Source organism: Arvicola amphibius, chromosome X (genome assembly GCF_903992535.2).
Source record: "Arvicola amphibius chromosome X, mArvAmp1.2, whole genome shotgun sequence".
Lineage (NCBI taxonomy): Eukaryota > Metazoa > Chordata > Mammalia > Rodentia > Cricetidae > Arvicola > Arvicola amphibius.
Genome location: NC_052065.1, coordinates 124,909,548 through 124,981,636, shown reverse-complemented (window position 1 = coordinate 124,981,636; position 72,089 = coordinate 124,909,548). Strand labels below are relative to the sequence as shown.

General features: G+C 40.2%; 1 protein-coding gene across 1 annotated transcript; it reads left to right on the top strand.

Annotated features, from left to right (window-relative positions):
- The first annotated feature begins 45,428 nt into the window (after nt 1-45,428).
- Nucleotides 45,429-46,179, top strand: LOC119805574 (N-acylneuraminate-9-phosphatase-like). The gene is given in 2 exon segments (XM_038317535.1): nt 45,429-45,860; nt 45,862-46,179. Coding segments are annotated over 2 exon segments (750 nt in total).
- Nucleotides 46,180-72,089: the final 25,910 nt, after the last annotated feature.

The following is a 72,089-nucleotide window of genomic DNA, read 5'->3' as shown; positions in this document are numbered from 1 at the left end:
TCACTGAAACATGGGCTTCATGTGTTTGGGGGCATGTGTCTAGACGATAGAACCACTGTAAAAAGTGATTGTGTGAGAGGAAATAGAAAATACATTACTGTTACAGAATTCTCAGCATTGTGGCAATGGAGTGCAATCTTCTGAGGTGTGTGTTCACATCTTATAGTTTCACAACTGTATTGTGGGATAAGTGTGGATACTGTGGACCACCTTTGTGATGGAAGTGGGGAGGGGCCTTGAGTACCTTAGAAGGTAATTCTGCAAACATGGAAGGAGATTTGGGTAATGTGTGGCAAATATGTGCTTTTGAGGCAGGTATGTGCACTGCAGCTTTGCATTGTATGTTTATCAAGAGATGAATTTGCACACTGTAGTGCAACTGTGTTATTAAATTAAAATCCTGTTAACAAGGAATGATCTATGTGTTTCAGGGTATACTACTGTACTGATATGTGATGGAAGAGTGAGCATGGTCCAGGGCTATTGGGAATGTCTCTATACCATAAGTTTAACACTTTTCATGGGGTAAATGTGCACAGAATAAGGAGGGTGTGTAATGAGAGATAAGCCTGTGTCCTGTTAGATAAATACCATATAACAAAGATCATTCCAGCCGGGCGGTGGTGGCGCACGCCTTTAATCCCAGCACTCGGGAGGCAGAGGCAGGCGGATCTCTGTGAGTTCGAGACCAGCCTGGTCTAGAAGAGCTAGCTCCAGGACAGGCTCTAAAGCTGCAGAGAAACCCTGTCTCAAAAAACCAAAAAAAAATAAAAAATAAAAAAAAAGATCATTCCATTTGTCAGAGGGAGAGTTTGTCCTTTGGGTGAGTTTTGGTGTCATGGCAAGGGATTTGAGCTGTGTTGTACGTCTGTGTTCAAGGAGAAACTATGTACACTATGGGATGCTGCTGTGGTGTGGACAGTCTGTTCTGTGGCGAAGGTTCCCATGATGTGACAAGAGTCTGTGTGTTGTGGGCAAGGCTACATGGTCTTGCAAGTGTTAGTGTCATGTGAGGGAGGTCTGTTTCCCATGAACTTCACCACCCAGGAGTTCAGTTGGTGGAGCACACTTGGGGCGATTGTACTGTAGGGAGAGGCTTGCTGTGCGGAGTATTTATGTGTTCTGGGGAGAATCTGTGTGCTTTGGGAAGCAATCTGTGTTGGATAAATGAAGTCTGTATACATTATGTATTCTTGAAAGGATCCGTGTGGTGTAAAGGTGAGCTGGAGTGTTGAGATTTGCCATGTGGTACAGGCACTGTGTCCATGGTGAGACAAGAATCATTGTGTGGGGCTGATAAAGGTCCTTTAGCTTGGTCTCTGTGTGGAAGAGAACCTGCTTTGATCTAAAAAAAAGCCAGTGACATGGAAGGTATGTAATAAGGGGCACATCTATTTACTGTAGTATGTATTAATGAGCCTCAGGGGTAGTGCAACATTCTGTTGCAGGTCATCTGTGTGCTACATGAGAGGTGTCTGCATTCTGTCGGGGTGAATGTGTCTCTCATTTGGTCACTATGGGCATTAGGATAAGCTAGTTGTACCACGCGGGTACAAGTCTGGTTCCAGCAGTTTTCCTTTAACATCTACAAATAACAATAAAGAAAGCCTTTAATAGTTAATATGTACTACTTTTCTTAAACATGTTGTTATTCCCATTTTACAGCTGAAGAACCTGAGGCCCAGGAAGTCTAAAATTGTGCTGTGTTCATGCAACTGGCAAGAAAGAGATGGAGGTTTGAATCCAGGCTGTCTCTTTCCTATAGCCACACAAGGATATCTGGGACCTTAATAATTGGGAAAATGTCATGGTCACTGATGAAACTACTGGCTGCAGTTGTACTGGGAGAGAAAAGAGAATTTCAAAGTCTTCTGAGGATTCTTTTTTTTAAAATGTAATGCTCTGTGTACAATAACAGTCTCAGTTTAGGGAGAAAAAAACTGATGTCATGTCTGTGGAATACCTCTTCCAGCCTCTGTGGACCCCCAAGATTCCTCCCAAGGCCCCACAGCTGCATTCTGCCACTGCAGATGAGGCAATGCGCATGCTCTGGTGAGGTCCTGTTGCCAGGGAAACCAGCCTCAGTCATAAACAAATCATAGCCTAATGTCGCAAGTCAGGAAATGACTGGAGCTGTGTCTATGAGTCAAAAGAGTACCTTGCAGTAACAGCAGGCAAAGAAAGCAGCTGCTACTTACCTCCCTTTCCTTCCAAAGTCAGAGAGGACGAGTGCTTTGAAGTCGCTGGGTGGGGGAAACCGCTGTGCTGGAGAGTAAGGGGTACAACAGAGAACAGCAGGTGATTTTTAACTGTCAAATACTTCTGTTACTATTTAACTTACCTCCTACTAAATGCCTCCATGTTTTGTGTCTTGACCCTTCCACTTGCAGTAAAAAGAAATGGACCATAGCCATGTTTTCCTGTCTCAAGAGATAATGACAGTGGTAGCAAGTACGAAAACTCACCTCCATCCTTTAAATTCTGAGATCATTGTACTGCCAGCAACATAATTAAAAACGTTTCTTCATCTCATATATTTCTTACATTTCCCTCTTATTTCTCTCTAGAAAATTCCAGGAACTGAATCCACACAGCTTTACCTCTCTAAATACCTGAAGAACAGAAAAACCTTAGAACAAGCATTAATCCCTGAAGTACTTTTTAAACACACAACTGGAATGTCAAGAGCATCCCAAAAGGAATATCATCTGGAGCAGTACTCTATGTCATTGGACTCCCCAAATTCTTGTAAAAAATAATTAAGATTTTAACCATTTAACATATTTATGTACACACAAACACACATAACATATATGCATTATATACATAACCTGTTTGAAAATACCTGTTCTAAACTATATACGACTAGGATTCTTGAAAGGCAAAAATATAAACACAGTGCTTTAGCAGGATGTAGTGAGAAGGTAAAAGTACTATAATGGAATGTAACCATCTTGAGTAGAGAGAAAATGGCTGACCTGTGGAAAGCTACACCTTATCTAATGGGAGAACAGCTGTTGACATATCACATCAGTGGAAAAAGGTTGTGTTATTCAGTTCACAATGCTAAAACCATTGGCAACCTATCTGGAAAAGACACAAAATTAGATCCTATTTTATACCACACACTTAAAATGAATACTATACAGATTGCAGAGATAATTGTAAAAGAAATTAATTAAATTTCCAGAGAAAATACAGGTGAATGGTTATGTGGAGGAATACCTCAAAAACGAAAGAAAATGTAAAAATAAACTGACGGGCATAGATATTTTAAAAGATAAAGCAGTAACGTGTCCCCAAAATTGCCATCATAAGTGACAAAACTAAACATGCAAATAATGACTTGAAAGTCTTTTAATCACATATGTTAAACAAACTAAGCAAGATGTTTTGAGAAGAGAAGAAACCTGAAACTGATTCATACCCATTTGATCCATGAAATCCACATCTGAATTTTTTTCCTAGGGGGGAAAGAACAGAAGGGTGCACAAAGATTTATGTAGAAATATATTCCTTAAATCATTATAGCAAAAAACACATTTATACATTTATTATTTGGAATGTGATCACTCCCATGAGATCAAAAATTATGTATTCCTGAAACACATTCCTGTGAGATACTTTAAAATGTGAGAAATTTTTTATAAAATATGTTTAATGAATAAAGTAGAATAAAGACTTCACATCTGATCCTTATTTTGAATTAAATATGAATTTCTATGCATATATTTGTACATATGAAGAGAAAAAAGACTCACAGCAATATGCTAAGGTTATGGCGTTGTGCATAATCTTTATCGTCATCTTTTAATTTTTCCAAGTTCTGTACAATATTGTCTTTTTATAATAAAAGGAGAGCCAACATTATAATGAGATACTTTAATAAACATAGGAAAGCTCTGAGATTGCAGAAAAGAAAGTCTAGGACAAAGACAATAAAAAGCAAGAATTAAATAAATAGCAATGCAACATTACACAAAATTAACTTATGATCCAGCACAGCATGATTCCAGTATTATTTGCATGTTAGGATGTATACAATTTCTTAAACAAGATGGAGTCCTGAAAATTTTTCTTCACTACACCAGAGAATGGTCACATGTCCCTGGATGCGTCAGTCACCCTTTGCCGCAGTGCTCTCCTCATCCCCCCCCCCCCCCCCCCGCACCTTCATCATGCAGGCTCCCTTTCCCTGAAAACTATGACCCCAGCAGACATGTTCAATTTGGGGAATGGCTTATCTTCAAAGACTTTCAAATAAGCTTTTTCATTTTCATATTCCTCTCTGATCTTCGTTTTGTCATCTAACTCCAAAGCCCATCTCCCCTTCCCTTTTCCTCTTCCCTTTGGGTCATGTGTCAAAACCAATCTGAATTCTTAAAAAAAAAAAATACACGACTTCACCTCTTTTTCTGTTTTCTTGCAGTAACCAACCTAAAAGAGTACACACAATTTCAGATATATTGAGAAACAAACAAAATGTTGTATCCATAGGAATCTTTGCTACATTCTCACATTCCTTTTCAAAAAAAAAGCACCGAGAACATTCTATCTTTACTGTACAGCATGACATGCAAAAAGCAAATGGATTTTACAAATGAAGGCACAGTCATAATATTTATTTCTTTTTCATTATTTTCACGCTACAACCAAATTTCCCCATTCAATACACATTCATCTCTCCTACAAAGCAACCAGTCGTAATATTATTACAGTCTGCCCTCTTCATTTCCTTTCCTACGCAGACAAGTCACCGCACCATCTTCTTAATTAAAAACAAGTAGAGTACGCTATCCTATCCTCTAATGCAATCTCCCCACAGCAAGAAAATAAACCAAATCCAAAGAAAGCCTGAATAATGAATCGAAACTATCATTTCATCATGCCTAATTCAAACATCATAAAGCTGAGAATACCTTCAAAAAATCTTATTTGGGGGAGCATCTTACGAAATTTGCTATTTTTATGTGTTCTTATTTTCTTCTATCGAGTCATTCATCATTTAGAAAGCGATCCTTAAACTAGGAAAGTCACCTTGTAATCTTTAGAATATAAGCTATTTTCTTGGTGCTATGGACTAGAGAAATTCCTCCACAGTTCTATGTTATCTTGTTTCATCAAAATGCGTCACTTGCTTTAGAAAGCGGAGCTTTAACAACTATTTTATGAGAGCTTTCTCGGCTACTTACCAGTTGCGTGCTGTCTGTCTCTCCATCAGCTCTGAGGCTGTCGCACTGAAGGAGTGGGAGGGGAAAACGGCAGCGCAACAGCCTCTTGAAAATAAACTGCGCTGTGAAGAAGGGATTAGACCAATGACAAGAAATGAAATGCCTTAGAATTCTCCTTCCAAATCCTCTGAAAACATCGGGTCATGCTAAACACTGCATGCTAAAATGTATATGCTCAACAAAGGACAGATTTTAATGGCTCAACTTCGGATACAGAACACACTTTAATTACCTTGATTTCCAGTGGAACCCCCACAGTAGCCTGGGCTTTTGGCTCTCCCGTCTCCTAGCAACATTCTCGCATTAATACACTTTTCCCGCAGTAGTCCTATTAGACATCAGAGAACACTGACAAGGTCTAGCTTTTGCGGAGGACCACTACTAGATTCTATTACTCAATATACATTCTCCTGTAGGGAAGCAACATGAAAAGTGAGTGAAGAATTCAGTAAGAACTCATCCACAGGGGAAAAAAAATACAAATCGCATTTCAAAGTAAAAAGCAAATCAACTCGTCCTGATTCAAAACTATTTGGGAACAGAAACTTTAAAAAGGAATAGAATATAGTCTACATTCCCTCTAAAACATTCTATTCTAAAACTCCACATACAGTATAAAATAGGTATTTTGTTTAACTTTTCTAGAATTAGCCTCGGGTAACATTTATAAGTAAATTTGTCATAAGATTTCTTTCCAAATAATTAATTACCAATAGGTGGAGAAAGAGTAGGTATATTTAACCTTTTAACATAAAAATACAAAATTGTACATCCCAATAAAGCGCCACTTACCTCTATAATGTAGCTTTAATTTTTCGCTTTTGCTTTAAAAAAAAATCTATGTTTAAGAATGATGATGTAATTCTGCTATACTCATAGACAGAAGTCTAGTATAATTGTCATCAGAGAGGCTTCATCCAGCAACTGCTAGGAGCAGATACAAGAGACCTACAGCCAAACATTAGGGGAATCCTGAGGGAGAGAGAAAGGATTGTAGGAACAAGAGTGGTCAAGAGAACTCACAGGATCAACTAACCTGGGCCAAGTTTTGTTGATAGCTATAGGAAACTTTCTTTTTCCGAAGAGAAATGGAAGAGTGGGTGGGTAGGGCAGGCAAGGGGGAAGTAGTGGGGAGGGACTGGGAGGAGAAGAGAGAGGGGGCATATGAGAGAAAAATAAAAAAGGAGTATGAAATAGCACTATTAAAATTGAAGAGGCGCTTCCGGTCCCTTCCCAGCTTGCACCCAGAATCCTCCCCCCCTCCCCCTGCCTCATCCTCCCGTCTTTGGGGCCACAAAATCCCACAGCTCAGCCTGTTTGGGCTCTGGGGACCTGGAATTGAGTGCACCCAGGCCGGTGGGAGGTCCCCTCCTTCATTTGACTGCCCGGAGCAAGGTAGGCCTTTGTCTGAGAGCTGCTTTGCCTGCAAGGGGACCTGAAAGTCTGCAGGAGGATCCATCATTCTTTGGGGTGAGTGAGGAGTGAGTGCCCGAACCGCGGCAGCTGCCCGGAGAGGGACCACCGACTCTCCACAACTCCCCCTGCCACCAGCACACTTCCTGCTCTTCCTGCAGGGGTTATTCTCCCCGGATACTGCCTCTCTCTTCCTGTCCCTTCCCAGCTTGCACCCAGAATCCTCCCCCCCTCCCCCTGCCTCATCCTCCCGTCTTTGGGGCCACAAAATCCCACAGCTCAGCCTGTTTGGGCTCTGGGGACCTGGAATTGAGTGCACCCAGGCCGGTGGGAGGTCCCCTCCTTCATTTGACTGCCTGGGGCAAGGTAGGCCTTTGTCTGAGAGCTGCTTGGCCTGCAAGGGGACCTCACAGTCTGCAGAAGGATCCATCATTCTTTGGGGTGAGTGAGGAGTGAGTGCCCGAACCGCGGCAGCTGCCCGGAGAGGGACCACCGACTCTCCACAACTCCCCCTGCCACCAGCACACTTCCTGCTCTTCCTGCAGGGGTTATTCTCCCCGGATACCGCCTCTCTCTCCCTGTCCCTTCCCAGTTTGCACCCAGAATCCTCCCACCCTCCCCCTTCCTCATCCTCCCGTCTTTGGGGCCACAAAATCCCACAGCTCAGCCTGTTTGGGCTCTGGGGACCCGGAATTGAGTGCACCCATGCCGGTGGGAGGTCCCCTCCTTCATTTGACTGCCCGGAGCAAGGTAGGCCTTTGTCTGAGAGCTGCTTGGCCTGCAAGGGGACCTGAAAGTCTGCAGGAGGATCCATCGTTCTTTGGGGTGAGTGAGGAGTGAGTGCCCGAACCGCGGCAGCTGCCCGGAGAGGGACCACCTACTCTCCACAACTCCCCCTGCCACCAGCACACTTCCTGCTCTTCCTGCAGGGGTTATTCTCCCCGGATACCGCCTCTCTCTCCCTGTCCCTTCCCAGTTTGCACCCAGAATCCTCCCCCCCTCCCCCTTCCTCATCCTCCCGTCTTTGGGGCCACAAAATCCCACAGCTCAGCCTGTTTGGGCTCTGGGGACCTGGAATTGAGTGCACCCAGGCCGGTGGGAGGTCCCCTCCTTCATTTGACTGCCCGGAGCAAGGTAGGCCTTTGTCTGAGAGCTGCTTGGCCTGCAAGGGGACCTGACAGTCTGCAGGAGGATCCATCATTCTTTGGGGTGAGTGAGGAGTGAGTGCCTGAACCGCAGCAGCAGCCCGGAGAGGGACCACCTACTCTCCACAACTCCCCCTGCCACCAGCACACTTCCTGCTCTTCCTGCAGGGGTTATTCTCCCCGGATACTGCCTCTCTCTCCCTGTCCCTTCCCAGCTTGCACCCAGAACCCTCCCCCCCTCCCCCTTCCTCATCCTCGAGTCTTTGGGGCCACAAAATCCCACAGCTCAGCCTGTTTGGGCTCTGGGGACCCGGAATTGAGTGCACCCAGGCCGGTGGGAGGTCCCCTCCTTCATTTGACTGCCTGGGGCAAGGTAGGCCTTTGTCTGAGAGCTGCTTGGCCTGCAAGGAGACCTCACAGTCTGCAGGAGGATCCATCATTCTTTGGGGTGAGTGAGGAGTGAGTGCCCGAACCGCGGCAGCTGCCCGGAGAGGGACCACCGACTTTCCACAACTCCCCCTGCCACCAGCACACTTCCTGCTCTTCCTGCAGGGGTTATTCTCCCCGGATACTGCCTCTCTCTCCCTGTCCCTTCCCAGCTTGCACCCAGAACCCTCCCCCCCTCCCCCTTCCTCATCCTCCCGTCTTTGGGGCCACAAAATCCCACAGCTCAGCCTGTTTGGGCTCTGGGGACCCGGAATTGAGTGCACCCAGGCCGGTGGGAGGTCCCCTCCTTCATTTGACTGCCTGGGGCAAGGTAGGCCTTTGTCTGAGAGCTGCTTGGCCTGCAAGGGGACCTCACAGTCTGCAGGAGGATCCATCATTCTTTGGGGTGAGTGAGGAGTGAGTGCCCGAACCGCGGCAGCTGCCCAGAGAGGGACCACCGACTTTCCACAACTCCCCCTGCCACCAGCACACTTCCTGCTCTTCCTGCAGGGGTTATTCTCCCCGGATACTGCCTCTCTCTTCCTGTCCCTTCCCAGCTTGCACCCAGAATCCTCCCCCCCTCCCCCTGCCTCATCCTCCCGTCTTTGGGGCCACAAAATCCCACAGCTCAGCCTGTTTGGGCTCTGGGGACCTGGAATTGAGTGCACCCAGGCCGGTGGGAGGTCCCCTCCTTCATTTGACTGCCCGGAGCAAGGTAGGCCTTTGTCTGAGAGCTGCTTGGCCTGCAAGGGGACCTCACAGTCTGCAGGAGGATCCATCATTCTTTGGGGACACCAAACACCTCCGCGCTCCTTTTGAAGGAAGAGATGGGCAGGCGCCAATGCAGGAGCTCCTCCAACAACATGAAAGGCAACATGACATCACCACAAGCCAGACATCCCGAAACAACAAGAATTGAACACCCTACCCCAGAAGATATAGAAGAAACCGACATTAAACAGTACTTTATAAAAATAATAGAGGACCTTAAACAGGAGGTAAAAAACTGCCATAAAGAAATGGAGATGACAAACAACAAGGTAGACGAAATAAATAAATCTCTCAAAGATACCCAAGAAAAACAAGAAAAACAAGAAAAAGCAATCAAACAGGTAAGGGAAACAGTACAAGACCTGATAAATGAAATGGAGGTATTGAAGAAAACACAATCTGAGGGACGACTGGAAATGGAAACTCTGAGTAAACGAACAGAAACTTCAGAGACAAGTATTTCCAACTGAATACAAGAGATGGAAGAAAGAATCTCGGACTCTGAAGATACTATAGAGGAAATAAACTCACAGATTAAAGAATTAAACAAATCTAACAAATTCTTAACACAAAACATTCAGGAAATCTGGGACACCATGAAAAGACCAAACCTAAGAATAATTGGGGTAGAAGAAGGAGAAGAATTACAACTCAAAGGCCCAGAAAACATATTCAACAAAATTATAGAAGAAAACTTCCCCAACCTAAAGAAGGATGTTCCTATGAAGGTACAAGAAGCCTACAGAACACCAAATAGACTGGATCAAAAGAAAGCATCCCCACGCCATATAATAATCAAAACACAAAACATACAGAATAAAGAACAGATATTAAGAGCTGCAAAGGAAAAAGGTCAAGTAACATATAAAGGGAAACCTATCAGAATTACACCTGATTTCTCAATGGAAACCATGAAAGCCAGAAGAGCTTGGATAGATGTGCTACAGACACTAAGGGAACATGGATGCAAGCCTAGACTACTATACCCAGCAAAGCTTGCATTCACCATTGATGGAGAAAACAAGATATTCCAGGACAAAAACAGATTTAAACAATACGCAGCCACAAATCCAGCCTTGCAGAAAGTAATAGAAGGAAAATCACAAACCAAGGAGTCCAACAACGCCGACAATAACTCAGGCATCTAGCGACCCTGCACCAGCACAACTAGAAGAAGGGAAACACACAAACTCTACTACTAAAAATGACTGAAGTTAACAACGACTGGTCATTAATATCACTTAATATCAATGGACTCAATTCACCTATAAAAAGGCACAGGCTAAGAGACTGGATACGAAAACAGAATCCAACATTTTGCTGTTTACAAGAAACACACCTCAACCACAAAGACAGGCACCTACTCAGAGTAAAGGGTTGGGAAAAGGTTTATCAAGCAAATGGCCCTAAGAAACAAGCGGGTGTGGCCATACTAATTTCCAACAAAGTTGACTTCAAACTAAAATCAATCAGAAGAGATGGAAAGGGACACTTTATACTCATAACAGGAAAAATCCTTCAGAATGAAGTCTCAATCCTGAATATCTATGCCCCTAATATAAAAGCTCCCACTTATGTAAAAGAAACACTTCTAGAACTCAAGGCAGCCATCAAACCACACACACTAATAGTTGGAGACTTCAACACTCCTCTCTCACCAATGGACAGGTCAATCAGACAGAAACCTAACAGAGAATTGAAAGACTTAATGGAGGTAATGAACCAAATGGACTTAACAGACATCTATAGAACATTCCACCCAAATAGGAAAGAATATACCTTCTTCTCTGCGGCTCATGGAACCTTTTCGAAAATTGACCATATACTTGGTAACAAAGCAAACTTCCACAGTTACAAAAAAATATTAGTAACCACCTGTGTCTTATCGGATCACCATGGATTAAAATTAGAATTCAACAACAATGCTACCCCCAGAAGGCCCACAAACTCATGGAAACTGAACAGTCAACTACTGACCCACACCTGGGTCAAGGAAGAAATAAAGAAAGAAATTAAAGTCTTTCTTGAATTTAATGAAAACAAAGACACAACATACTCAAACCTATGGGACACAATGAAAGCAGTGCTAAGAGGAAAGTTCATAGCACTAAGTGCCCACTTAAAGAAAACGGAGAAAGCACTCATTGGTGACTTAACAGCACACCTGAAAGCTCTGGAAAAAAAAGAAGCAGACTCACCTAGGAGAAGTAGAAGACTGGAAATAATCAAACTGAGGGCAGAAATCAGCAAAATAGAAACACAGAAAACAATCCAAAGAATCAATGAAACAAGAAGCTGGTTCTTGGAGAAAATCAACAAGATTGACAAACCCTTAGCCAAACTAATCAAACGGCAGAGGGAGAACACGCAAATTAACAAGATCAGAAATGAAAAGGGGGACATAACCACAGACACAGAGGAAATTCAGAAAATCATTAGATCTTACTACAAAAGCCTGTATGCCACAAAATTGGAAAATGTAAAAGAAATGGACAGTTTTTTAGATAAATACCATATACCAAAGTTAAACCAGGACCCGGTAAATGCTCTAAATCGTCCTGTTAGTCGCGAAGAATTAGAAACTGTTATCAGAAACCTCCCTACCAAAAAGAGCCCAGGACCAGATGGTTTCAATGCGGAATTCTACCAGAACTTCCAAGAAGACCTAATACCTATACTCCTTAAGGTATTTCATAATATAGAAACACAAGAGTCACTGCCAAATTCCTTCTATGAAGCTACAGTTACCCTGATACCTAAACCACACAAAGACTCAACCAAGAAAGAGAATTACAGGCCAATCTCACTCATGAACATGGACGCAAAAATTCTCAATAAAATACTGGCAAACCGAATCCAAGAACACATTAGAAAAATTATCCATTACGATCAAGTAGGCTTCATCCCAGAGATGCAGGGCTGGTTCAACATACGAAAATCTATTAATGTAATCCATCATATAAACAAACTGAAGGAAAAAAACCATATGGTCATCTCATTAGATGCTGAAAAAGCATTTGACAAAATTCAGCACCCTTTTATGATAAAGGTCTTGGAGAGATTAGGGATACAAGGGTCATTCCTAAATATAATAAAAGCTATTTACAGCAAGCCGACAGCTAACATCAAATTAAACGGAGAGAAACTCAAGGCTATCCCACTAAATTCAGGAACACGACAAGGCTGTCCACTCTCTCCTTATCTCTTCAATATAGTGCTTGAAGTTCTAGCAATAGCAATAAGACAACATAAGGGAATCAAGGGGATTCAATTTGGAAAGGAAGAAGTTAAACTTTCATTATTTGCAGATGATATGATAGTATACATAAGCGACCCCAAAAACTCCACCAAAGAACTCCTACAGCTGATAAACTCCTTCAGTAACGTGGCAGGATACAAGATCAACTCCAAAAAATCAGTCGCCCTCCTATACACAAAGGATAAGGAAGCAGAAAGGGAAATCAGAGAAGTATCACCTTTCACAATAGCCACAAATAGCATAAGATATCTGGGAGTATCGCTAACCAAGGAAGTGAAGGATTTATTTGACAAGAACTTTAAGTCTTTGAAGAAAGAAATTGAAGAGGATACCAGAAAATGGAAGGATCTCCCCTGCTCGTGGATTGGGAGGATCAACATAGTAAAAATGGCAATTCTACCAAAAGCAATCTATAGATTCAATGCAATCCCAATCAAGGTCCCATTAAAATTCTTCACAGAGATTGAGAGGACAATAATCAACTTTATATGGAAAAACAAGAAACCCAGGATAGCCAAAAAAATCTTATACAATAAAGGTACTTCTGGAGGCATTACCATCCCTGACTTCAAACTCTATTACAGAGCTACAGTATTGAAAACGGCTTGGTATTGGCATAAGAACAGAGAAGTTGACCAATGGAATCGTATAGAAGACCCGGATCTTAAACCACAAACCTATGAACACCTGATTTTTGATAAAGGAGCCAAAAGTACACAATGGAAAAAAGAGGGCATCTTCAACAAATGGTGCTGGCATAACTGGATGTCAACCTGTAGAAGAATGAAAGTAGATCCATATCTATCACCATGCACAAAACTCAAGTCCAAATGGATTAAAGACCTCAATATTAATTTGAACACATTGAGATTGATAGAGGAGAAAGTGGGAAGTACTCTACAACAAATGGGCACAGGGAACCATTTCCTATGCATAACCCCAGCTGCACAGACTTTAAGGGCAACATTGAATAAATGGGACCTCCTGAAGTTGAGCAGCTTCTGTAAAGCAAAGGACATTGTCACTAAGACACAAAGGCAGCCTACTGACTGGGAAAAGATCTTCACCAATCCTGCAACTGACAAAGGTCTGATCTCTAAAATATATAAGGAACTCAAGAGACTAGACGGTAAAATGCCAATTAACCCAATTAAAAAATGGGGCGATGAACTGAACAGAGAATTCTCAACAGAAGAAGTTCGAATGGCCAAAAGACACTTAAGGTCATGCTCAACCTCCCTAGCTATCAGGGAAATGCAAATCAAAACAACTTTGAGATATCATCTTACACCTGTCAGATTGGCTAAAATCCAAAACACCAATAATAACCTTTGCTGGAGAGGTTGTGGAGTAAGGGGCACACTCATCCATTGCTGGTGGGAATGCAAACTTGTGCAACCACTTTGGAAAGCAGTGTGGCGGTTTCTCAGGAAATTCGGGATCAACCTACCCCAGGACCCAGCAATTCCACTATTGGGAATCTACCCAAGAGATGCCCAATCATACAACAAAAGCATATGCTCATCTATGCTCATAGCAGCATTATTTGTAATAGCCAGATCCTGGAGACAGCCTAGATGCCCTTCAGTGGAAGAATGGATGAAGAAACTGTGGAATATATACATGCTAGAATACTACTCAGCTTTAAAAAACAATGACATCTTGAATTTTGCAGGCAAATGGATGGAAATAGAAAACACTATTCTGAGTGAGGTAACCCAGACCCATAAAGATGAACATGGGATGTACTCACTCATATTCGGTTTCTAGCCATGATTAAAGGACATCGAGCCTATAAGTTTGGGATCCTTGAGAAGATAATAAGAAGGTGAACTCCCAAAAAAGATATAGTAATCCTCCTGGATATTGGAAGTAGACACGATCGCCAGGCAAAATTGGGAACTTGAGGGTTGGGCAAGACTGGGCCAAGGGAAGATGGGGAGAGAAAAGTGTGAAGGGGAGAGTGGGGGGAGCTCGGAGGAATGGGGTGCTTGGGATATAGGAAGGGTGGATATGAGAGCAGGGAAGCATATATCTGAATTTAAGGAGCTACCTGAGGGTTGTCAAGAGACTTGACCCTAGAGGGGTTCCCAGGTTTCCAGGGAGACGCCCCCAGTTAGTTCCTTGGGCAGCTGAGGAGAGGGAGCCTGAAAAGGCCAGTTCCTATAGCCATACTGATGAATTTCTTGCATATCACCATAGAACCTCCACCTGACGATAGATGAAGAAAATGACAGAGCCCCACCTTGGAGCACCGGACTGAGCTCCCAAGGTCCTGATGAGGAGCAGAAGGAGAGAGAACATGAGAAAGAAAGTCAGGACCGTGAGGGAACCTCCAGCTGGCGACAGATGGGGAAGGTGACTGAGCCCCACATTGGAGCACTGGACTGAGCTCCCAAGGTCCCGATGAGGAGCAGAAGGAGCGAGAACATGAGGGAGAAAGTCAGGAACGAGAGGGGTGCGTTCACTCATGGAGACGGTGGGACAGAACTAATGGGAGATCACCAACTCCAGTTGGAATGGGACTGATGGATCATGCGACCAAACCCGTCTCTCTGAGTGTGGCCAACAGCGGGGGCTGACTGAGAAGCAAAGGACAATGGCTCTGGGCTCTGATTGTTCTTCATGGACGGGCTCTGTGGGAGCCTTCTCAGCTTGGTCGATCACCTTCCTGGACCTGGGGGGAGTTGGGAGGACCTTGGTCTTAGCATAGAGTGGGGAACCCTGATGGCTCCTTGGCCTTGAGAGGGAGGGAGGGGAGGTATGGGTGGAGGGGAGGGGAGGGAAGTGGGAGAAGGAGGGGAGAGAAGGGGGAGAAGGAGGGGAGGGAGGGGGAGGGGGAGGGAAGGAGATGGAAATTTTTAAATATAAAAAAAAAATAAACCATGAGAGAAAAAAAAAATAAAATTGAAGAGGCATTTTCCTCCTACTGGGTTGCCTCATCCAGCCTTGCTGTGATGCTATGTACCTGGCCTTATTATAGCATATTATTGTGGATCGTCGTGCCAGTTAATATCCCTGGGAGGACTGCTCTTTTCTGAAGGGGGATGGGGGGTAGGAATCTGTGGGAGAAGGGAGGGAGGAGACCCTGGAGGGAGAGGGAGGGGAAACTGGTCAGGATATAATGTGAGAGAAGAATTTATAAAAACTGAAACACAAAAAAATTGAAGAGGCATACCCTTTTCTGTACAAAAAATACGGATGACTATAAAATATTACACAAACTGCTTCTTGATTTTTGCCAGGTAGGAAACACCTGACAAACCAATTTAAAATTTTATACTAAAAAAATCAGTTCCATTTCCTATTAACATTCACTAGGAAGTTTTTCAAGTACCATGTGATGAAGGACATGGCATATTACCATGGTATGAAGCATATACCATCACCATTGTATAAACGAATAAAAAATTAAGTAACAGAAGAAGCACACTTAACTCCCTAACCTAAACACCATGCTCTTAGTTACAACTGTAGTGAGGGGCTGCAGGCCGCTTCCCGCCGCCCTGCTCTCAGCCACTGGCTAGCTTATGCCCCAAAATAACAACACACAAATTGTATTCTTTTAAACACTGTCTGGCCCATTATTTTCAGCCTCTTACTCACATCTTGACTAACCCATATCGAATAATCTGTGTAACACCATGAATGGTGTCTTACCCGGAAAGATTCAGCATGTCTGGCCTGGTGGCTGGCTCCATTACATCTGGCATCTCTCTGAGGAGAGGCACGGCGGTCTGACTAATTTAGGAGATGTGTGGCATCTGACTGAGCCATCTACCCCACTTCCTTCTTCCTGTTCTGTCTACTCCACCCACCTAAGAGCTGGCCAATCAAATGGGCCAGGCAGTTTCTTGATTAGCCAATGGGAGTCCTCCATCATTTCCCCTTTTTCTGTTTAAAGAAAAAAAAGAAAGGCTTTAACTTTAACATAGTAAAATTACATATAACAAAACAGTTATCAAGTAAGAATTACAGTTACAATATTTATATCTACTTTATCTTTTATCATAACTAAGGAAAACTATAACTATCTATTCTTCAACTCCATCAAAGACTCCAGAAAGATATATTACCTAGGTAAACGAGAAGCTACTTCCAAAACTCTAGAAATGACAGAGACATCTCGCTGCCTGGAGTTCTTTTGTACTGTTGGGGCATCCATCTTCAGCCTACAGGCCTATAGTTTCCAGCAGACGTTTCAATGAAGCAGGAAATTTCAAAGGCAGTTCAGTCAGTATCTGCTGTGTCCTGCAGAATGTCTTGCAGACTCTTTCATGAATCAGGAATCCCAAAGAATCATCTCACCTTTAGGCAAGTTCAGCAGTCCTCTCTCTGCTGGTTCTTTGTGTTCAGTTTATGCAACAGTCCAGGCAAGAGCAGTTTCTTGCCCAAATGGCTGTCAAACTCCATAAGGATCCTCTTCGATGCCCATCTTCCTCTTGAAGTAGATTGGTGCTGCCAGGAGCTGACGTATCTCATTGTCATGAAAAGCCTTAAGTTATTAAAACATTTAAGTGGAATATTCTGTAGTCTTTGAAAGATATTAGGAATACCTAACTGAAATATATCTCTATATATCTAGAAAATCTAACTAATATGACTATAAGCTTTATATTATCGATGATTATCCATTAACAACCTATATTTCTTAATTATACATTACATTTTTAAAATGAACTACACAATCACAATACCTTAATCAGTATCAAAAATACATATACATATAACAAAATTGACCTTAAATTTAAATCACTAAAGCAAAATCCATATCAATGCAAATTATTCATATATATATATATATATATCATATCCCCCTTTAAATGTAAAAGAATATTTATAAACAATATTTGGGAATATGGACGTAGTTATTTCTCTCCAAACTGCTTCCTGCTGAATGGGGACGCTGTTAATCAGATCTTTCATGGTGTAACCTGTGTGCTAGGTACATCTCAGTCGGCAGTAGAGCGAAGTAATTTTTTGAGGGTGTTCATAGCAACCTTTCAGGAGGGCGTGGTCTATCATACCATATTGGTATAGAAGCAATCCATAGGGTCTCATTTTCTGTAAAAACAAAAGAAGAATCTCTTTTCCAAAGTATCATATCCTTAGATCCAAATTCTGAAGTCAAGGTATTTTCAAGATATCTTTCTTGGATTAGTTCAGCAGCATTTATAAACAAATATCTTTTAGCAGCTGTTGCTCCTTCCTCAGCATTCAAACAATTCAAAGAGAGCATAATAGTATACAGCATCAAGATTCTCTGTGTATTTTCCATCTTTGTACAGCTTTATTTTAGCCTCTATTTCATTTATTTTTTACTTTTATTTTTTGAGACACGTTCTCTGCATATCTTTGTCCTGGAATAACTCTTTAGACCAGGCTGTCCTTGAACTCACAGAGATCCACTGTCTCTGCTTCCCAAGTGCTGGGATTAAAGGTGTATGCTACCACACCTTGAACTCACAGAGATCTGTCTGTCTCTGCCTCCCAGGCATTCAGATTAAAGGTGTATGCACCACACCTTGAAGTCACAGAGGTCAATCCACTTCTGCCCCTTGAAATCACAGAGGTCAATCTACCTTTGCCTCTCAAGTGTTGGGATTAAAGGTGTGTACTACCACACCCAACTGCTTCCTTGTTTTTCTTAAGAACTTTAACTTTTAGTCTGCATATATTTCCAACACATTGTAAACCATTTTGACTTTTCTTCGACTTTGAATCTTTCTTTTATTGTATATCTCTCTTTTTCTGACTATATGAGTCTTTAATTTACCAAACAATATCGGTAGGACTAGAGCCGTGGCTTTGACAGCTAGATCCAGCCCATTCCTTAGCTTTCCAGCCTCATGGCAGAGGTACCAGCTGTACCCATGTTTATCACCACAACTCTGTGGCGGTTCAAGGTCCCTGCCAGCAAGCAAGCTGCCACAGTGTTAAACAATCAAAAGCTCCATAGTCAGGACTGCCTGCTTGAAAGAGTCAGAGTTTGCCCTGCAGGATGGCCCAGAAAGCCAGCATTTTAAAACAGCACAACTTTTTTCCTGCTACAGCTGAAAACTGAAAAGCATGCATTCAGCTTTTCATCAACACCGTTTAAGTGTTTTGTGGCAGGACCTCTTAATGAGCTGCAGGGTTTTGCAGCTGAAGCTGAGTCAGGAAGCCTCTCTTAGATGAGAGTGCTTGCTCAGACCCGAGAAGTTGCTGTTATCAAGAAAACATGCTTTACTCTAGTCTTTCCCAAACTTTCTCAAGCTATCTGTGGATCCAGACATCCACGTGGGCGCCATTCTGTAGTGATTGGAGCTGCGGGCTGCATTCCCGCCGCCCTGCTTTCGGCCTCCTGACTAGCTTATGCCCCAAAATAATTACACAGAAACTGTATTCTTTTAAACACTGCCTGGCCCATTATTTTCAGGCTCTTACTCACATCTTGACTAACCCATATCTAATAATCTGTGTAGCACCACAAAGTGGTGCCTTACCAGGTAGATTCTAGCGTGCGTCCATCTTGGGCTGGAGCTTCATCACATCTGGCATCTCTCTGAGGAGAGGCACAGCGGTCTGACTAATTTAGGAGATGTGTGGCTTCTGACTGAGCCATCTACCTCACTTCCTTCTTCCTGTTCTGTCTACTCCACCCACCTAAGGGCTTGCCAATCAAATGGGCCAGGCAGTTTCTTTATTAGCCAATGGGAGTCCTCCATCATACAACAACATTGTATCTAAAATAGAGGCAGTCTATGGAATCACCTGGAATGCTATTTTTCAAGATAGCAACCTACTCCAAAATACACTCTCTAAGTAGGCTTGGAGAAAGACCAGACACCTGCTGTTTGTTAGGTTTTTTTTTAATCCTTTACTCTTTGGGGCTCTTTTAAGGGGCCCACCACCCAGCTATTCTTAGTTATGAATGTCTGGCCGTAGCTTGGCTTCATTCCTGCCAACTTTTCTTAAATTATCCTGTCTATCTTTGGCCTCAGGTCTTTCTTGTTTACCTTTTCTTTCCTTCTCACTCCATGTCTGATTGTGTAGCTGGATGGCTGGGTGGCTGGCCCCTGAAGTTCTTCTTCCTCTCTCGTTCCCATATCTTTTTCTTCCAGATTTCACCTCATATTAACCTTCTCTGTTTGTCAGCCTCACCTCTTTCTCTCTCCTGCCTTGCTATTGGCTGTTCAGCTCTTTATTAGACCATCAGGTGTTTTAGACTGGTACAGTAACACTGCTTCACAGAATTAAATAAATAGAACATAAAGAAAAAAAACACACTGTGAAATAATATTCCCCAACAGATACCTCCATTTTAAACAACTACCACCAAGTAGTTCTGCCCCAAAACACAAATACAATATTTCATATTAGTAATGCTATTAAGACAAGTAAATTGTAAACCTGTATTATAAGGATATACACACATATATACATGTGGTATGTGCACTTTATAAGTGGAGCAAACAAATTAACTTTTTTGAAAGCTTAATTTTCATTTTTGTAGAAAGGATGTACAAATATAGAACCTGGAAAAGTGAAGAGAATTCTCAAGACATCTGTGAACACAGGTTAGGATTGAAATTGCTTGTATGATCTCCTGAAATTGTGAAACATCTCAGACCACCTGCACATAGACAGCAGACAATGGCATTCTAATAGTTCTGAGTTTAACAGACATGCAAAAATGAGTGCATCTACTTTTTAGACACTGGGTTCTTGTAGAAGGAACGGTGAGCTGTGTCCTGCCACCCGGCTAGCTTTACACCCGAAATAATTACACGGAAACTGTACTCATTTAAACACTGCCTGGCCCATTAGTTTCAGCCTCTTATTGGCTAATTAACCTATATTTAGTAATCTGTGTAGCACCATGAGGTGGTCGCTTACCAGGAGAGATCTTAACCTGGGTCCATCTCGGAGAGAAGAGGCATAGCGACTGCATATGGTGACTGCCTGAAGCGTCTGCCTGATTCTGCTTTCTTTCTCCCACAATTCTGTTCTGTCTACTCTGCTTACCTAATTTTCTGTCCTATTAAAGGGCCAAGGCAGTTTCTTTATTAACCAATGAAACTAACACATAGAAACTCCTCCATCATTTCCCCTTTTTCTGTTTAAACGAAAAAGAAAGTCTTTAACTTTAACAAAGTAAAATTACATATAACAAAACAGTTATCAAGCAAGAATTACAGTTACAATAATTATATCTATTTTATCATAACTAAGGAAAACTATAACTATCTATTTATTCTTCAACTCCATCAAAGACTCCAGAAGGATATAATATTACCTAAGTAAACAAGAAATAAGCAACTTTCAAAACTCTAGAAATGACAGAGACATCTCACTGCCTGGACAGTCAACCAAAGTTCCTCTGTACCATTGGGGCATCCATCCATCTTCGGCCTTCAGGCCCATAGTATCCAGCAGACATTTCCATGAAGCAGGAAATTTCAAAGGCAGTTCAGTCACTTTCTGCTGTGACAGAATGTCTTGCAGACTCTTTCACGAATCAGGAACTCTGAAAGATCATCTCACCTTTAGGCAAGTTCAGCAGTCCTCTTTCTGTGGGTTCTTTTGTCCAGTTTATGCAACAGTCCAGAAAAGAGCAGTTTCTTGCCCAAATGGCTAACCAACTCCATAAGGAGCCTCTTTGATACCCATCTTCCTCTTGAAGTGATTGGTGCTGCCAGGAGCAGACATGTCTCATTGTCATGAAAAACCCTAAGTTATTAAAACATTAAATGCCATATTCTACAGTCTTTGAAAGATACGAAGAATGCCTATCTGATATATATCTATGCACATCTAGAAAATCTAACTAACATGACTACAAGCTTAATTATTATTGATGATTATCCATTAACAACCTATATTTCCTAATTATATATTACATTTTAAAAATGAACTACACAATCACAATACCTTAATCAATATCAGAAATACATACATATAACAAAATTGACCTTAAAATCCATACCAATGCAAATTATTCATATCTATATAATCTCCCCCTTTAAATGTAAAAGAACATTTATAAACAATATTTGGGAACAAGGGCACAGTTTTTTCTCTCCAAACTGCTTCCTGCTGTATGGGGGCGCTGTTAATCAAGTCTTTTATGGTGTAACTTGTGTACCAGGTTCATTTCAGTCATCAGTTGAGTGAAGTAATTTTTTGAGGGTGTTCACAGCAACCTTTCAGGAGGACCTGGTCTATCATACCATATTGGGATAGAAGCAATCCACAGGGTCTCATCCTCTGTGAAAACAAAAGAAGACCCTCTCCAAAGCATCATATCCTTAGACCCAAATTCTGAAATCATAATACTCTTATGAAATCCATTCTGGTTTAGCTTGGCAGCCCATATAATGAAATGTCTCTCTGTAAACTCCTTTACAGTCAAAAATTTTAAAGAAAACACAATAATACAAAGAATCCAGACTCTCTGTGAATTTTCCACTTTACGTGGTTTATTTTTACTCTATCACTTTATTCTGTCTCTTTAAAGACTTTACCCTTTTTTAAGGCATTAACTTTATTTTCTATATTCTTTTTCTTCTCTCTCTCAAGCCTATGTACATTCATCCAACATTGTGACCCATTTAAAGGCCTTTTATGTCTGAATCTGTCCTATTGTGAATCTGTATTTTTTTTACTGTCGAGAAACATGTTTGATTTATGCCTTTACATTGCTAAGTGCTTAAGACTCTAAGCTGTGACATTACTAGGTCAAAAACAGGTACTGTTTGCTTGCCATGCCCAGTCCAACATGGTGGAGCCACTTGTGACTGAATCAGTTGCAGCTCTGGACTGCAGAGCCGTGAGCTGTTCTGGATGTTAGCTCCACCTCTCTCCAATTTCAAAATGGAGGACGTACCATTTTCTACTAGCTCTGGGGCCACGAGGGAGGAGCCACACTCAGCACTTTAACTCTGAGACTGAGCATGCAGCACAGAAACTCTTTTCATCCAAGTTACAGCCAAAATTGACACGCAGAGCACTGCACAGTCTGAAAACATCTCTCTGTATGGCAGCAGGAATCCGCCATGCTCTTCTGCCTGCCTAAGCCTGATTCTGCCATCTGCCCAGGTGCAGGCGGGAGTGCTGAGCCATTGGCCCAATCTCAGAGCACTCTCCTTCCAATCCCAAGCAGGAACACAAACATCCAGTCCCATAAAAGCCATTGAAATGCTTTAAAGCCAGAGTTTGCACTGGTGGCACAGCCCTGGGAAGCCACGTTTTAAAATGAGCGGCTTTTTTTCTGCTGCTATTGCTGAAACAGGAAATCTCTCTACAGCACGTCCTCAGAAAAATTTCTCTGCAGCACACTCTAGCAAACAGCAAAAAGCTGTGTTAAACTCTCTCTCTCTCTTTTTTAAGCTTTCTCAGGTTATTAAGTGGATTTAGTCCATCACATTGGAGCGCCACTCTGTAGATGGAACGGCGGGCTGTGTCCCGCCACCCGGCTAGCTTTACACCCGAAATAATTACACGGAAACTGTACTCATTTAAACACTGCCTGGCCCATTAGTTTCAGCCACTTATTGGCTAATTAACCCATATTTAGTAATCTGTGCAGCACCACGAGGTGGTTGCTTACCAGGAGAGATCTTAACCTGGGTCCATCTCAGAGAGGAGAGGCATGGCAACTGCATATGGTGACTGCCTGAAGCGTCTGCCTGATTCTGCTTTCTTTCTCCCACAATTCTGTTCTGTCTACTCTGCCTACCTAATTTTCTGTCCTATTAAAGGGCCAAGGCAGTTTCTTTATTAACCAATGAAAGTAACACATAGACACTCCTCCATCAGGTTCTAAATACCATTCTTCACCAAAACAAACCAGTTTATTGGAGAAATAGTTGATTCTATATCTGGTACAGGAAAAGCACAAGGCATGTTTATGTGCAAAAAAAATTATTCAAACTGTGGTAGACATAGCAATAAGATACAAGACACAGGGTTAAGGCACTTCACTGGCCAATTTAGTTCCAGTAGGGCAGGAAACATCACAAGGTCTCACTATGTAACCCAGACTGGAATCAAACCCACCACCCTCTTGGCTCCACCTCCTGAGGGCTAGGATAACAACTGCCTGCTACCACTCTGGGCAATTCATTTCAGTTTTATCATCAAACATAAGGATGATGGCAATAAATCATAAAACATTGAATAAAAGATTTCTTGAGTTCATCATGATTTGCAAAACCTACAGAAGAACAGGTGAATCACTTCTTTATAGAACAATAATAACAAATGACAGAATTAGTATATAATCCCACTCAGAAAACACCACTGTATTGATTGGCTTAGACAAGCATCATTAGTACATAATACAGTGCTGGATAATGGTAGACAAAACTTACCAAATCGCAAAGTACCACAGATAATCTGATTAAATGCAAATCAGGGAAACATTATCAATGGAGAGATACAGTTATACATCAACAAATTTGTTAATTAAACTTCATGACACCAATAATCATACAAGATGAAGTGTGCCTCCTAATGGGATAAAATTGGAAGCACACATCTCCTAGATGTGTCTTTGGCAAAATATTTAATCAAGATATAAATAAACATGAAGGAGCAATCAGAAAACTGCACATTGTGGAGCATTCTAGAAGACAACTGGTGTGAACCTTTCAAAATATCATTGTTGTTAAAGAGGGCAGGTAAAAAAAGCTATTTTAGATTAAAGATTAAAGAGACATGATAAGTGAATATGATTTGTGAGTTTAATTGAACAACAGCTAGAAAATAAATGACTCTAACAGATGTCTGGAGATAGTGAAAGATAGAGATTATATACAGATAATGTTGGATTAATGTAAAGATTCATTGCTAGGATAATATATGATGGTAGACTTGTTCTTATAAGATATGTGATGAATACTGTTTGATAAGAAACTCTGATTTTTCCAGACTATGTTTTAGAAAAAATCATGAAGACTGTAAAGAGTTGTTAAATCAACATCAAGTTAGCATATGAGGATATTCATTTGTTACTCTTTCAACTTTTCTGTGACCTTGAAGTATTTAAAAAAACAATTATTAAAGGGTAAATTGTAGAAGCACAGAAGAAAATTATTTCATAAAATAACTGAAATAATTATAACGTTAGATTTCATACACTTAACGGAATGAGTTAGTAATCTATACAAGGAAGCTTTTCATATTCAGATGAGGACTACTTATCATGCGCCATCTAGTGGTAAAATCCTGTTTCAACGACTGGAAGATTTGGAGAAAATGCTATATTTCACAAATGGCCCATTAAATATTACTGCAATTTTTTCATTTAGTGTCTAAATTGGAAATGTATTTCCTTGGTATTCTATTAATGTGTTAATAAGGCAAATGAATTTCTTTCACGGTTGCATTTCCATAATGCAGATTTAGTGCATTACTTACACCCACTTTCTCTCCTACCCTCAAATGCCCTTTTCTCTCTGCTTCTGTCCAGAGGCCCCTTTATTAATCTCTAATAGCCCCTCTTCAAATTTTAGGAGAGAAAACATGATATGCTCTTTCTACATCTGAGATGTCTTACTAAACATGATGTCCTTCAAGCCCTTTTATTCCTGTGAGAAAGATAGTATTTCATTCTTCTGTTTGGCTGACTAGTATTCCATTGTATATATTCTCATTATATTCCTCAATCATTTTTCTCCTAATTGGCAGCGAGGGTTATTCCATATCTCAACTACTGGTGATTACACCACAAGAAACATAACTATGCTAACACGTCTTTTGTATTTTGGAGGTAGAACATGCTTGTACAGACCAAACCACTTGTAAGTGACACAGTTCTCTTTAAAGCTGTCCTCTGGTTTGGGATTCCACTTTGAACACCAGTGTGAAGTCTGTGTATCTCAAAAGGCAATCATTAAATACAGAAAAGAGAGCTTTGTTAGAGATGTGCTTCATACAAAACAATTCAGATTTACAAATGGGAAACAGAAACTGGACAGCACATAACTAAAATCCCAAAGTTGGGGACGCAGAGCCAAGAGTTATCAGCATAATTTGAAAGCCAGTTTGGTCTACATAGTGAGTTCATGTCAGCCTGGACTCCAAGGCAAGATACTATTCCTAGAAAATAAAATGGAAAATAAATGGAATACAAAGCATTTATTTTACTCTTGGCTCCCTCCCGTCCGTAATCCTGGATTTCTCATCATCTAATGAAAATTCAAGCTTTCCTTCAGGTTCTAAACCCAGAACATAGATTTCCTATCTATATCAAACAAGAAAAGATAAAAAGCAAAATACCAACAATTATGAATTATATTAATAATGAAAACATGTCATGTCAGCCAGTGGCATAGTTCAACAGGTAGAAGCACTCGCTATGTGACACTGACATCTCAGTTTGCTTCTCCACACCCACAGTGAAAAGATAGCTCCAATGCCCAAAGGCTGTCTTCTGACCTCCAACCTGCATGCTGTGGCAACCATGGGCAAGCACACACACATGCATATGAACTTGTACACGCAGAAAATATGAAATAAAAAAAAACCTTTCAATTGAAAAATAAAACATTAGCATAAAAAGCCCAATAATATAAAAGATTTAATGTGAATAATCTGCCATAATTTTCCAAGTACAACACAATTATTTTACTGAAGACTGGAATATAAAACATTAATTTTACTAACATTTAATATTTATGCTCTTTTAGACTCCATGTATAAGACCAAGCTTTTTCCTCACTTCCTTAAATCTATCTTTAACATGTCTCTACTCCTCCATTCTGTGGACTGGGTTCTTTACATCTAATCATCCAAAATGTTATTAGTCAATTACAGGAAGTTAAAGACCTTAGGAGACAAGGTGGGTACCCACCTCCATTGCCAGGAGCACTATGACACATGACTCCAGTAGGCATCAACATAGCCACCACTATCATACCCAGAACCTTTGTGCCATTTAGTGGAAAGGATACTTTCTGGGCACAAACTGTCTCTTTGGTTCAACAAAATACTCCATGTTCTGGGACACATTTGAAATGAGAATTATGCTCTGAGGCCTTAAATGGACCTGTGGGTTCATGTTACAGGAAAGAGAATGCAGGCCGAATTCCAGGACCTGCAGCCCATTCTTATGCATCAGGTCCCTTTGTTCCCTTTGCAAATTGAGTATGCACAGCATTACTAAGATGGGCACGAGGGAACTCACATTAGCACAGCATTCAGAAGGCAAAGTCAAGAGGGTAATCAATTTGATAGCAGCCTGGGATAGCAATAGCAGTTTACAGGCCAGTCTGGGCTACGTGGTGACTATCTTGAAACAAAAAATATATATATATAAGTTAAACCACTTGTGGCTGTTTTCTTCTGTCTTTTTTTCTCTCCTGGAACTCAAAAGAACCACTGTTGTCAAGTTTTATAAGCCAGAAAATCATCAAGACTTCAAGCCTACCTGATCCTTAAGAAATGATTCTCTTCCCTCCCCTTTAATGTGCTCACTGCTTGTCACTCATCCTCATCCATCATAAACCCATGGTCTTCTTCCTCTTTCTAATGCTTATATATAAATGTTGCATCAAATGTTACTTGCATCAATACCTTTGTTATACTCAAGATCTAGGCACAGAGCTAGAGTTGCGGGAAGAATGGCCATCTTGGGTTATGACACTCAAAATGTTAACTTGTTTCTGGAGTGCCTATGTCAGATCTGAAACATGAAATTTCTCCTTGTATCTCCCATAAGCATGCCCACCTTCAATATGATTTCAGGTGCTGCTATACAGTACAGGCTTAGTCACTGAGATAAAAATGTAGTTGTTTGCCTCATCAGACTGATAGTTCCCCAGTTCCAATTTTCTTTTGTAGCCTTTGGCTCTTAATTGTAATAAAGTATGTTTATCAAAAAAGGAAAGGGACTAGGAGAATTGGAAGGAAAGGAAACTGTGGTCAGTATGTAATATATAAGAATAGAATAAATAAAATTTAGAAAAAAGAAAATATGCTCATTTCATGTATAATAAGAAACATATAAACTAAAACTGCACCAAAATACTGGTTCTCAGCTATATTGGAAAAGACAAAAAAATTGAGGGTTCAGGAGATTATTAAGTGGGTACATGTGCTTGCCACCCAGCCATGAGTTCAAATACTAGAACCCATACAAAAGCTAGACGTGTAGCATGAATGTCTATAACCCAAGTGTGCCCATAAAAGGATGAACAGCCTTAACAGGAGACATCCCAGAAGCCCATGGGCCAACTAGTCAACAAAAAAAAATCAAATGAGGTACCTTAAGGTGGATGGCAAGGAGCAACACCTAATGCTGTCCTGTGAAAGTATGTTGACAGAGGTTTCTGTCCTACCCAGTCCTGCAGCTGTTCAGTCCCAAAGAAACACACAGAGGTCTATATTAATTATAAACTTGTTGGCATATTAGCTCAAGCTTATTACTAACTAGCTCTTAAAACTTAAATTGAACCATAATTCGTATCTGTGTTAGCCACTTGGCTTGGTATTTTTTATCAGTGAGGCATTTTCATTTTGCTTACTTTGGGTCTGGGTGATGACTGTAGACTGAGCCTTTCTGATTTCCAGAATTCTCCTGTTCTGGTCACCCCACCTATACTTCCTGACTGGATACTGGCCAATCAGCATTTTATTAAACCAATACAAGTGGCAAATATTTACAGGGTACAAGACCATTGTCCCACAGCACTTCCCCCATTATCTTTCAAAACAAGAATTCTGGATCTTAGCTCCTTCTTTTAGATTTTTTTTTCCTGACCGTTATCCATAACAACTTGTAACCAACATGATAAACCAAGATAAATATCCATAATCCATTTTTTTGGAAATGTGGGTGGAGTTTTCTTGGCTACTTCCTGCTGATTGGGGGAGCTGATAATATTATGGGGACCCAAGAAAATTTATGATTATGGTCAAGTCCTTACTGGAGTATTCTGTGTGGCTGGATCATCTCAGCCAGCAGTCTTGAAGCTGTTCTGGATGTAGAACTCAGTGGAAACTGTAATGAATGTACTCTGAAATGTTGGATTATCTGGGTCATCTGTTCTCACTGGAGATTTTTCAATGGGTTTTCCTCAATTAAACCTTATTTTTCTTAACCCAGAATGAATCCACAGCCAATCGAACCTTAGTTTTCTTAACCTACAATGAATCCACAGACTGTCATTTCCTGTGGAAACAAAAGCAAAATCTCTTTTCCAAAGTGACATGTCGTTTGACTTAAAATTTGAAGTCAAGGCATTTTCAAGATATTTAGGTTGGATTAATCTAGCAGTATTTATAATCACATGTCTTTTAGCAGTTGTTGCTCCTTCCTCAGCAGTCAAACAATTCAAAGACAACACAATAATACACAGTATCCAGATTCTCTGAGTATTTTCCATCTTTACATGGAAGCTAAGCCAGGGCAGATGGGAGCTGGGAGCACTAGTTTTTCTCCTGAACCAAGGTGGCTAGGTTTGGGTTACAATTCTAGAGCTGGAATTCCAATCTCAACTCTGACCTGGGCTGGTGGATAAAAAGCCTCAGGAAAATAGCATTTTCATAAATTTGTGCCCCAAAAAGTATGGTGGCAAATGATTGTTTATAAATGTTTATTTACATTTAAAGGGGCATATGATATAGATATGAATACTTTGCATTGGTATGGATCTTGGCCTATGGATACAAATTTTAAGTTTTATATATATTTTGTTTTATATATATATATGTATATATAATACACACACACACATATATATATATTATATATATATATTTCAGATCTTGATTAAGGTATTGTTTGTGAAGCTCATTTAAAAATGTAATGTATAATTAAGAAATGTAGGTTAATAGTCATCTATAATAGTCAAGCTTGTAGTCATGTTAGGTTTTCTAGATATACAGAGATAAATTTCAGTTAGTTATTTTTCATATCTTTCAGAGACCTTCAGAATATGGCATTTAAATATTTAAGAACTTCGAACTTTTCATGACAATGAGACACATCTGCTTCTGGCAGCACCAATCTACTTCAAGAGGATGATGGGCATTGAAGAGGCATCTTATGGAGTTTGTTAGCCATTTAGGCAAGAAACTGTTCTTGCCTGGACTGCTTGATGTTCTGCTATATAAACTGGACATGCAGAACCCACAGAAAAATGACTGCTGAAGTTGCCTCAAGAAGGTGAGACAGTCCTTCAGGGTTCCTGTTTCATAAAAGAGTCTGCCAGACATTCTGCAGGACACAGAAGAAAATGACTGACAAACTGCCAATATAGGCAGAACTGTCTTTGAAATTTCCTGCATTGTGGAAAAGTCTGCTGGATACTATGAGCCTGTGGGCCGAAGATGGGTGCCCCATGTTACAGAAGAACTTTGGGTGACTGTCCAGGCAGTGATATGTCTCTGTCAATTCTAGAGTTTTGGAAATTGCTTACAATGCAAAGTGATGTAGGAAATGCTTTTATTGATGGACTGGATCACTACCGTTTGTACACAAGCATCTTTTTTCCTTTGACTCTCTGGCTACTTTCATATTTATAATAAATGTCTTCTCACTTTACAATAAAGGTTCTCAAAAAAACCTGCTAAAACTTGCCATCTTCATTTCTTTCCTTCCCTCTTCTCTTAAATATACTTACTAACAAGGCTTGTCTCCTCAGAGCTCCACCAAAACTTCCCTCTGCAACATTTCTAATTACCTCCACATAGTCAATTCATGGTCAATACTCATTCCTGGTATATATATATATTCAAGAACTATTCTCATCAGTTTTATTTTTTTATTAAAAATTTCTGCCTCCTTCCCGCCTCCCATTTCCCTCCCTTTTCCCCCACTCTCCTCCCCCTCCCTCTCCAGTCCAAAGAGCAGTAAGGGTTCCCTGCCCTGTGGGAAGTCCACGGTCCTCCCCCCTCCATCCAGGTCTAGGAAGGTGAGCATCCAAACAGGCTAGGCCCCTCCAAAGCCAGTACATGAAGTAGGATCAAAACCCAGTGCCACTGTCCTTGGCTTCTCAGCAGCCCTCATTGTCCGCCATGTTTGGGGCATCCGGTTTTATCCCATGCTTTTTCAGTCCCTGTCCAGTTGGCCTTGGTGAGCTCCCATTAGATCACCACCACCGTCTCAGTGGGTGGGTGCACCCCTCATGGTCCTGACTTCCTTGCTCATGTTCTCCCTCCTTCTGCACCTCATTTGGACCTTGGGAGCTCAGTCCGGTGTTCCAATGTGGGTCTCTGTCTCTATCTCCATCCATCACCAGATGAAGGTTTTATGGTGATATGCAAGATATTCATCATTATGGCTATAGGATCGGGCCATTTCAGGCTCCCTCTCCTCAGCTGCCCAAGGATCTAGCTGGGGACATCTCTCTGGACACCTGGGAACCCCTCTAGGGTCAAGTCTCTTGCCATCCCTAAAATGGCTCCCTTAATTAAGATATATACTTCCCTGCTTCCATATCCACTCTTCCTTTATCCCAACCATCCCATTCCCCCAAGCTCTCCCCATCCTCCCCTTCACACTTTTCTCTCACCATCTCCTCTTAGCCCCATCCCACCCCACCCCCAAGTTCCCAATTTTTGCCCAGCAATCTTGTCTCCTTCCAATATCCAGGAGGATGACTATGTTTTTCTTTGGGTTCACCCTCTTATTTAGCTTCTCTAGGGTCACGAATTATAGGTTCAATGTCCTTTATTTATGGCTAAAAACCAATTATGAGTGAGTACATCCCATGTTCATCTTTTGGGGTCTGGGTTGTCTCACTCAGGATAGTGTTTTCTATTTCCATCCATTTGCATGCAAAATTCAAGATGTCATTGTTTTTTACCACTGAGTAGTACTCTAATATGTATATATTCCACACTTTCTTTATCCATTCTTCCATTGAAGGGCATCTAGGTTGTTTCCAGGTTCTGGCTATTACAAATAATGCTGCTATAAACATAGTTGAACAAATGCTTTTGTAATATGATAGGGCATCTCTTGGATATATTCCCAAGAGTGGTATTGCTGGGTCCTAGGGTAGGTTGATCCCGAATTTCCTGAGTGTGGCGGTTTCTCATTCCTGGTCTTACTTGTACCATGTTTGATTGGGTATTTTTTCACTATTATTTTATGTGTATGGATATTTTGCCTTTCTGTGCACCACGTGTATGCCTGGTGCCTACAGAGGCCAGAAGAGGATGTCAGACTTCCTGGAACTGGAGTTACAGATGGTTGTGAGCCACCATGTGGGTGTTAGAAATTGAATCCATGTCCTTTGAAAGAACATCCAGTGCTCTTAACTGTTTAGCCATCTTTCAGTCCCAGGTTGGGGGGGGTGTAATATTATAAAAGAAATTGTTTAAATATACTGAAAAACAGAGGATTGTACTATTGAACCCACTTATCACCTCAATAATAGAGCATAAACCTCAGAGCCTTTTTTATTTCTAATAGCTAAACCATCACTACTGGTATTGGTGAAGAGGCAGAAAGAAAGGAAGACAAAGAAAGGTCAACCCAAACTGTGAGATGAAAGGAATGAAAGAGAAATATAGCTGAATAGCCTCTTGTTTTTCTATTGAGTTCACACCACCTATAATGCATTTTAGTTTTTAATTCTGGGCACAACAATTAAAGGTTATTATCTCAGAGACAAAAACTGAGACAGATGGTAATAGATCACATACTATATACTAAAAGACAGATTAAATGTGTGTTATTTTAGGAAAAAAGACAAACTGAAGAGGGAGTAGAGAAGTTGGAGATGGATCTGGGAGATGTTAGAGAGAGAAGCTGTGGTGAATATAATTGAAATACATTGTATGGTTATATGAAATTCTCAAATAATTTATTAAATATTATATTTTATAAAGAATGTGGATTTCTAAAATTCAGTCCAGAATTGTCCTATGATTCCTCTTCTTTATAGAAATTGAGACAAATGCATCTTCACTCCTGAAGCACAATTTTGTTTGATAACTAGATTGTCAGTACAGTCGTGCTGCGTTGAGAAGTCAAATTCCTTCCAGTGTACTTTGACTTGAAGCAGAAGACAGATGATGTTAAGAAGAAAAAAAGAGGCACCCTGTGGGAATTGAATTTGTGTTTGCTTATATAAGGCTGCAAAAAAAAACTATTCTCTGTTCTTCTCTAATTAGTTAAAATTATTTTTCTAATTGCATTAGCTATGCCTGATTTATTTTCTGTCTTCCTATGGGAACTGTCAAGTAATGAATAAACTTGTTACAGATCGACAAATTTAAAATTATAATAACTTTGAATTTCATTTAAGCAGTGATTCTACATACATGACTTCTTACTTAAAAAGAACTGTGTATGCAACCAGCCACCTCATTTTACTGACAGATAAAACTTTAACAGTGCATACATATATATTAAAGACCACACTCTAACAAGTAAGCAGCTACACATTAAGGTGTTATTTATTGCCTTTAAACAATGATCATGATGATACCAATTTTTGCAGTTAAATATTCCTGCAGTATTATTCAAATTGTGGAACTGGCAATTGGTGTGGTTCTTGATATCTTTTTTTAAAAATGTATCAGAATCTCAGGAGATATAGCTCAACAACTAGAATGCTTTCGATATAATCGTGAAGACCTCAGTATGATTCCTAGTACATATTAAAAAAAAAAAAACCTAGGCCTAGGTTGTGCAGTGGTGGCACACACCTTTAATCCCAGCACTCAGAAGGCAGAGGCAGGTGGAGCTCTGTGAGTTCAAGGCCAGCCTGGTCTACAACAGGCTCCAAAGCTACAGAGAAACCCTGTCTCAAAAAAAAAAATCTTAGGCCTGGAATCACACTTATAATCCCCCTTCCAGAAACGTGGAAATAGGAAGATCCTTACTGCTCAATTTTCAGCCATCCTTCCTAAATCACTGATACCCAGACCAGTGAGAAATTCTCTCAAAGTCCAAGATGGACAGCTCCTCAAGAACAAGAGCAGAGGTCTTTTAGCCTCTGCACACATGTGAACATGTGTATGCATGCATATACATACAAACAATCCAAATAAAATACATTTTATTACAATAGAAAATATAGTTCATCACATGTAATTAATGCTTTGTGAGACATTTTTACCATGTGCACACACATTTATGAACATAAATAAATCAATACAAATACACCGACTTGATGGAAATCACTATAAAACTTTGGTTGAAAAATATTAAAAGTCACTATTACCATATATTGGCCTTTTTCCTACCACTCCACCTGAAATGTGGCACCATGAACACACTGCTCTGGTTGAAATGCTAGTTGAGAGAACCCAAACATGGTGCCTCTCTATCAGAAACAAATGTGGAAACATTACTTTGCGGGCGGTAGCTGTACTTTTTGTTTATCAAGCTTATAGTCACACTTGTTTCATGCAAGGCATATTATCAAGTTGAGCATATTTGACAGTGAATCATGATGCAGCAGCTTGCAAGGAGGAAGAAGAGAAAGAACAGAAGCTACATATGATGAGCACACTCCAGCACGCAGACATTTCTTAAAGAAGCACACTGATTTCTTTTCCTAGAACTCTGTAGAAAAAAAAAGAACATATTGCCATGTGTATTAGTCAGCATGGCAAGTTGACATTAAAACCAACCAAAACACCATGTAAAGATACTGCTCAAGTAGGCACTTCAGATTCACTTTAAATTAAACAAGTTTAGACAATCTGAGATGAGAAAGAAACACAAGGAAGTTCACTACTCTGAAAATATTGCTAATGTTTTTATTTCTAGATTATCTAAACATGTGGGTTATTTAGAATTGCACTGATTAAATGTACTCAAAAACACATTTTATGTGTTTAGTAATGAAACATCAAACTAAGGCTAAAATTACAAAACAGTCTTAAATTTTAAATAAACTGGGTTTGGAGAAATGAGGTGGCTCAATGGTTAAGAGCATTTGTTCTAGCAGAGAGCCCAGGTATGGTTTCTAGCACCCATGTGGTGGTTCACAACCATCTGTAACTCCAGTTCCATGGAATCTGATATCCCCTTTCTAACCTCCACAGGCACCAGGGACAGACATAAAATGAAATAAATATAAAACAATTTTAGTTAAAAATTATAATAAATTTAAAAATTTAAGTACAGTATGCTCTGTTCATCCAGTACTAAAATAGCTAAGATGATGTAACCTCTCAAAGTTTTCCTATTTGGCCTAGACAATTTCGTAAGTTTCTTTAACAATATTTGATACAGGACAATTTCTTTCTACCAGCCAGAATGCTCCTGGAATGTACTCTTTCCTTCTCATCCCTGGCTCTTAGAACACAAGTAAGCTATGTCAAGAATTAGTTTTAATTACACAAGTCAAATAGAATTAAGGAATTCAGCATGTTAGGAAAACTTACAATGTTCCATTATCCATTTCTATATTTGAAAGAAATGGTTATTGGATCATATCCTTTATAAGATTTCTTATTGACACAGAAATTAAAGAACTGAGTATAATTTTTGCCTTCTTCTCCCAGGAGGCTTAACTCATAGGATACTCACATAAGAATTCTTATCTGTTCAGTAAAATGGCAACATAATTAAAGCACAATGGTTCACACCTAAAATTAATTCCTACATCTATCCATATACAGATATATACTAATATATCTGATAGAACAGTCTGAGTGAAGTCCTCCACTCTATCAAAATGCTACGTTCCGTATTATTAACAGTGGGTATTATTAGCAAGAGGAGGACAAGGGTGTGTTCACGGGGTATAAAAATATTCTTTCACATCAACATTATACTAGTTAAAAGTGTCACAGATAAGGTTACATTACTACTAAATGTAAATTAATAAACTCGAGTGTAACGAAGATTATTATTAGGAGCAATGCCTATAGAAATAGGCTAAGTTTTCATCAAATTAAATAGGAAAAACTGAATCTTTAGCTGCATGCTTCACTTGTAACCTCTCTGATTAAAACACAGTTCTACAAATAAACTATTTTTTTAAACAAACGTTTCAAATAACTACACACATTGATGTGTTCTTCCCGCTAGGAAATTACAGATAGTACCTCTTCCACCTATGTTAACAGCCTCCATCTGATGGAGAAACATGAGCTACGCATACACAGGTATATCCATGAACCCAAACAATCTCAGGAAACATTAGAGATTTAAAAAAAACTATGGTTTTTGTCTATTTTAAACACATATCTACATGTAAGTATTCTTCTTACATAAAGAAAACAGATTTGGTCATATAAACATACTTTTGTAAAACATTCTTGATTTTTAGATATCTATTTCAGAAAATATAAAGTAAAATATTTATATTGAAGAACACACTTCTGAGACACATTAAGACATGTACTGGTTACCTTTTGGTCAATTCAAGGAATATGGAGAAAAGAATACAAAAGGATGAAGAAAGAGCCCAAAAGACAAAAAATGAATGTTTTCTACAATAGATAGTCCTACTTGATGAAAAACACTTTAAACATTTCTAGCATAGATTAAAATATTCTGCATTCTCACTAAATATGAAAGAAAGTGATGATCTCACCTTAAAATTTAATTTCTAACATCTTTTTTAGACAATTGGCAAATATTAGTCTACCAAAACTCCACTTTGCACATTTCTACCTTTCTATACTTCTCTTGTCATTTCTCCTCAACAATTAGTACTAGATCAGTAACATATTATTTAATTTTTAGCTATGAAATAAACAAGAAAGATTAGTATTAAAAGTGTTAAATAAAAATAAAAAGTTGGTAAATCTATTAAAGGGGATAAAAATAAAAATTTTGGAGTAGCTACACTATATATACATACCTCTTCAAACCTGTATTTCACTGATAATGTATTTCACTTTGAAGCCATGCTTTTCATAAGCTGTTTCTTGGCAGTAACTGAACCAGATGGCTACTAATGCAGACCCCTTCTGAGATGATAGCCAGGGTTTTACTTCAAGAACCAATTCTTGAACTTAACTGTATTGAATTTAAGATTTCTATGTTTAATCCTTTTATTTGTCTCTCTCACACACAGACCAATGTGCATTTTGACCTTTAATATTCTCTGGTGACCTGCACATTTTTGTTTATCTGTAGTCTCCATAAAAATGCTATTGCTGGACCTGCCTGTTTGCCTGCGAGCTCAGTGGAACCTTGAAACACAGATTGCTCCAATACCGAGGGGAGCTGGGAGGTAAGTCAACACCCACAGGGCCTAATAGCCAGATGCCCCACTCTCTGGGACCTCCCCAGTGGGACAAAACCCAGGGACCCCTCCCCAACTCTCTCTGCTTTTCTAGCCAGCCAGTAGGGTGTATTCCTGTGGCTGGGCTATCCCCCAACCCAAACCACACTGTTTGCCTGCAAGCTCAGTGGGACCCTGGAACACAGATTGCTCCAATACTGAGGGGACCTGGGAGCTTGCTCCAATACTCAAGGGACCTAAGAAACAGCTACTTCAAGGATTAGACCAAGACACGAAGACACTGCCTGCCTCATTTGAAGGAAGAGATGGGTAGGTGCTAATGCAAGAATTCCTCCAACATCCTAAAGAGCAATATGGTAATACCAGAACCCAGCAAACACACAAAAGGAAGACTTGATCATCCTAACCCAGAAGAAGTAGAAGAAAATGACTTTAAACATAACTTTATGAAAATGATGGACACCTTTAAAGAGGAAGTAAAAAGCTCCCTTAAAGAAATAAAAGAGAAGACAAATAAAAAGTTGGAAGAAATTAATAAATCCCTCAAACCCAAGAAAACCAAGAAAAAACACCAAACATGTGAAGGAGACAGTTCAAGTCTTGAAGACTAAAATAGAGGTAATAAAGAACATAAAAACAAAGGGAATTCTGGATATAGAAAATCTGGGTAAATGAACAGAAACTACAGAGACAAATAAAACCAAGAGAATACAAGAGATAGAAGAAATCTCAGGCACTGAAAATACTATAGAGGAAATAGACTACTGGCTACTGGCTTTTTTTCTTTACCCCATCCCATCTTACCCCCAAGCACTCCTTTCAATCTGTGGGGGTCCTTGGATCCCCCAACTCAGCCTGCTTCGGGGCTTAGGGTCTGGGGAGCCAGTGGTGAGTGGTCCTGCCACTGGGGCTTCTTTGTACCACACCACCCTGCTCCTCCCCAATGCTCGCCCTTTTTTCTGCAAGGTCCTTGGAGCCCAGCAAGAGGCCCTGCTCCTGTACTGAGGAGATCCGGAGTGGTGATTGAGTGGCTGCCCGGCAAGAGGGTACTGGGGAATGAAGTCCAGGCCCCCTCCAATTCCCTAAACTTATCTGGCCATCCAGCTGGGTGTGTTCCCAGCCACTGGCTTTCTTTGCCCCATTCCATCTTGCCCCCAAGCACTCTTTTCCTTAGATCCACCAGCACAGCCTGCTTCATAGTGGAGGGGATCTGAGAGCCAGCTCCAGTGCTGAGGGACCTTAGGGCAGACCAAGAAAATCCCCCAAGTACACAGTAAGCCACAGCAAAAAATTGGACCAAGACGCCAAGAGTCTCCTAGCCGCATTTGAAGGAAGAGAGGGGCAGGCGCCAATGGAAGAATTCCTCCAACAACCTGAAAAGCAACATGATAACACCAGAATCCAGTGAACACGCACCAGAAAGACTTGAATACCCTAACCCAGAAGAAGTAGAAGAAATCGACTTTAAATGTAACCTTATAAAAATAAGGGAGACCCAATTCTGCAGGGGCTTCTCTCCCCGGCTACTGCCTCTCTCTTCCTATCCCATCCCAGCTTGCATCCAGGCACCTTTGGGGCCACAAGACCCCCCAGTTCAGCCTGTATTGGGGCTGGGACCTGGTGGTGAGTGCAATCAGGCCAGAGTTCCTTTGTTTCACTAAGCTTGCAGGCACCAAGCTGGGCCTTTTGTCTGCAAGGTCACTGGCCAGCAAGGGGCCCTGATCTTGTACCAGAAGATCCATCGGAGAGCATTTGAAGGAAGAGATGGGCAGGCGCCAATGCGAGAATTCCTCCAACAATCTGAAAAACAACATGGTAACACCAGAACCCAGCGAACATACAACAGGAAGACTTGAACACCCTAATCCAGAAGAAGTAGAAAAAATTGACGTTATGAAAGTGATAGAGTCCCTTAAACAGGATGTGAAAAACTCCCTTAAAGAAATGGATGAGAAGAATAACAAGAAGTTTGAAGAAATGAGAAAATCTGTAAAAGATACCCTAGGAAACCAAGAAAAAAACAATCAAACAGATAATGGAAACAGTTCAAGACTTGAAAACTGAAATGGAGGCAAGGAAGAAAACACAAACAGAGTGCCGGCTGGATATGGAAAATCTACATAAACGAACAGAGATGACAGAGACGACAGAGACAAGCATAACCAACAGAATACAAGAGATAGAAGAAAGAATCTCTGATTCCGAAGATACCATAGAGAAAATAAATGCACTGATCAAAGAAATCAGCAAATCAAACAAATTCTCATCACAAAACATTCAGGAAATCTGGGACACAATAAAAAGACCAAGCCTAAGAATAATAGGGGTAGAAGAAGGAGAAGTACAGCTCAACAATCCAGAAAATATATTTAATAAAATAATAGAAGAAAACTTTCCCAATCTAAAGAAAGATATTCCTATGAAGGTTCAAGAAGCATACAGAACACCAAATAGACTGGACAAAAAAATCCTCGCACCATATAATAATCAAAACACAAAACATACAGAATAAAAGAAAGAATATTATGAGCTGCAAAGGAAAAAGATGAAGTAACTTATAAAGGTAAAACTATCAGACTTACACCTGACTTCTCTATGGAAACCATGAAAGCCAGAAAGTCTTGGATAGATGTGCTGCAGAAACTAAGAGACCATGGATGCAAGCCCAGACTACTATACCTAGCCAAGCTTTCATTTACCATCAATGAAGAAAATAAAATATTCAAAACACTTAAACAATACATAGCCACAAATCCAGCCTTACAGATAGAAATGGGAGGAAAATCACAAATCAAAACAATCCAAAAATGCCCACAATAACTCAGACATCTAGCGACCCTTCACCAGCACAACTCAAAGAAGGGAAACACACAAACTCTACCACCAAAAAAAAAAAAAAGGAAAAAAAATAACCGGAGTTAACAACCACTGGTCATTAATATCACTTAATATCAATGGACTCAATTCACCTATAAAGAGGCACAGGCTAAGAGATTGGACACAAAAACAGGATCCAACATTCTTCTGTTTACAAGAAACACACTTCAACCACAAAGGCAGACATATACTCAGAGTAAAGGGCTGGGAAAAGGTTTATCAAGCAAACGGAACTAAGAAACAAACAGGTGTGGCTATACTAATTTCTAACAAAATTGACTTCAAACTAAAATCAATCAGAAGAGATGGAGAGGGACACTTTATACTCATAACAGGAAAAATCCTTCAGAATGAAGTCTCAATCCTGAATATCTATGCCCCTAATATAAAAGCACCCACTTATGTAAAAGAAACATTACTAGAACTCAAGGCAGCCATCAAACCACACACACTAATAGTAGGAGACTTCAACACTCCTCTCTCACCAATGGACAGGTCAATCAGACAGAAAACTAACAGAGAAATAAGAGAATTAATGGAGGTAATGAATCAAATTGACTTAACAGACATCTATAGAACATTCCACCCAAAGAGGAAAGAATATACCTTCTTCTCAGCATCTCATGGAACCTTCTCAAAAATTAATTACATAATCTGTAACAAAGCAAGTTTCCACAAATACAAAAAAATATTAGTAACCACCTGTGTCTTATCGGATAACCATGGAATAAAGTTAGAATTTAACAATAATTCTTCCCCCAGAAAGCCTACAAATTCATGGAAGCTTAACAGTCAACTACTGAACCACCCCTGGGTCAGGGAAGAAATAAAGAAAGAAATTAAAGTCTTCCTTGAATTCAATGAAAATAAAGACACAACATACCCAAACTTATGGGACACTATGAAAGCAGTGCTAAGAAGAAAATTCATAGCTCTAAATGCCCATATTAAAAAAAAAAAACAGAGAAAGCTCACATTAGAGACTTAACAGCACAGCTGAAAGCTCTAGAAAAAAAAAGAAGCAGACTCACCCAGGAGGAGTAGAAGACTGTAAATAATCAAACTGAAGACTGAAATCAACAAAATAGAAACACAGAAAACAATCCAAAGAATCAAAGAAACAAAGAGCTGGTTCTTTGAGAAAGTCAACAAGATTGACAAAACTTTATCCAAACTAATCCAAAGGCAGAGAGAGAACACACAAACTAACAAGATCAGAAATGAAAAGGCAGACATAACAACAGACACTTGAGAAAATTCAGAGCATCATTAGGTCTTACTACAAAAGCCTATATGCCACAAAGTTGGAAAATGTAAAAGAAATGGACTTGTTTTTAGATAAATACCATATACCAAAATTAAATCAAGACCAGGTGAACAATTTAAATAGACTTATAAGTAGTGAGGAAATAGAAGCTGTCATAAAAATCCTCCCAACCAAAAAAAGCCCAGGACTAGATGGCTTTAATTCAGAATTTTACCAGAACTTCCAAGAAGAGCTGATACCTATACTCCTTAATGTGTTTCACATATTAGAAACAGAAGAGTCATTGCCACATTCTTTTTATGAAGCTACAGTTACCCTGATTCCAAAACCACACAAAGACTCAACCAAGAAAGAGAATTACAGGCCAATCTCACTCATGAACATCGACGCAAAAATTCTCAATAAAATACTGGCAAACCAAATCCAAGAACACATTAGAAAAATTATCCACTACGATCAAGTAGGCTTCATCCCAGAGATGTAGGGCTGGTTCAACATACGAAAATTTATCAATGTAATCCATCATATAATAAACTGAAAGAAAAAACATATGATCATTTCATTGGATGCTGAAAAGCATTTGACAAAATTCAACACCCCTTTATGATAAAGGTCTTGGAGAGGTTAGGGATACAAGGATCATACCTAAATATAATAAAAGCAATATACAGCAAGCCAACAGCTAATATCAAATTGAATTGGAGAGAAACTTAAAGCCATTCCACTAAAATCAGGAACAAGACAAGGCTGTCCACTCTCACCATATCTCTTCAACATAGTGCTTGAAGTTATAGCAATAGCAATAAGATAACATAAGGATATCAAGGAGATTTGAATTACAAAGGAAGAAGTCAAATTTTTGTTATTTGTAGATGATATGGTAGTGTACATTAGTGACCCCAAAAACTCTACCAAAGAACTCCTACAGCTGATAAATAACTTCAGTGATGTGGCAGGTTACAAGATCAACTAAAAAAAAATCAGTAGCGCTCCTATACACAAAGGATAGAGAAGCAGAGAGTGAATTCAGAGAAACTTCACCTTTCATGATAGCCACAAATAGCATAAAGTATCTTGGGGTAACTCTAACCAAGGAAGTGAAAGATCTATTTGACAAGAACTTTAAGTCTTTGAAGAAAGAAATTGAAGAGGAGACCAGAAAATGGAAGGATCTCCCATGATCTTGGATGGGTAGGATCAACATAGTAAAAATGGCAATTCTACCAAAGGCAATCTATAAATTCAATGCAATCCCCATCAAAATCCCAACAAAATTCTTCACAGACCTTGAGAGAACATTAATCAACTTTATATGGAAAAATAAAAAATCCCAGGATAGCCAAAACAATCCTATACAATAAATGAACTTCTGGAGGCATTACCATCCCTGACTTCAAACTCTATTACAGAGCTACAGTATTGAAAACAGCTTGGTATTGGCATAAAAACAGAGAAGTCGACCAATGGAATTGAGTCGAAGATCCGGGTATTAACCCACAAACCTATGAATACCTGATTTTTGACAAAGAAGCTAAAAGTATACACAAAGAAGCTAAAAGTATACAATGGAAGAAAGAAAGCATCTTCAACAAATGGTGCTGGCATAACTGGATGTCAACCTGTAGAAGAATGAAAATAGATCCATATCTATTACTATGTACAAAGCTTAAGTCCAAATGGATTAAAGACCTCAATATAAATCCGACCACACTGAACCTGATAGAAGAGAAAGTGGGAAGTAGTCTGCAACACATGGGCACAGGAGACCACTTCCTACATATAACCCCAGTAGCACAGACAATTAGAGCAACATCGAATAAATGGGACCTCCTAAAACTAAGAAGCTTCTGCAAAGCCAAGGACACTGTCATTAAGTCAAAAAGGCAACCTACTGATTGGGAGAAGATCTTCACCAACCCCACAACAGACAAAGGTCTCTTCTCCAAAATATATAAAGAACTCAAGAAACTGGACTTTAAAATTCTAATTAACTCAATTAAAAATGGGGCATTGAACTGAACAGAGAATTCTCAACAGAAGTTCAAAAGGCCAAAAGACACTTAAGGTCATGCTCTACCTCCTTAGCAATCAGGGAAATGCAAATCAAAACAACTTTGAGATACCATCTTACACTTGTCAGAATGGCTAAAATTAAAAATGCCAATGATAGCCTATGCTGGAGAGGGTGTGGAGTAAGGGGAACACTCTTCCATTGCTGGTAGGAATGCAAACTTGTGCAACCACCTTGGAAATCAGTGTGGCGGTTTTTCAGGAAACTGGGAATCAACCTACCTCAGGATCCAGCAATACTACTCCTGGGAATATACCTAAGAGATGCCTAATCATACTACAAAAGCATTTGTTCAACTATGTTCATAGCAGCATTATTTGTAATAGCCAGAACCTGGAAACAACCTAGATGCCCCTCAATGAAAGAATGGATAAAGAAAGTGTAGAATATTTACAAATTAGAGTACTACTCAGCGGTAAAAAAAACAATGACATCTTGAATTTTGCATGCAAATGGATGGAAATTGAAAACACTATCCTGAGTGAGATAACCCAGACCCAAAAAGATGAATATGGTATGTACTCACTCATTAATAGACTCTAGACATAAACCAAAGACATTAAGACTATAGTTCACAAGCCTAGAGAAGCCAAATAACAAGGTGAACCCAAAGAAAAACATATATAGATACGCCTGGAAATTGGAAGCAAACAAGATTGCTGGGTAAAAGTTGGGAGCATGGGGATGGGGGTAGGGGTGGGAGTGAGGTTTGGGGAAGGGGAGAGGAGGAGAAGGAAGGGAGAAAGGAAGGACTGGTGAGAGCTTGGGTAAGTGGGAGGGTGGAGATGGAGGAAGGGCAGATAGAGGAGCAGGGAAGAAGATGTCTACATTAAGAGACCATTTTAGGGTTGGCAAAAGACTTGGCTCTAGAGGGGATCCCAGGTGTCCACGGGGATGTCACCAGCTAGGTCCTTGGGCAGCAGAGGAGAGCGTGCCTGAACTGGCCTTGCCCCACTATCACACTGATGATTATCTAGAATATCACCATAGAATCTTCATCTGGTGACAGATGGAGATAGAGACAGAAACCCTCTTCAGAGCAACGGACTGAGCCCCCAAGGTCCAGTTGAAGGGCAGAAGGAGGGAGAAGATGAGCAAGGAAGTCAGGACTGCAAGGGGTTGGTTCACCCACTGAGACAGTGTGCCTGTTCTAATGGGAGCTCACCAAATCCAGCTGGACCGGGTCTGAATGAGCATGTGATCAAACCAGACTCTCTGATTGTAGCTGACAATGGGGGCTGACTGAGAAGCCATTGATAAAGGTACTGGGACTTGTTTTTACTTCATGTTCTGGCTTTTTGGGACCCTAGTCTATATGGATGCACAGCTTCCTAGGCCTGGATGTAGGGGGGAGGACTTTGGACTTCCCACAGGGCAGGGTTCCCTGCCCTCTCTCAAGCAGGGAGAGGGAGGGAGGAGGATGAGTGGGGGAGTAGGACGGGATTGGAAGGAGGTTAGGAAGTGTAAATATTTGAATGGAAAACTAAAATTAACCCCCTAATTAAAACAACCAAGCCCCTTTGAAGGGGGCTGACAGTTTGGGCAGACTAGGGGGGCACTGATAGTGACAATGGAATGTGTCTGTACTGCATATACCGGCTTCTTGAGATCCTATTCCCTTTGGATATAAACCTTGCTCAACCTAGATGTAGTAGGGAGGGCCTTGGACTTTCCATAGGGTGAGGTGCATTGTCCTCTCTGAGGATTAGAGGGGGTAGGTTGGAAGGGTCTATGGAGGGAGAGGAGAGAAGTGGGAAGAGGGGAGGGAGTGGGAATTTGGATTGGTATATTTTTAAGTAAAAAAAAACCTCAATCAGTAAATATTTATTACCTTTTGTGTATGTCTTTTTATGTCAAAACATAAGTTTTTGGCAATAAAGCTTAATGTGAGACAATAAAAAAAGAAATGAACAATGGCAGCAGAGAGACATTGGATAATGGAAAAAAACTTCTGAAATGAATCAACCAGTGTATTGACCTCATAATGGAAACAAGCAGATGTGCTACATTGGGGAAGCAGTTTCACTCTTGTTTATACAGGAGAAGAAAAACTATGGATACCATCAAAATTAATAAATATTTGCTTTGAAAAAGAGAAACCTCTTGAGAAAGGGAAATAATAGCTCACCCACATTGGTGACAACCATTCAGGTGGTAAGGAAAGCATATAAGTGTTGGGGAAGTGTTCTGCTCGTCTTTACAGGAAAATACTCATCTTCAAAAATTCAAGATACCCTGGATATTTGGATGCTGACAGAAGGAAAAATAACTATCCAATAAGGATCATCTAGAAAAGGCCAGGTGATCAATACATATATATATATATATATATATATATATATATACACAGCTGGCTTTTGAATTGGACAATGACTGTACTCTAAATTAAAGCTTGTTAAAAGAAGCATTCACAGTTTCTGTCTCATATCAGGAGCTATCTGGTATGGGACAGAAGGAAGACTTTAGGAAACATTTTACTGTCTCCATGTCTATTTTGTCTATATCATATTCTTTATTGAACGTATGTCTATATCAATAATGTTTAAGTTTTCCACCATGAACAATAGAGTTTTCTACAGATTCTTTTTTCTGCAGTAATCAGTGAAGTTTTCAGGAAGAAGATGGGGCCCCACAGCAACAACTCTACCTGGTTGAGCTGACATCATGATGCTGAAAGCGCTACTATAAGACTGGCTTTTTGGGTACCAGCTACTGTAATGGTGCATCTTCTCATGACATTCTGGTCAGAACTCCAAATAATAACTTTGGGGGGAAAAAAAAAACCCTATCAGCTGCTCAGAAATCGTTTACAACAGGCAATGGGGCTGAGTCAGGTGAGCGCGGTCTTCTTTGACCTGGACAACACGCTCATCAACACGGCCGAGGCGAGCCGGAGAGGCATGATGGAGGTGATAAAGCTCTTACAATCAAAATACCACTACAGAGAAGAGGCAAAAGTCATCTGCGATAAAGTTCAAGTTAAACTCAGCAAGGAATGCTTTCATCCTTACAGTACCTGCATTACAGACGTGAGGACTGAACACTGGGAAGAAGCCATCCAGGAGACCAAAGGTGGTGCTAACCATAGGAAATTGGCAGAAGAATGTTATTTCCTATGGAAATCTACGCGTTTACAGCATATGACCCTAGCAGAAGATGTCAAAGCCATGCTCGCTGAACTTCACAAAGAGGTTCGCCTACTCTTGTTAACAAATGGTGACAGACAGACCCAGAGGGAGAAGATCGAGGCTTGCTTGCACCTGCCAGTCTTATTTTGATGCTATTGTTGTAGGAGGAGAGCAGAAAGAGGAGAAACCAGCACCTTCCATATTTTATCACTGCTGTGATCTCCTTGGAGTGCAGCCAGGGGACTGCATGATGGTTGGTGACACACTAGAAACCGATATACAAGGAGGCCTCAGTGCAGGACTGAGAGCCACAGTCTGGATAAACAGGAATGGAAGGGTGCCGCTGACATCATCCCCCATGCCTCACTACATGGTTTCCTCAGTGCTGCAATTACCTGCTCTCTTACAAAGCATAGATTGCAAAGTCAGCATGTCTGTGTAACACACAGAAGAACACAGCAACCAAGTCCAGAGCCAGTTTGCAGGGTTAGAACTTGTAGTGCTGAGCAGCGGGGCTGCATCCCGCCACCAGGCTCCCAGCCTCCTGGATCCCACATGGCTAGCTTTACACTCGAAATAACAACACACAAACTGTATTCTTTTAAATACTGCCTGGCCCATTAGTTCCAGCCTCTTATTAGCTAATTCTCACATCTCTTGCTTTAATCCATATCTAATAATTTATGTAACACCACGAGTGGTGTCTTACCGGGAAAAATTCAGCATGTCTGACCTGGTGGCTGGCTTCATGGCGACTGGCTCAGAGAGGAGAGACATGGCATCTTCCCCAGAGAGGCGAGGCATAGCGATTTATCTCACTTAGGAGAGGCGTGGCATCTGACTGAGCCATCTACCTCACTTCCTTCTTCCTGTTCTGTCTACTCCACCCACCTAAGGGCTGGCCAAGGCAGTTTCTTTATTAAAACAGAAGACCCTCCCACATCAAGAACTAATAAAGGCCAAGGCATTCTGTGTTTGATTCAGTTCTAAGAGTGTGAGTGAGGCATTCGCTGCCATGTTGTGAAGAGCCTCCCAGCCCTGCTGCTATTGATAGCCATAGGCTGTATTCATATCTGAGATCCAGGTTTTTTGTGTGGTCCAGAAAACTTGAAGAAGGCAGGGTAGCTTACATGTGGACATGCATGTACTGGTTTATAGCATAGATATTTTTTTAAAATAGATATTCTAAAATAGAGATTCAAGCAACTGAATTGGGTTGGTATAAGTACTAAATCATACAAATCAAAGCATTTCATAGTGAAATTTTACATATTTTAGACAAATTTTTTGTTAAAATATTTTGCCTACTTTCAATGTGAATGTTCTTATCTATTATCTAATTTTTATAAATAATTTTTGGACTAAATTTTCTGTGGTGTGAACATGACTAATTCTTATAATTTTTTTTAAAAAAAAACTATTAAAAATGAACCCATGGTGCTCCTTTTCCATGCCATTTTCATACTTCTAGAGCGAGTTTGTGACTTCCATAGTCTTTATTCCTAAAGAGTAAAAATTACCTATTTTCGGGCACACAGTAGAGAGGACTGGGCATTGTGCTTAGGTTAAGTGCTGGCACATGACACCGAAAGGCTCTATGGATCCACAAGAAGAGAATTGCCTCCATGTGTTCTGACCAGGCAGCCTCCCTCCTGGTCTGACTTCTGGTGACCAGATGACCACACTAGTAGAGAAAGTTAGGTGTGGTGGTGCACACCTTTAATCCCAGCATACAGTCAGCAGAGGCAGATGGATCTCTGAGTTCAAGGCTGCATAGTGAGAACCTGCCTCAATAAATAAATAAATAAATAAATAAATAAATAAATAAATAAATAAATAAAAAGAAAGAAAAACTTGAATGGCTCTCATAGTTACCTGTCATGAATTTATTTTCCACAGAAGAGGCACTGTGTCTCAGACCCCGTAGTGCTTGTTTGGAGCTTATTTAATGTTCCATGGCAGCATTGGCAATCAGAGAATTCCCCCCATGCTGTTAAACTGACCAGACACATGATTTCTTAACCAGGCTTGGAATGGGTGGCTAATCATGGAAAGATAATGAAATGGATAATACTTGAGTTGGTTTGAGTAGGTTTTAAATATTAGAAGAAAACACCAAAAGGAAATATTAGACTACACTGAGAAATGTGTATTTGACTTCAAGAGTGAGACCATCAAATCTAGGTTCTACCTACTTGTGAGCCTAATAACCATTGTTCAATGTCTGTTAATAACAACTAGATTCTCTGCTTATACAGATGTCCTCTTGTGTTTGCCTCTCTCTTTTAGTCTTTAGAACATTATTGTGTCTTTCCTTGTCTGTCCTACAGTGTGGCTTCTATGAAGTAGAATGTTCTAAGTAGAGTGCTTATATGACCTTGATCAAAATATACCTATCTAAAAATTGTTGAATTGAGAGAAGTTGGGCAAAAAAATTATGTAGATGGTTACTAAAATAACAGCCAACATAAAAAATTTGTTTGCAATAATACTAGACAGTAATCTTGAAACTTAACCAACACTTTACTATTACATAATTCCATAAAGAGAACATCACTCCCAAAACACCAGGAAGCAGTTCTAGAGGATGACGTCCTGTCTCCCAAAACAGTTTTACAGATTATTTAATATTTTGATATGAGGTCTTAGTCCTTGAGTTATACAGGTATTAAATATTATAGGTCAATCGTTGTTCATGTTTGTTATACATATAGTCAGATTAATTAGGTTATTTGGATATATGGAGATTGCATTCTGCCTAAATAGGTAATATTCAACCACTTCAAGGATCTGTAGAACATGGCATTTAAATAATTTAGCGTTCTGCTGACATGAGACATGATTACTGTAGTAAGGAGCTGTGGGCAGGCCTGCTTTTCATCCTGCCCAGCTCCCGGCCACTGGCTAGCTTAAAACCCGAAATAACAACACACAAATTGTATTCTTTTAAAGACTGCCTGGCCCATTATTTTCAGGCTCTTACTCACATCTTGATTAACCCATATCTAATAATCTGTGTAGCACCACGAAATGGTGCCTTACCGGGAAGTTTCTAGTGTATGTCCATCTTGGGCTGGAGCTTCATTGCGTCTGGCCTCTCTCTCAGGAGAGGCACAGTGGTCTGTCTCACTTAGGAGAGGTGTGGCATCTTACTGAGCCATCTACCTCACTTCCTTCTTCCTGTTCTGTCTACTCCACCCACCTAAGGGCTGGCCAATCAAATGGGCCAGGCAGTTTCTTTATTAGCCAATGGGAATCCTCCATCATTTCCCCTTTTTCTGTTTAAAAAAAGAAAGGCTTTAACTTTAACATAGTAAAATTACATATAACAAAACAATTATCAAGTAAGAATTACAGTTACAATACTTATATCTACTTTATCTTTTATCATAACAAAGGAAAACAACTATAACTATCTATCTATTCTTCAACTCCATCAGAGACTCCAGAAGGAAGCAAGACGTATAATAATTGAATCTTTGGCTTATGAGAATGCCAATGTGGAGTGTAAAAGGATCCTGGGGCCTTTAAAGATGAGATCAGCGCCCTTGGACGAATGGGTCTTACATACAATGAATGTTGAATCATTTGACTATGGCACTGAAGCATGGGTGGAAGAAGCAATTTCTAATGCAAAAAGGAGACATCAAGTTACCAAATGTTTTAATTGTGGCAAGATGGGACATATTAAAAGGAATTGCAGACAACGGATTTTCAGAAATAATAATAATAATAATAATAACAATAACAACAACAACAACAACAACAATAATAATAATAATAATAATGCCTCTTCTAGAAATAACAGACGTAGGAGGACTCAGCCTTCAGGTATATGTAGGAGATGTGGAAAAGGCAGACACTGGACAAATGAGTGCAGGTCAACAAGAGATAGACAAGGCAACCTGTTGCCACTGGGAAACTCAATGGGGGGCCTCTCGCAGGCCCCCATGGCGAATGTGGTCCAGTCATTTCCAGTTACTGCCGAGAACATGCCTCGTCAAGAAAATTAGAAAACCCCATGCCTGCTGTTAAAAGCAAAAATGGCCTGAAAGATGAGTTACGTGTATTTTGGCAGACTTTTATAAATGAACAAAGACCAAAGTTAAGAGTGTGTGTAAATGGCGTTTTTATTACTGGCCTACTGGACACAGGTGCGGATGTAAGTATCATTACTCCAGAATCTTGGCATCCGTATTGGCCTCTTCAGGATGTAAATGTTCAGTTCCTGGGAATTGGAACCCTATCTCAAGTAAGGCAGAGCACGAGATGGGTTGAATGCATAGGGCCAGAAGGACAAATAGGAAAATTAAGGCCATATGTAGCCAATATTGCAGTGAATTTATGGGGCCGTGACCTGTTGCAGCAATGGAATACCCAAATTAACATTCCTGCTGCTTCTAGAGCCTATATCACCGAGGGAAATATTAAAAGATATTACAGAAGGCGGAAACCGGCTGTTCGGGCTGTACAAGAATGCAAAGCAATTGATGGCCCTTCAGAGATACAAACAGCACTGCCTCTAAAATGGTTGACTGAGAAACCAATATGGACAAAGCAATGGCCTTTAGCTGAGGAAAAGTTGCAGGCCCTATAAACATCCAAGTTATGGGAATATCATATGTATCCTGTAATATTTCTACCATAGTATAATTAAATAGATTGCAGAAGCTTTCAATGGTGATATGGTCAGACATTTTTTTTTTTTTTTAATCAAAAGAAATTTTACCTGAAATGACTGTTCCCTGCCAGTAGGTCGCTAGGGCAATAACCGCTCGGCCAAACCGAGTCTGCAGTACCAGCGGAGCTCGAATGTTGGGACTCCGGCAGTAACCGCTAGTCTCCGGCAGGTCAGGGCCCAGGCCGAACTCAGCCGGGACTGGTGCTGCCTGAGGGGTTAGCGAGCTGGGACTGAGTCACCCGCGCGCACACACACGTCCTTTGCTCCGTACAAGCGGGGCTGGGACAGGCTAGTCTGGGAAACTGCTCTGAAGCAATCAAGAGCCCAAGGCCGAATCCCTGCCACGCAGTGTGGGAACTGGAGCTGAAGGCTCCCAAATGCCCGAGTTGGACGCCAGATTACTCTTGACAGCACCAATCTATTCCCAAGAGAATGTTGAGCATCACTCAGAGTTTGTTTTCTTCTTGGCACAATTGGCCTTTGGGCAAGGAACTGTCCATGCTTTGACCACTGACAAAGTACACAGTATCTGGACTGGATAAGCAGGACACAAGGAAAAGGAATGCCAAACCTTGTCAAGACAGGGTAAGACAGTTCTGAAAATTTTCTTGCCTCTGAAAATGGTCTGTCAGTTATACTAGGCCTTAGCTAAAGTTGGTCACTTCAACATTGCAAATGAGACTTTGGGTGATTGCTCAGGTAGCCAATTGTCCCCATTATATACTGCTCACTTTGGAAGCTGCTTGATTGCATTTCCTGTCTACTCAAATAATATTATCTCCCTTCTCAGGCCTTTGATGGGGTTGAAGATAGTTGTAGTTACCTTCCTCTCATGATTTAGCCAAGCTTATTTCTTTTTTCTTTTTTCTTTTTTGGTTTTTCAAGACAGGTTTTCCCTTTAGTTTCTAGAGCCTGTCCTGGAACTAGCTCTTGTAGACCAGGCTGGCCTCGAACTCAGAGATCCGCCTGCCTCTGCCTCCGGAGTGCTGGGATTAAAGGCATGCGCCACCACCGCCCGGCTCAAGCTTATTTCTGAAGCAAGATTTAGACTCTTTGAAATAGAATGTTTATTAAAACATTTATCATGTGTTCCTTGCTTAATATTGCTTATGTTTTTTTGTAATTTTATACTTGATATCTGTTCCTACTTGTACATAGTTTTGTACTGGGTTTGTATTGCTTTTGTTTAAAAGTGGGAGGTGATAGGGAAGCCTTGTTAGCCAATTATCTTTAAGAGGTGGATCCAAGTTAAGACATGATTTTCTGGGACTGGGAGTAAAATGGTGCACAGCCCAGGTGCATTCTCTCTCTCTCTCTCTCTCTCTCTCTCTCTCTCTGATTCCCATGAGGCACAGCTGAGCTTGGACTTCTAATTCCTGTTTTGTGTGTTCTCTTCTTTTAATAAATAAAAATATAATTGTTTTATCCTTTAGCTGGCCTGGTTATTTCCCAAAATGAGCTAATTTCTAGAGGTGACCAAGCCAGTTGACCACCCAGGTCCAGAACCAGAACTACCAGGTAGTGAAACCAAACACCCACCTCATCTATGAATTGCTGGAGCATGTGAAAGGGCCAGACCTGCAGATTCAAAGCAGCGGGACTCAAGGCAACAATAGGATATCCAAAAGGAGACCCAGTGATGGCCCAGTTTTGAGGGTGTAGCAGAAGCTATAGTCCTCAAGTCAGACCAATGAACACTTATAAGTAAAGATGTACAGACTAAGGGGTATACTGTGTCACTCGGTGTGCCACACTATAACTTCCATGCCAAGATTTTATTTGTTTGCTTTGTTTTATTTGGGTTCTTTTTGGTTTTACTTTCAAATTTTGTTTTGGGGGGGGGGGGAGAGGGCAGAAGCAAGGGGATGGGGAGATGAGTGAGATTGGGATGCCTGGTGTGAAATCCACAAAGAATCAATAAAAATGTTTTTTAAAAGAGGCCATGAATTTGAAAGAGAGCACAAAGGGTATGTGGGAGGGTTTGAAGAGAGGAAAGGAAAGGGATAAAACATTTCAATTAAACTACAATCTCAAAAAAGTTAGAAAGGTCAAAATAAATCAAAAATATTCTTGCATCTCCACTTCCATCTTATTGAGACCTGTACTATAAATAGAATACCTGGTACAAGAAGCCTGAAAAAAATAGTATTAAGCTGATGGGAATTTTGAACTAGCTCACTCATTTATCCAATATAGGAAGAGGTTAGCACCTTGGGTATTAGGTGGAACACAGTCTCTTGCACAAGGCAATGACTCAATAGCTAGGGATTTCCTTAGTGCTAACATGGGAATATTATTGCATAAGAAAGCCTTGTTGCCGGTGGGATGGTTTGAGTATTCTTTTTTAATAACTGGGGTCAAGTTTGAGTATTTGTAAAACAGGTGTAATGTTTGAAGAAGAGGAAGGGGAGGAGGGTTAGTTTGATATTGGCAAGTTATTTTGACACCTCAGAGAGATAAAGAGGGAGAGACTGTGGACCTCTAACAAGTAATCAATGGCTATATGTGAGAACAAATTGGTGGTAGTTCATAAAAGAAGCCATTACTTCCTGCAGTGAGAAACAAAAACCATTAAAGTGCCATCAAAGTGGGCAAGATTCACTATTTGAACGTCAGAGCTCTTGTGGAGGAAGTTTAACACATTGAACTATATACACTGGCAATGCCTGAATGTCCCAGATGATCATGACTCTAAAGTACCCATCAATCTCAGACACAACTGGATTACACAGGTGAGTCAGCTTTTCCTAATAGGAAAAATGTATCTGCTGTACTTAAAGGACATTACGCAGTCTTCTCCTTTATAAGAAAGCATTTGTTCCACTAATGGTTTGCTCTCACCTTCTCTACACACTACCAATAACTTAACTCCCAGTATAAGTCAGAACACAATGTACTGCACCTGACAAGTAAACAACAACAACAACAACAACAACAGAAAGATGTCTAAAGTAATTACCCAAAAACTGTATTGGAAAGCTCTAGGGGACCCATAACTGCATATCTGGGGTTAGGTTTTGAGACTCTGTATTATAGCGAGATAGACTGTTAGACTGTGTTATCAAGAATTCACTGTCAGGTGAGTACGTTGAGAAGACACAGATTTAATACCCTAGCTAGGATACATTTGTACAAGCACCTTCACTCTGTCGGGATCTCAAAAACCTGGAAAAACTTGTGGAAAACATCCGATAAGGAAGAAACATTTTAATTGCTCTAGTGAACGGCAGAGGAAGGAATAAAAGCACTCTGAAAGGGAGTAGAAATGGGGAAATAGCTGACAGAGTAGGAAGCTAAGAAAATCTTCTGCGCAAGGGCAATGATGAAGCTGGATTGAGTTGCCCAAAACAACTGTATTGGGATGCATACTAATCAACCAGAGGCACACTCCAGATTGATAAGCAAAAGTACTGGACACATAAGGACACTGGCAGATTATGAAACTGACCTCTCTACACACCCTCACCCAGCTCCCCTCACAACATCTCTACTAACAAAGCAGGGAGAACCTTGACAAGCTGCAGCTCTGTGGCCAGTGGGTGCAGACTAGATGAGGGCTATATTGTGAAAAGGCCCTAACCTGTAAAACATAATAAAAAATATCGTAGTGTCAGAACTACATGGTCAGGGGAAGACCAGTATCACAGCTGTTTGAGACTGTAATGCTACTGGAGCCAGCAACACACTATCTTAAATTTGATGGGGAAACAAAATCACCATTGTAGGCCTGGATAAGCTATCAGACATCTTTGGTATTTCAGAAGAGTATGCAGATATACAAGTCAGACTGTACTCAGAGAAACTGGAGATTATGGAGATTTACTAATAAGCCCAATTACATAAGGGTCTGAAGCTCTCTTCTGGCTTCTGCATGCACACCAAAGAGCACTTACATAAACAGATACACACACACATACACACATTTCTTAAATAATATTTTTATTCATTTTTGAGAATTTCATAAAATTATTTTCATCACATTCATCCGTCACCAACTCTCCCAGATCCACCTGGGCACCTCCCTACCTCCCCCAACTTCACATTCTCTCCCCCTCTCTTTCTCTCTCCTCCCTTTCTTTCTTCTTCTTCTCTCCCTCTCTGATACAAAGTCTGGTTTGTGTTTTACAACTACTCTTCGTGTAAGACCTGACCCAGAACATTTTCAACCTACCAGACATCACGCCTTTAAAGAAAACTGACTCTCGTCCTCAAAGCTGTTATCAAATGCTAATACCTCCTCAGCTAGAAGGGGGCATTAACCTAGAAAATAAAAGTAGGCCAGTAGTCCTGTCTAAGGTAAAACCCACTTTCTGCAAGCCTTAAATCCAATTAGGGATTTAAATTTGCTCTTAATGTAACTAAAAGCTAAAAGAACCAAAGAAGGAAAAAAAAAAAAGAACCAAAGAAGGGGATGATAGTAGGCAACCCTAACCATTCAGAGGCCAACCTCTCTCAGAAGGGCACTAGTAGCTGCCATCCTGGAGAACATTAGGCTCTGCCAGAACCTTGGGCCAATGACAGTATGGCTGAACAGAAGGCAGCCCCTCCAGTATTTAGCAACTTCAGCAGCTGCCATGGCCAGGACCATGAGACCTGCCCTGGCTTTTCTGAAGAATAGGGAGAAAGAGCTTCAAAAAAAGATCTCCGTAACCCACAATTTCAGAACTGAAACTAGCAGTGTAAAATATAAGTCCATCCTGAGTATAAGGAGCTGAAAAAAATCCTGGACAGGACCCTCAGCTCCAAGGTGATCTGGTGTAGGAGGTCCATCTGTCTATGTGTTGCCTTCTTTAGTTATTAAAGGAACTGCTTTGGGACTATAGCAGAGCTATAGGGGAACAGAGTTAGGCGGGGAAAACTAAATGGCATGCTGGGAGAAAGGAGGCAGAGTCAGGGGGATGCCATGTATCTGCTGCCAGAGATAGATGTGCTGAAACTTTGCTGGTAGGCCACAACCTCGTGGTGATATACAGATTACTAGAAATGGGTTAAACTAAGATGTAAGAGTTAGCCAATAAGAAGTTAGAGCTAATGGGCCAAGCAGTAATTTAATTAATATAGTTTTTGTGTGGTTATTTCAGGGCTAAGCTAGCTGGGTGGCCGGGAGAAACAAGCAGTCCCTCCTCCTAGAGTGATCGAGGGGGGGTCTTCTCCCCAACTCCTCAGGGTGGTAAACATTACCTCAAGGTCCCATTTTTACCTGTGTATTGCATCAAGAACGAGAAGGGTGGCTATCCCATCCCTAGCACTCCAGGATAATAGCTGAGTTCCACAGCTCCAGAATGCAGTTGCAAAACCTGGTGACACTCACACTCTCTCAGCGTGACTGAAGGCAGATCACCTTTTGACTCTTCATCCATCAACTATGAAAAAGAGCTTCAAGTTCCTCCATGTCAACCATGGCTATGTATGAAGATTTGGGAAAGCTCTTATGCAAGCTCAGAAGCACAGGGGTTTGAATTTGTAGCAACAGCCAATACCAATTCTTGCACTGGCTGGAAGAGTATAGGACAGGGTCTAGTAACTGCAGATTCTGGTGAAAAATATCTCAGCATCATTCAATTTTGCCTATGGATATGGGGAAAGGGCTCATATTTTTTCATTTCAGTGCTCTACTTCCTAAAACTGAAAAAAAAATCTCAATGGAAGCACAGACATCAAGTCAGGCATACAAGAAACACAACACCTACAAAGAACAGTAATTTTTCTGAAATAAAAGTTTGAAGGAAATCTAAAAATGTCAAGAAAGGATTTTAAAATGATGTTTCCAAGGAAACTCAGTGACATAAAGACAACACAGATAAAGAATACAAAGATGAGAAAAACAACTCAGAATATGAATGAGTAATTTACCAAAAAGGTGAAAATTTATTGAAAAGAACCAATCAAGCATCTTGGAACCTTGAATAAATGGAATAAAAAAAATACAATAGCTTCTTCAGCTAAATAGAACACTGAACAATGACAGCAAAGAATTTCAGAACTTGAGGACCACCTCAAATTAACCACCTCAAATTAACCAAGTTAGATGAGGAAAATGATGGAGGATAATGTGAAAGAAAAAGAAAAAGTTAAGAATAAATAAATTCTTTTTACTTATGGAACAAAATCAGGCAACCAAATACATGGTTTGAGAGGGCCACAGAAAGTAAGGAAAGGGGGAAGATATTGAAAACCTATTTTATTGTGGCTGAAAACTTCCCAAATCTTCAAAGAGATATGGACATCCAGTTTCAAGAAAGTAGAAGGACCCTAGCAAAATTCAATTTAAAAACTTCAAGGTGTGGCATGGTCGAAATACCAAAAATACAAGACATGAAAGGTCAAGCCGTAGAATGGTTGCCTACCATGCATGTCTAGCACCATATAACCTTAGTATGGTGGCGTTCCCCTGTAGTCCCAGAACTCAAGAGGTAGAAGCAGAAGAACAGAAATTGAAGGTCATTGGACCAGTTGGATAGCTCAGCAGGTAAAGGAGCTTGCTGACAAGTAGAAAGACCAGAGTTCGACCCCAAGAACACACTTGGTAGAAGGAGATTACTAACTATGATAAGTTGTTTCCTGACCACCACATGCATCCTACCCACACATGTGCATCACACATAGTAATTAAATGTAAAGAAAAGTTCAAGGTTATTCTCAGCTAGAGAAAAGCATTAAGTCACACACACACACACACACACACACACACACACACACACACACGGGAAGTCTCAGGGGAAAACTTGCAGTCCAAGAGACAGAGAGATTATTCAAATTATTGAAAGAAAAATTTCCAAGAATATAATATCCAGCCTAAGAATCCTTCAAAACTAAGGGAGAGGGTGCCTGGAAAGATGGCTCAATGGGTAAAAGTGCTTGCCACCAAGCCTGATGACCTTAGTTCCATCTCCAGGACCCGTATGGTAGAAGGAGAGAACCAACCCCCTCCCATAGGTTGTTCTTTGTTCTCCACATGCATGCTGTGTACACATGTGCACACATGTACACACGCAATGAATCTATACATAAATGGAATCTGAAAATTAAAAATAAATTGGAAAAATAGTCTTTCCCAAAGAAGCAGAAAAATAAGACAACTTATCGTGATCAAACTTCCCTGACTAGAAATACTTGAGAGGGATAATCACTACCACTCTTTGGTATTCCCAGTTCCTGCCTGGCTGGTTAGTCCTGAGTCATTCTTTAAGGCTAATCCAAAAATTCTGCCCTCTTCTGGCCTCGGAAGGTACTGCATATATATATATATATATATATATATATATATATATATATATATATATATATATATATATGATGACATCTTTCTTTTTCTTTTCTTTTTTTTATTAATTAAAAATTTCCACCTCCTCCCATTTCCCTCCCACTCTTCCCCCCTTGCTCTCCAGTCCTAAGAGAAGTCAGGGTGCCCAAGAATAAATAAAAAATACAAATTGAAATATCACCAAATTAATAATTTTAAATCCCACAAAAAGGTAATGCCCAGATTAGTTCATTTGGGAATTTCATCAAACATTTTTAGAATTAGTTCTGTGCAAACTCTTCCCCAAAACAGACAAGAAAATACATTCTAATATACTGATAGACTTCAGATCAGTCTCACTCAGACACCAAAGCCAAAACCATTTTTAGAATAAAATAGATCAACACAATACAAAAGTCCTCAGAAACTATGAAACAGAAGCTTTAGTAGTTGACAGGACCATATTCCGCAGCCACTGGGATTTGTTTCAGAAAATTAAAGTGGGTTCTAAATGAAAAACATTCAATCTGATAATACACTGTATTGTGTGTGTGTAAGTAAATACTGGCAGAATCTCAGTAAACACAGGAAAATCTTGAGAATCCTTATATGCTTTCACTATTATAAAAGAGCACTCATGATATAAACATTTATATAAATTTAAGATATAAAAGTTTAAAACAAAGCAATACTGAGACAAATTATAGATTCAAGCCAGTGATCTATGTCCAGGAAGGCAGTATGTATTTTATAGAAATTATCCTCAGGATGGCTGATTTTTGTAATCCTATCTAAATTCTCAGCAGACTTTTTTGGCAGAATTTGATAAACTGACTCTTAAAAGTTATGTAAAAATTTAGTAGATACACAAATAATCGAAAAAGAACGGCAAATTGGACAATATGCTTATATAGAATGTAAGTGAGGAGGCACACTTAAAAGGAGAGACACAACTTGGACCACTGACAATATTTATCTATTGTCAATGACCAGAGCAAAACTGTCAAAATGGATTCATAACTAGGATGGCCACACTAGCAAAGACAGCAGTGGCCAATGTGCCAATGTGCGTGAATTCACACCAACCAACGCCAAAAATCTTTCTTTCTTCTGTGTCCTTTTATCTGGCCTGTTGTCAAAAATGCTGCCCACATTTAGGGTAGGTCTTCCCAAATCCATTACGGCAATCAAGACATCTGCCATACACAGAGACATACATACCCACAGTCCAACCTAATGTAGACAATCGTCCATTGAGACTGTCTTCCCAGAAGACTCTAGATTGTGTCAAGTTTACAGATGAGGTACCACCATGATAAATACATTGCATATAATAAAGATATCAATACAGTTTAGGACCTTCCACTTTTGTCCATCCTGTACACCCTTGTCCCATTGTAACTGAATGAGGAAGTATAGCAACCCTTGATTGAGAAGGTCTCAGACCACTCAAGAATGAAAGTTTAAGTAACCACAAGGCCCTGTGAAGGAGATGAAGTGTAGTTTGAAAAGACAGTAGGGATCCTAGAGGAAAGAGAATATGAGGATCAACTACAGAGTAAAGGTGTAGGGCATCCAGCTTCTCTTCCTCGTCTGAGCTCTTTTCAGAAGGACAAAAGCACATGAGGGCTGGCCAGATGGCTCAGCTGTGCAAGTCTGATGATGATTTGAGTTAGATGCCCACAACCCATGTAAAAGATAGGGCAGAAAAGACTCCCCAAAGAGTACATGCCATGGCATGTGCACACACGCGTATGTATACACACACACACACACACATTAGGCAAATCAACATTAATAAATAATAATAACAATAAACAAAATGAATCATTTTTAAGTACCTTGACACTGTAAAGAACAGCTGTCCCCTAAACCTGTGTGGAAAGTTGATCTGTAAAAAGCCTGTGATAATCGTAAGAATGCACCTCTTTTAAACTCACACATGCATACACATGTAAACACAACTTTTAATGAAGTCTTTAAGGAAGCTGAAGAGATGGCTCAGTAGTTGAGAACTCACTGTTCTGTAGAAGACTGGAGCTCAATTCCCAGCACCCACATTGGTCAGTTCACAACCATCTGTAACTCCAGGTCCAGGAGATCTGACACCCTCTTCTGGACTCTACCAAGCACCTGTATTCACATGTGCACATATCCATTATACACACACTCACAAATATATACAGGATTTAAAAGATAAAGAAACTATACCTGTCGGTTCCTTATCTGCAGAGCAAAACTGACCGCTGACCCACCCCAGGCTATCTTTTTGGAGTCTGTCACTGCTTCAAGGCACACTTCCAGTAACTGCAACATGCATACTAAAGTATATGCACTCATGGATGGTTTCGATTTTCTTACACTATTAAGAAAATTCTGCAAAAACTTCAACAATATCCAAAGTCCTGAATACTAAGTGAATGACATAGATTCCCTCACTAAGGCAGAATAACCAAATCTAATGGGTATCCTAAGCTGGCCAACACAGGAGCACCCAGAAAGCAGCCTGCTGATACCTCCCTCCCAATCCGCAAACACCACCTGTCTCACACACATATATGAATGATTTAAATGCCTTAGAAATTACATAAAATTATGTGCAGATGATCTAAAATTATAACAATTTTCTTTTAGTCCTTTTTCCCCTAATTCCAAAATTATAGAAATGGGACATGACACAACAAAAAGAAAAGATTGGAAGAGCAGATTCCAGCTAGGTTGCTAAACATCTTTGTGAGCTTTGGCAAGGTCGGTTTTCTGTCTGGATCTCAGTTTCATCAAATGTAAAACAAGGTGGCTACCTTATATTACCCATGACATAACATTCATTTGAATCTGTGCACAATTCTTAGACTTTCTAGTCAACCGATGAAATTATGTCGCACATACCCCAAAATGACCACAAGGTGTCAGAATGCGCTCATCTAACTCATGGTTCCCAATTACTAAATTCTACTTATTTTGCATTAGATTGAAAGACTCAATTTAATAGTTCACACATTAAAAGAACCATCATAACAGCCCTATCTAAACAGTAAGACTCATGCTATCAGAAAAAATATCAGAGATAAATATATAACTTCTCTGCCCAATAATTAACCCATGGATTCTCCCCTCAGCAGTACAATTTTTGTCTTCAATAAGTCTTTACTTGTGTCATATTCGTTCCCTAGATACAAGTTTTATCTGTCATTGAAGAACTAGCTCAACACTTCTACAATACCAATTACAATGGCAGAACTATCACATGGTACCCCATTGTGCTAAGCAGTCTTTCCTTATTATAATAAATGCCAGAGACAGTGAATGTGTGCTGTCTGAAGGTTTCAGTCCATGCTCAATCGGCCTTGATGCTTATGCAATTGTGATAAAGCAGGACATCATGGAGCAGCATGTGGTGGAGCAGGCACTTACTCGGGGGGCAGGACCTAAAAACAGAGAAAGTTCAAGGGCCAGGTCCCACTCTCTCCTTCAAAGGCTTTCCTCCAGCAACCAAAAGACCTCCTACCAGGCTCCATCTTTTTTAAAGATTCTATGTCCTCCCAGTAGTTTGAAGTTGGGCACCGAGCTTTTAACACATGGGCTTTTGGAGATTACTCCAAATCCAAATATTAAATATACACAATCAATACATGTTAGTACAACACTAGGTTTGCAAAATGATAATCTCTGGAAAGAAACTTATCCAGAAATACACAAGGCTTACTTGAATGTAACTATATTATAAGAAAGAAGGATATGAAAGATGATACAGATAAATGAAAGGCTAGATAGACCATGCTTTGGAAAAGTTAGTTCTCTACAACTTCATCATAATCTAATGCCATTCCCCCCGCCCCCGAAACTGGAAGACATCAATCTAATCGTTCACTGAGACAAGTGCATGGGCAAGACTAACCTTTAGAAGAGTACTAAGGTAGGAACATATGTGTTCTAAAAACTGCAGTCACTAGGCCAGTGGAGCAACAAGGAAGCAGCAGCAGAGCAGTCATAAAGATCAGTGGACCTAAATACAGCCCCGAATCACATGCAGCTTACACTGAAATTCTGTGTGTAATGAAGATTTCAATTAAGATATGTGGTGAAAGAATTCAGTAAATAGTAATAGGAGAACTACCTCTACTTAGATCAAATTTTCTGACTTCAGATTTCTAACTGCATGCCATGATAATTCTAGGTGAAGTAAAAATTGCGTATGATTGTGTGTGTGTGTGTGTGTGTGTGTGTGTGTGTGTGTATTATATAGCTTTCTGTGCATGAGTGGGTGCATTTGCATGCATATGTGTGCAAAGGCCAGAGGTCGATGCTATTTGATTGGGTTTTTTTTTATTACTTTCCATCTTATTTCTCTCACTTACACTGGGGCTGCAGTCACAAGCCACAGGAATCCTCCTGTGTCTGCCCTGACACCGGCACGAGGAGCACAAACAACTAGCACCAGGACTAACTTTTTACGTGTGTCCTAGGAATCCAAACTCAGATACTCTTCCTTGCCCAGCATGCACTTTAATGATCAAATTATCTTCACAGATCTTAAATAGTGTTTTTAAATGTAAAAATCCTATGAGAATAGTGGAAAATACTTTTCTTCTATGCTCCCTCTAAGTACTGCAGTTTCCCTTTTTTTCTAATGAAAAAAAATAATAACTGAATCCCTGGCCACTACAAATGTTTGTTGATGATTAGCTTAAGATCTGACACATTAAGCTATATTTACCATTATAACAGAATCTCAATAAGTGTTTAGAAAAAAAATGTTAGACTAAGAAAACAAAACTAGAAAACAGTTCACTTTTCTCCAAATCATACAGTATATACTGGATCCAGATTAACTAAGCTGTCACTAGGACCTGAGACATCTGAGACCCTGTCTTAAGAGAGGGGAGCTTAAATGAGTGATGTGATCACAGAAGAAGGCAAAAAACCTACAAAGACATTGGCTGTAGGTTTCAGAGGTGGAGGCTGGAAGGCAGGCAGGGAGGACGGGAGACACCAAGAAAAAAGATGCTGGCACATGTGATTGGCACCTCAGAAAAACTTCTGACTTCAGATGCCTTCAAGGGCTAAATGATTTCTTGGAGCCTTTTAATCTGTGATTTTGGATATATTTGATTCTTCTCATGTGTCCACTGGCATTTATGGTATCATTGTATCATACTACATACGAGACAAGCGAATAACTGTTGTCTCCACGTCACAGTTTAGGGGACTTCTGTGCACCTAGACATCCACACATGCATAAAGCAATTCAAGGTATCTGTCCAGGCTGGGTTAGGCAGACAATGGGGAAAGACGTCAGTCCTCACTTGGTGATAGGATTGTTTTCAAGTAGCCAAGAAAAACAACAAAACTTGCCTTCTTTTGTTTTTGCTTTTATTTATTTATTTATTTATTTATTTATTTATTTATTTTGAGACGGGGTTTCTTCTAGGTAGCCCTGGTTGTCCTGGAACTCTCTCTGTAGACCAGCCTGACCTCATACTCACAGAGATCCACCTGCTTCTACCTCCCAAGTGCTGGGATTAAAAGCATGTGCCATTACATCCAGCAAGATCAAAGTTTCTTTTCCTTATACTTTGGCAAGTAGAAATGCAAGGGTGCCAAGATTGAGATGCTAAGATAATTCACCCAGGACCACCGGTCCTGACTTCACACTGTCTTGACTTAAGTTGTTCCTGAGGTTCACAGGCAGCTAGACTATAGCCAGAGAAAACGGGATTTAGAAGATAAATCAGGCTGTGCTTCCCTAGGTCTCTCAAGTTCAAGTTTCCCATTCACCCAACTTCCCAGAAACAACTCCCACAATTTAAAATTCTATTTCTACCCTTAGCTTTGCACCTCACACTTTTACTCAAATGATTTTTCTCATCATAAAATGATAACAGTACAAATATCACTATAAACCTCCAGAATTTTGTGAAATTTTGCAACAAAAGGGTTTTTTTTTTTATTACAACAAAAGAATGATTTGAAAACCCCTGACACCCCACTGGGAATTGTGCCTTTGAAAGGTCCCTGACACCCCACTGGGAATTATGCCTTTGAAAGGTCCCCTGACACCCCACTGGGAATTGTGCCTTTGAAAGGTCTGGCTCTTGAGATCTCGGGCGAAACAGGCACAGACCATGTCCTCTTGGTACTACCCACATGCACTTGCTGTCCTAATTGGAACATCACCGCTTCTGTTGCTCAAAAACCAGGGACATCGCTCAGCTGGCAGAGTGCTCGCCTAGCAAACATGAGACTCTGCATCCTATCCCCAGCACCAGAGAAAACTTAGTATGACACTGTACACCCACAAATAATCCTAGCACCTGGGAAGTGGAGGCAGGATCAGAAATTCAAAGCCATCCTCGGCTGTGAGTACAAATCTATCCTGAGATATAATGTAGGAGGGTCTTCTGTTTTGTGTTGATTTCGTTGGTTAAATAAAGAAACTGCCTTGGTTTTTTGATAGGACAGCAGCTTAGATAGGCAGAGTAGACCGAACAGAATACTGGGAGAAGATAGTAAGAGTCAGGTAGACGCCATGAAGCTCTGGCCCAAGATGGATGTAGGTTAGAATCTTCCCAGTAAGCCAGACTCCGTGGTGATACACAGATTGCTAGATATGGGTTAAAGCAAGATGTTAGAGTTAGCCAAGAAGAGGCTATATATAATGGGCCAGGCAGTGTTTCAATGAATACAATTTGTGTGTTGTTATTTCGGGTATAAACTAGCCGGGTGGTGGGGAGCAGCCCACCACTCTTTTTACTTCAGGGATACGTGTGACCTTGCCTCAAAAAAATAAACTATTATGATCACATCTTCAATAGAATGTGACATTCAAGGATTTTTCCAGATACCTGTGCCTCCAGTAAAACTACTACTTCCTTTTAAAGCAGACAGTAGAGGTCAGCAAAGTCCATTCCACTTTTTATCCCTGTGAGGCCTCACGGACTCTGACTCTCATACCGCCAATTTCAGGCCCTTGGCAGCCCAGCTTTCCTCTTAAGGCTCTACATGATAATTGAAAGATGGGTTCTCCTGAATATAGAGAATGAATTCTAATCAGTCAGTATTAGTAAATGAGGAGAAACAAAGCCATGGCTTTGGGGATGGTGCAGTAAACATAAACAACACAACAGGCATCGAGAGACATTATTTTGAAATGAATACACTCCTCTCAGACTTGATCAGAAACAGGTGATATAATATACAAATAAACAAAGCATATATACGATATGTATCACACTTGAATAAGAAGGCTGCAATTAACAGCAGTTATTTAAAACTATAATTGATTATTTTTAAGTAAATATACCCTTGGAACCAAATGCAGATGGCAAACCTACTATACAGCTGACCCCTGGGCATGAAGAAGAAATAAACAGGAGGTACATTCCATGCTGTTAATTATTTTCACTGCTACAGTTGTTTGCTATATAATACAGGTCAAGGGGTTAGCCTGAAGCTTCTCCTAATATATTAGTAAATAAATTTGAACAGATTTTAATTTGCTAATGGAAAGGTCTGGGCCAGTTGCAAATAAGAGGCTACTTTGTCTCGCTCATTAACATGCAACCAGGCCTATCCTACCCATTCATACAAAATGTTACATTTCCATAAAGTGTAGTGTAATTTGTCAGAAAAAAATTCTGGGAACTATATTAGAATAAAGATAAATTTGTATCATGTGGTCATCCTCCACACAGAGTCTTTATGATAATTGCATGCCTAACACCTGCCTCTAAATAATACTGCCTGCCAAATAATGCCACTCAGAATCTTCATAGTGTGTAAAAATGACAGGGAATAAAGCAGCTATTCCTCTGGCCGTGTTTCTCTGCTTCTATACTATAGAGCTATAGCCTTTATTGCTATTCACTAGCATGTCCCAGGTTTTGTTTAGCTGTGGGTTGTTTTCTTTTTTCTTTTTTTTTCTTTTTTGCACAGATGACCATGAATCACTCTCTTTGACAATTTTAAATAGTTAGTTTACATTGAGGAATTAGAATGTTTCTGAAAAGCTGGCATTCAAATTACAGAACAAATCACTGCAAGCTATGTAATAAAAGCCCCAGCTTGAGGTAAAATGGCTATTTGAAGTATTGTCCATCATTTAACCAAGGTGCAATTTGTATTTTTGGTGCCTCCCTCCACTCCTGTTCCCTAGAATCATTTACTTAATACACTAAAAATAATTACCAAAATTTGTAGGATTAGCCTCTCAAATTAAATATGGTAAAGAGAAGATCCCAAATCCAAAAATTTGGAATTGATCTATTTTTTCTTTCTCTTTGTCTTTTTTTGATAGGGGCTGTGGTCCTATGTAGCACAGGCTGGTCTTGAACTCACGGAGGGGGGGGGGGGGGCCCTGAGCTACTGATTTCTCTTCCTTCTACCTTCCCAATGCTGAAATGACAGGCTGTACCAGCATATTTAGTTTCTGGGCTTCTGTGGTTCTGGGGGATGAATTATAAAGGGCTGGGGATTGAAGCCAGGGCTTCTTGCAGGACAGGCAAGCATTCTCCCACCTGAGCTCATCCAGTGCCATGGAAGTGATCTACAATCGCCCTCCTCATCCCTCTTCCTCTGCAAGTCATTTATCATTAACAGACACCTTTGAGAACGGGCTACTCCATCACTTTCTCATCAGTCAAGCACCCCTCAGGGCCAGAATAAAGAAAGCCAGCTAGAGTACCTGGCTCCTCAGACTAACTTTTGGGGACTCGGGAAGAGATTTGTCATACAGGAACCTGACAGTGGGGCATGGCAGAGCAACAACAGTCTCTTTAAAGGAGACCATTTAAATGAAGTGAGAGAGAATGTTTCCCTCTAAGATAATGACTTTGCAAGTCCGAAAGTTGCCATCAAGAGATGAGCCACCTCTCATGGAGAAGCAACAGCAGGAAAAATAAAGTTGCTGCAAGAAGTTTTGGGATTATAATATCCAATCATTTAAGCATTAACAGCAAAGCCTCTTCGACTTCTCTTAGGCTTCCACTCTCACATCAAGTTAATAATTTAAATCTACATTTCCTGACCTGAACTCTCAAACACATACATCAACTAGCTTAATATTCTATAGTTTTAGGGAACCCTTTGCATTTTCTTGCTGGATTAGATGTTTACTAAAGCCCTGGGCAACTGGAAGGCTCAGAGAGGTGAAATGACTTGCTTGCCTCACACTTCAGGAACTTGGGTACTAGCCCAATGATCACAAATTCCAAGCTCTTCGCTATATCCTATTAGGACTCTGTCTCCAAAATGAAGTATCTGAGAGCCAGCCCTGTCACATTCGTTGAAGGCGGGTTGAAACCACTCACTTTTCTTCACACTTTCCTCCTCCTCCTCCTTGGCTGTATATGATGCTTGGGTTTTCTAATCCTCCCAAATAAATCCCCCCCCCAAGCCTCTTCTCAGCAAGTAGCATGCCTCCTATGCAGGGAATGCTAACAGGAGTTTTTAACTCTGCTGTTGGTGAGCTGTTTGGAGGTGGGAAGGGAGCTGTAACTCTCCTATGCAGGGGATGCTAACAGGAGTTTTTAACTCTGCTGTTGATGAGCTGTTTGGAGGTGGGAAGGGAGCTGTAACTCTCCTATGCAGGGGATGCTAACAGGAGTTTTTAATTCTGCTGTTGATGAGCTGTTTGGAGGCGGGAAGGGAGCTGTAACTCTCCTACAGAGGGCAGAACCTCCACAATCACTAGCTATAATGCTTAAGTGAATTCAACTGAATTCCCAGTGTGTCTGGCACAGCAGAACTCACAATGCCCTGCTGTTTACCACAGTCTAACTCGACACCCCTACCCCATCAAAAAGAAAAGAAAAAAGAAATCAAAAGAAAAGTGCCTGTCTAGATTCTCCTAAAGACGACAAGGCATCTTGCCCCCATCACTCAGCAGTTTCAGTGTCCCACACTAAAAGACAAACTCACAACAGAGCAAATTTAAAAAGACAAGAAAGAGAATACGATAATGATTGTGCTACTTAATAACTGCAACAGAGACAGAATAATTAGAGAGCTCTAGGTAACAAAACGCTATTCTACTCCACAAGTACAGGGCCCATTCATCACTGAGTGCTCATCCATTCACCTGTTATTCTATGCAAAAAGAGAGAACCTTATTTTTAATACTCTCAATCAATACATTTCTGGAGCACTGTCATCTTGATATTGAAGAAGTGCGGTCCTTTTTCAAAGGAAATAATTGCAGGCCACAATAGCAGAAGATACCTCTGTTTGGAGTACTGGAATCTCCTTAGCAGTAGCCCCTCCAACCATCTCATAATAAAATGTCACGAGGAAATTAACTGCTGGGCTAATGTGCACTGAGAGCTGTCCTTCAAAAGCTGCAGATCTATTAAGTAGCCTAGCTATTGCCTGCTGAACAGACTCATTACTATATTAACTTGAGCATTCGTTTCTCTGCAGCGATCCCTTCCTTCAGCATTCACGACACAGCTTAGGTGACTAGGCAGAAGAAATGGACAGGAAAGAATGCATTTGCTAATCCTTATGAATTTCCAAAACTTTAAACCCTACTTGGAAAATAGAGGAATGGAGCAGCATGCGGAGGCAGTCCTCTTTGATTCCAACAGCCCCTCAAGGATTAGTTGAATATATACCCAAGTCAGGTATTTTTAAATCTAAATATCTTTCATTCTTTTTATGGTAGGAAATAACTCCCAAAACTCCAACAGAAACCTTAGAGACTTCAAATCTTCATCCTCTGCCTCAGCTTTCCAAGTGCTTCACAATTATTTTCTATTGCCCATTTTTATATATACATGCCAAGGGATTCCCTGTATGGGTTATTCAAAGGTCGCCAAAGGACAATTTTCTTTAGGAAAGTAGCCATCTAGTATGTGTTATTGGTATTTCTTTATATTGAAAAATAGTTGAAAGAAAGCAGAGGAAGATACTGAATTTATATAGCATGGGTGACTACTTCACTTTACTGTTCTAAAAATACTAATTTGACCTTCAACAAGAAAATCTTGAAAAACTGACATTTAAAAAAGGAAGGAAGCAAGCTTGTAAACTCAATAATTGAAGTACACAACAGGACATTTACCCTCTTAGTTACCTCAACCTTCTACTTAAATGCAAAGATAAGACCTTAGTGAATACTTTAAAAATAGGACCCTTTAAAGTTGGCACACTTCTTTAATGTCAACACTAAAGAGGCAGAGGCTTCTGTGAGTTTTAGACTAGCCTGGTTGACAGCAAGTTCCAGGCTAGCCAGAGCTATATGGAAAGACACTGTCTCCAAAAGTAAATTAATTAGAAGCTAGGTGTGATGGCATGCACACACGTGTAGCCCAGGGCTGGAGAGTCACATTGCAGTATGATCAATATAACTTTGAGGTCAGTCTAGCCTGTATGGTAAGTTCCAAGCCATCCCAGGGCTTCCTAGTGAGCATTCTCTTCCTTCCCCCTCCCCTCCCTTTCTCTCTCTCTCTCTCTCTCTCTCTCTCACACACACACACACACACTATATATATATATATATATATATATACATATGTATATACACATATATATGTATATACATATACATATACATATACATATGTATATACATATATATGTATATACATATACATATACATATACTTACATTCTACACACTTAATTAACTCTTTTGCAAATCCAAGCAAACTTACAGCCTGGCAAGAAAAGAAAAACAGAACATCAATATCATAAGATTATTGGACTTCTTAATTGGTAATTCTGTTTATTAAAAGCCTGAAAGATTTATTTTCAAATCCCACCAGATCAAATACAGTTAAAACTTATTAGGTTTTAGCCAGTGTGTTTGCTTAAACATATAAGTAAATGTTGTACAGAACATACAGAGGACGGAAATTAAAGCTATCATCACGTGTAGCCACACTATATTCCAGCTACTTTTTTGTTTGTTTTGTTTTGTCTTGTTTGAGACAAGGTCTCATTATGTAGCTCTGGCTGTCCCAGAAGTCACTATATAGACCAAGCTGGCCTTAAACTCAGAGATCCTCCTGCCTCTGCCTCCACAGTACTAGGATTAAAGGTATATGGCAGCTACTTTATATAGGAGGGGAAATAAGAAGCCATTCCTGTTTAAATAGAGTCATTGCTGGAAAATGTGATAGAATAATCCTCTTGAGTTATTTTTTAAAAATATTTATTTATTTATTATGTATACAATATTCTGTCTGTATGTATGACTGCAGGCCAGAGGAGGGCACCAGACCTCATTACAGACGGTTGTGAGCCATCATGTGGTTGCCAGGAATTGAACTCAGGACCTTTGGAAGAGCAGGCAATGCTCTTAACCACTGAGCCATCTCTCCAGCCCCTACTCTTGAGTTATTTTATAAGTGAATCTGTGTGCCCACTTTCCATTTCAATGCTATCTGTCATTTCAAACTAGTAGGGGCTTATTTGGAAACCGCTTTTTTTCTAATCCAACTACTATCTTCCCCAAAGGAAATTGATATACATTATTGTAGATAACCTACAAAAATTGAAGGCTGCTTCAGTTTCACTGTAGAATTAGAAACTATGAGTGGCATGTATTCCTAGAACAATAGTCACTACCTCCTTCTTTGTTTTTTTTTTTTGTTGTTGTTGTTTGTTTTTGTTTATTTGTTTGCTTGTTTCTCAAGACAGGGTTTCTCTGTAGTTTCGGAGCCTATCCTGGAACTAGCTCTGTAGACCAGGCTGGCCTCGAACTCACAAAGACCTGCCTGCCTCTGCCTCCCGAATGCTGGGACTAAAGGCGTGAGCCACCACTGCCTGGCTCCTCCTTATGTTTCCTACTTTGTTATTGGTGAAATTTGAGAGAATATCACAAGGGAGCCTAGAACTCACTATATACCTCAGTCTAACTTCAAAGTGGCAGTGATTCTCTGGCTTCTGCCCCCAAGGGTTAGGATTACAAGCTTATGTCATCATGTCCATCTATTGCCTCACTCCTTTCTTTTTTTAAAAAAATATTTATTTACTATGTCTACAATATTCTGTCTACACATATACCTGCAGGCCAGAAGAGGGCACCAGACCTCATTACAGATGGTTGTGAGCCACCATGTGGTTGCTGGGAATTGAACTCAGGACCTTTGGAAGAACAGGCAATGCTCTTAACTGCTGAGCCATCTCTCCAGCCCAAACATTTATTTAACTTTATGTGCATTGGCATCAGATCTCCTGGAACTGGAGTTACAGACAGGTGTGAGCTGCCATATGGGTGCTGGGAATTGAACTCGGGTCCTCTGGGAGAGCAGCCAATGCTTTCAACCACTGGGCCATCTCTCCAGCCCCCCTCACTCCTTTCTTCCTCAAGGGAGAAATACTCCTGCTGCAAATTCATCCATGTGATTATAGTCAGTATATTTACAACATTTAGCCCTATCTCAATTCTTGAAAGAAAAGTATCGGAATAGGCCAATGTCCCCAGAGACATGGGTTGAATTAGCATATTCATGTACTTCATAATGTGGATAAAGGTCCTGAAAACCTCAACAGCATTGGTCACAATGGGCAGGATTTTCTCCTTAGATATTAATGGAGTAATTAAAATAGTCATAATAATAATACATCATGGTCACAATAAAAACAATTACATCAACAATTTTATTATTCATTGAGAATAGCTAAAGCTTATTGGTTGCTAATCAACTACCAAGTGCTGTTCTAAGGACTACACACATGCTATGTCATTTTAGTCTCTCACTATGCACTAGGCATTAGTATTATTAGTTGTTATTATTTTACAGATAAAAAAAAACCATGACTTTAAAGAAGTCATATAACTTGTACAAGCTATATGTCCAAAATGGGAATCAATGCTAAATTTATCACCCCAGCCATTTACCTAATATACCCAGAAACTTCTTTGATAAGAAACATGCATACAGTATTTGATGACTTGTAAAACATTTCCTACATGTATCAACTATTTTACATTACCCTCTCAATGCCCATAACATCTCTATAAATCTGCTAAGAGGTCACACAAACCATATGATCACATAGGACATAGAAGTCACAGTGGTATAATGTAGAAACATTAGCATCTGGAGTCAGACATACTTGGACTCATATACTAATTTTACCATTATCATTGACTGTTTGACCTTGGACAAATTATTTAATTTCTCTGACCTTTATTTTCTTCACATGAAAAATTTGCAATCAGTTACATTCTTATGTAAGTATATAGCTATCTAGTTTTTGCTGTGTGGGCTATGGAATCCAGGGGCTGGCACATTCTAGGCAAGTAGGCCACTAAAATAAACCCCAGTCCATGGATGCCATTGTATGCTCACCACTATATGATGGAGGAATGTCTATGTGTTACTTTCATTATTAATAAAGAAACTGCCTTGGCCCTTTAAGAGACAGAAAATTAGGTAGGTGGAGTAAACAGAACAGAATGCTGGGTAGAAGGCAGTGGGGA